Source organism: Panicum virgatum, chromosome 4N (assembly GCF_016808335.1).
Source record: "Panicum virgatum strain AP13 chromosome 4N, P.virgatum_v5, whole genome shotgun sequence".
Lineage (NCBI taxonomy): Eukaryota > Viridiplantae > Streptophyta > Magnoliopsida > Poales > Poaceae > Panicum > Panicum virgatum.
In genome coordinates this window covers 10,073,991-10,145,755 of record NC_053148.1, presented here as the reverse complement: position 1 = coordinate 10,145,755, position 71,765 = coordinate 10,073,991, and the positions used below count along the sequence as shown (strand labels likewise).

General features: G+C 45.1%; 2 protein-coding genes, 1 long non-coding RNA gene and 1 pseudogene across 7 annotated transcripts; 1 reads left to right on the top strand and 3 right to left on the bottom strand.

Moving 5' to 3' along the window:
* Positions 1-6,769: 6,769 nt before the first annotated feature.
* Positions 6,770-9,682, bottom strand: LOC120670926 (probable peroxygenase 4). Its single transcript, XM_039951123.1, has 6 exons — positions 9,436-9,682; positions 9,106-9,237; positions 8,874-8,959; positions 7,770-7,870; positions 7,183-7,308; positions 6,770-7,093 (listed from the first exon to the last, which is right to left on the bottom strand). The coding sequence occupies exons 1-6, from the start codon at positions 9,458-9,460 to the stop codon at positions 6,934-6,936; spliced, it is 630 nt and encodes a 209-aa protein (XP_039807057.1). The 5' UTR covers positions 9,461-9,682; the 3' UTR covers positions 6,770-6,933.
* Positions 9,683-15,509: 5,827 nt separating this feature from the next.
* Positions 15,510-19,461, bottom strand: LOC120670935 (annotated as a pseudogene).
* A 13,508-nt stretch (positions 19,462-32,969) lies between these two features.
* On the top strand, positions 32,970-68,635 carry LOC120670093 (chromatin structure-remodeling complex protein SYD-like). The gene is made up of 41 exons (XM_039950082.1): positions 32,970-33,198; positions 34,139-34,255; positions 34,344-34,405; positions 40,866-41,071; positions 41,151-41,870; positions 41,963-42,165; positions 42,832-43,031; positions 43,133-43,197; positions 43,285-44,081; positions 47,419-47,516; positions 47,624-47,809; positions 47,889-48,069; positions 48,173-48,340; positions 48,419-48,462; positions 48,578-48,634; positions 48,776-48,872; positions 48,979-49,151; positions 49,229-49,442; positions 49,662-49,787; positions 49,878-49,967; positions 51,679-51,795; positions 51,904-51,984; positions 52,072-52,179; positions 52,338-52,507; positions 52,665-52,743; positions 52,822-52,896; positions 58,385-58,482; positions 58,576-58,683; positions 58,767-58,824; positions 58,906-59,127; positions 59,210-61,157; positions 61,291-61,374; positions 61,523-61,597; positions 61,740-63,854; positions 63,977-64,045; positions 64,198-64,368; positions 64,469-64,513; positions 64,596-64,781; positions 64,897-65,208; positions 65,291-66,646; positions 66,743-68,635. The coding sequence occupies exons 2-41, from the start codon at positions 34,151-34,153 to the stop codon at positions 68,464-68,466; spliced, it is 12,993 nt and encodes a 4,330-aa protein (XP_039806016.1). The 5' UTR covers positions 32,970-33,198; positions 34,139-34,150; the 3' UTR covers positions 68,467-68,635.
* On the bottom strand, positions 54,825-57,227 carry LOC120670094. Of its 5 annotated transcripts, none has more exons than XR_005673056.1 (5): positions 56,880-57,211; positions 56,346-56,530; positions 56,034-56,222; positions 54,983-55,944; positions 54,825-54,906 (listed from the first exon to the last, which is right to left on the bottom strand). It is a non-coding gene; the product is annotated as an uncharacterized LOC120670094 (long non-coding RNA). The 5 variants fall into 5 exon arrangements; XR_005673055.1 differs by having other exon boundaries at positions 54,825-54,890; positions 56,880-57,210; XR_005673058.1 differs by lacking the exon at positions 54,825-54,906 and having other exon boundaries at positions 54,970-55,944; positions 56,034-56,132; positions 56,880-57,227.
* Positions 68,636-71,765: the final 3,130 nt, after the last annotated feature.

Here is a 71,765-nt window from a genome sequence, read left to right as displayed (position 1 = left end):
GAGATTCAAATTGTCATGGGGTGACTCATCTGAATCTGAGTATACGTCGAAAACGGGTGCCTCTCGGCTAGCGGTGGTGGAAGAGTTCTCGGCGTATGTGGTTTGATCCAAGCTAGCTTCATATGAAGAGTAGATGGATTTGATCATCCGCTGATAAGCAGATGATGCATTGCACAACCCGAAGATAGGTCGAGCGTGGAGAGTCTCAACTCGAGTGGGACTTGGGCTGAAATCAATATGTGTCCGAGTGGAACTCGAGTCGTCGTCGAGTTTCTGCTCGATAGCAGCATGTCGCTGTGATCCTCTGATCAGGTGATGGCGTTGCGGCTTTCCGATGAGATCGCCTCTGGCTCGATGGAGTTGGCTAGGTGGCTGTCAAAGCCGCCTAAACCATTGGCGACGCAGACCCATGAGCCAAAGACGAAGGTGGCGCCTTGAGGAAGCGCCAAGATGCTGGAAGCGAAAGTGGCCATCAAATTTGCCGATGAACTCGCCGAATCCCCTACCTAGCGCGCCAGCTATCGGTGTTTAGCCGGCAAGCCTGCTCAGGGATACCCTTAGCAATAGGATTGTAGGCAAGGGATCGACTAGCTCCGGAACTCGATGGTGCAAGGAACACAAGGATTTAGACAGGTTCGGGCCACGAGGTGCGTAATACCCTACGTCCTATGTGGTTGCTTATATTGCCATAGGTGTTGATGTCTTTTGAGGGGATCCCTTTCCGCCCTTATATATTCTGGTGGGACAGGGTTACATGGAAAGTCCTAGCCGAGCACTGTTGGAGTCCTACTACAACCCGGTCGAGTAGTTTCCTTGTATTGCAGCTAGTTCTACACCTATTCGGGTAGTTACAAAAGAGGTAAGGTACATCCATGCGCTATCCATTACTTTAGAACATTCTATGCCTATAAGCAGTCCCGCTGCCCTGGGTCTGACATTAGATTCCTCCGTTCAGACACCCCATTCCACTGAGGTGTTCTAGGTGGAGTCAGTTGTGGAACAATTCCACACTGCTTCAAATGATCACCAAATTCATGGCTCAAATATTCACCTCCATGATCAGATCGCAGAAATTTAATTGTCTTGCCTAATTGATTCTGTACTTCATTCTGAAATTCTTTGAATTTTTCAAATGATTCAGACTTGTTCCTCATTAAGTAGACATATCCATATCTACTAAAGTCATCAGTAAAAGTAATGAAGTACTGAAAACCACCTCTGGCAGTTGAGCTCATTGGTCCTCACACATCAGTATGCACAAGTCCCAACAAGTCACTCGTCCTCTCACTTTGACCAGCAAAAGGTGATTTAGTCATCTTCCCAAGCAAACAAGACTCGCACGTGTAAAATGATTCAAAATCAAATGAGCTTAACAAGCCATCTTTATGGAGTTGTTCTATGCGCTTCTCATTTATATGACCTAAGCGACAATGCCAAATTAATGTGGGATTCAAATCATTTGATCGAAGCCTCTTAGTATCAATGTTACAGACATATTTATACTCAAGATCAAGAACGTACAATCCATTCACCAATGGGCAATGAGCATAGAAAATATTATTGTAATAAATTGAACAACATTTGTTCTCTATTACAAATTTATAACCATCAACTTGTTCCAAACATGAAGACAAAATAATGTTTTTGCTCAAAACAGGAATGCAATAATAATTATTTAATTCCAAAACTAGTCCCGAGAGTAATGACAAGTGATAAGTGCCGACCGCCAAGACAGCAACCTTTGCGCCATTGCTGACACGAACGTCCAACTCGCCTTTTGCAAACCTTCTAGCATCACTTAGACCCTGCAACGATTTTCAAGTGTGAATCATCGATCCGGTATCAAATACCCAATCATTACTGGCAGATAAAGCAATATTAATTTCTATAAAATTTATACCTGAAGCGGAAGTCTCACTTCCCTTCTTCTTCTTCAGATCCTCCAAGTACTTCTTGCAGTTTCTAGACCAGTGTCCCTTGCCCTTGCAGTGGAAGCATTCATCATTGGGAGAAGGGCCAGATTTGGCCTTAGGCTTAGAGCTCTCGGGCCCAGAGGAAACCTTTTCCTTGCCTTTGCCTTTGGGAGGCGTCCAATGCTTCCTCTTTCTATTCTCCTTTTGTACCACCATCACATGATTGGTACTTTTCTTGATGCTTTCTTCTACAGTTTTAAGCATGCAATGCAATTCAAACAACGATTTCTCCATACCATTCATTTGAAAATTCATAATGGAGGGCTCGTAGCTCGGCGGGAGCAACTGGAGAATGACGTCAACAGCAAGATCATCATGGAGCTCAGAGCCAAGTCTGTCCAAAGTCTTAATGTAACCAATCATTTTGATCACATGAGGACTAACCGGGCTATCTTCTGCTAGCTTGCACGAGAACAAGGATTTTGAGATGTTGTACCTCTCAACCCTAGCTTGGTTCTCAAACATTTCACGCAACCCTCCAATCATATTGTAAGCATCCGTATGCTCATACTGCTTCTGCAGATCGGGTGACATGGTAGCAAGCATGAGACAGCTCACGTTGACTGCATCATCGCAGTGCTTCTCATAAGCAATGTGATCGGCATTAGTGGCATTATCAGGGAGATCGTTAGGGTATGGCTGCTCAAGAACATACTCCTTTTTATCTTGCCTGAGAACAATTCTCAAGTTGCGGTACCAATCAATAAAGTTTGTTCCATTCAACTTTTCTTTGTCAAGAACAGATCGCAAACTGAAAGCGGAATTGTTACTAGCAGACATGATCTACAAAAGAAAACAAGGTTTTAACACTAGGTTTATGTAGAATCTTCTATTAACAAGTTTAATAAAAGATGCTCCCACTATATCGGTATCGTCTTCCCTTTAACGAAACATAGGGGAGGGGTACAAGATCCACATTCACTAAAGTTCTAGTGAGCTTTGGCATCACTGCTAGAAAACTAGTGACATAGGTAAGCAACACCTTGCTGATCAAATCACTATGTGACCCTTGTTAGTTGGGTGGCATCCAATGCCCCAGCTCCCAACTCCATGCTCAAAAGCTCAAAATTGTTTTGATGGCTTTGTTGAGTAAACCAATATTATGCATGTAAATGTCCGACATTCATCCTATTTACAATGTTAGTCGAAGGCACTTTACTTTGGTAAACCTATCACGCAACAATCAATGATTTAATGGTGCAACTATTGGAAAGAGCATCGACAGAACTCAACTATTCTGAGGGAAGCTACTCTATCATGAAGATACATCCACCACAAGTATAACATGAAAGAATAGTATGACAGGAAAATAAACATCACAGGCATATAATCAAATTATATTAGTGAATAGTATGGCCTTTGGAATCATAGTGGTTTCCATCGCCATGGTTCCACCGTGATCTCCATCGACATGCCTCCTGTCTTGTGGTGATCAGCGTCGCCACCATGCTTGAGGCCTCCATGAAAGATTACTAGGCTAATACATCTAATAGCTAGTAAAGTAAATTACATGAGAAGAACAAGCATCACATGTCGACTCGCAGGCCGTTATACAAAAATGAGACAACCTCAACCCGGTTGTGTTAATAGGTGACACACAGGCCAAAAAATTCATTACACATAGATCATCACATAATATTGAGGCCATACCATTCACATTATACCCTGCAAAAACAAGTTAAGCGTAGAACGTATTCTACCGTAGGGGTATGAAAAGCTGCTATCAACAGACTGCAACGGCCTGGGGCATTGATCCAATCTCTATGAAAATCTCATCGGATTGATCCAATCAAACCTATCTGGGGCATTCACAATGTTCCTTATTTTCACTAGTCAATCACATTGACTATCGCGATAGGTACATCGGAGAAGGCCGCACCACACGAGTCAAATATGTCGGCTCAATCTCTTCTCATTTGCACAGTTAGCCCAGATGGTGATTCCAGCCGGTATGGGCAAGTCGTGCGCATAATAGAGAAAGAAAACGAACCAATCTACAGTCATCGTGATGCAATCAACTCGTACCAATCCCACACCGTGCATCAATCTATACATCTCATATGAATAGATTGCAAACCCCTAAACAAAGCATATCTCTATATGCACATCCAGACCAAAAGCTAAATATGATCGCTCTGATACCACTGTTGGGAAACGAGAACACTACGCTGGCAAGAATTCCTAATTCTACCATGTTCACCAAGGATCTCATGTAAGCGGATGATCATGGATCGTTACCCCTTGACGCGCAGCGCAGCTGAAGATGCGTTGAAGTAGACTCGTCCAACGTAGTCGCATGTCGAGGTAGAGGAAGTAGTCGATCACGTCACGAACGAATCGTCTCCTCCTTGCCGATCAACACCGCAATAGTAGCAGCACCTCCACGGAGTCCACACGTGTGGGAGAAGAAACGTCATGCACAGATGTGCTAGCACTGCGCGCAAGGCTGGGAGAGCGGCGGCAAAGAGGAGGGAGGGCGGCTAGGGTTTGAGGCGCGGCAAGGGTGTGGGCACCCCTAGCCCCATCCCACATATATATAGAGCGCGCTAATGGGCCATCGACCATGTAGGCCCATTAGTAACCCTAATCGCTCATGGATCATATCCATATGGGCCTTTAATCCATATTATTATGATTGCCTCTTGGGCATATCACCAACATCTTGGAGATGCAATAAGATATAGTAGTGGTCCGGGATGTATGTCAGAGACTTGGAGGTCATGTGGATACTCTGAAGGGCATCTTTTGGTTTGAACTTAGGAGGCTCAAAAACCATCATCATTTCACCAACTGAAGCTGAAGATGTGCCGGAGGGAAACAAAGGAAGCAACGTACAGGCATACAACAACCCCAAGACTTGGTGGGTGTTTTGTTGGTGAAAAAGTTTGGGGGTTGGGTACTGTAGCATATTTCGTTGTTATTTGGTAATTAATGTCCAATCATGGATTAATTAGGCTTAAAAAATTCATCTCGTTCTAATTAGTTAAACGTTAAACTATGTAATTAGTTATTTTTTCAAGTGCATTTAATGCTTCATGCATATGTTTGAAGATTTGATGTGATAGGTACTGTAGAAAATTTTTTGGAAACTAAACACCCACTTGCTTGCCCCCCCCCCCCCCCCACCCCCCACCCAAAAAAAACAGTTGGGATGTTTGGTCGTAAGTCAGAACTTGTAAACGCGATAGCTGACCACTGTACGTACAAAATATTTCTAATTCTGCCAAGTTCGTGTAATGAAACTAAAATGCTACCGATGAAAACAGCATGCTGCTACCAATGCAAGATTCATTCGTATTTCAACTGATTGGAACTTTGGGGAGAGATTAATTAGGTACCGGTATGGTCTTGGGTCCAAGCCCGCCGTTGATGAAGACGATCGACTAAGAGACAGGAAAGCCGGCCGCGCCGTAGAGAGATACAGCCCGTAGCTAGCCTTGGAGGGAGGGGAAGGAATGCGGCAGTGACCTCTTCGTTCTGGATTAGTGTCCAAGCTAAGAATTTGCATCTCCTGACCATCTTCATGTGATTTTGTCGGGGCGTCCACCCGCTGTAATAATTTCAAATGCAACTGCAAATGGAGGGGGTGTAATACATGCAGTGGCTAGAAACAACTGTGGACTAAGACATTCATGTTGATACAGGCATACAGCCGGTCTTTACAAATGAACTACTCGTACAGCGCAAGTCTGATTGTCCCCTTTCTCTTTTTCAAAAGAATACGCATGCCTTCTTTTGTCTTATCACCAGGAACTTTTCTTGCTACTTTTGCAGTCGTTACTTCATTTGTCAACTAATATAGGAGCAGTATAGGAGCATGCGGCCTGAATCGATCCACTCCAATGTTTCAACAGACTGACTCCAGCCCACGCCTGTCATTCGTTTTCATCCTTGAGGCATTGTTCGGTTGCAAGGGAACTGAAGATGATTAGATGAGGTTGGGAGGGATTAAATTCCCAACAAGTCAAAATCTCCCTCAATCACTTTAGATCCCCCTCAATCCCTTTGTCGAGGGGATTAACTGAATAAGGCCTGAAGGGTATACTTGGTAGAGGAAAAGACTCCAAAGTACATTTCTAACCTTTGATTTCTCTTGTAATCTTTAATTTTCTAGATTGCTGCAAAATCATCACCTTCTTAACTAAAAGTACTTTGAACTCATATTTCTCCATATTTCTTTTTAGAGTTTTGTTACGATGATTGTAAAGTATCAATGGGTACTTTCAGATATTTTTATTATGAATTTTTTTTCTGGCCGTTGATCAATGGAAAGTATTTACAAAAATTAAACTAAATTAGTATTCAGTCCCACTTTTTGGTACTTAGTCCCATATTTTTGTACCACCAGGTTCTTTAATCTAGGTACTTTTAGGTACTTTCTATCTTGACCACCATACGATTCTGTCAGATGGACGGCTCTTATTTTTTTCAATCATTGTAAAAATTCTCTTTTTTTAACATGCATAAAACTTGACTAACTGTTGGTCAAAACTTGCGCGGTTTGACTTTTCTCAAATCAAAACATACCTTACTACATGATACAGAAAGAGTGGTAACTATTGAGCCTTATACTGAGTAACAAATTCAGACAGGCCAAAAGTCAGATATGGAATAGGAGTGGGCAGATATTTTTTTTCAAATTGCGCGCCAACTAGGATTTTTGAATTCGAGACATTTGGCCTTAATAACACATTGAATTGTATGAAATAACTGGCTCATCACACCAAAAAGAAAGTAAAAACAACTCCAAAGAATAAGTAGAGCATAAAGTAAAATAATGGAGGCACAATTCACAGTTCACCTACCATGATCCACAAAGTACTTTCAATATATTTAGAGGAGTGGACAGGCTCTTGTTACATATATAAAAGATGAATTGACAAACTAGGATATAAAATTACTGATCCACACACGCCATAATATAATTTACAAATTCATTCACACTAGCTTTATGATGTTCTTAACATTTCTTCTTAGTAGACTCCTTAAACTTCCTTTCCTTCTCCAATCTTTCAAATAGGCTGCCATCATAGACTGCCCTGACCGTGTCCTTGTGAAGGAACCCCTTTTCGTCTTTGCAGAGGGAGTAGAGCACCTTCCACTCCGTGAAACCACCCAGCCTGTGGTATTTTGCATAAAAATACTGGGCTCAAAGGAACATTACTTTACATTTGCACCATATTATTCTCAACTCTTGAAGAGAACTTACCATCCTTTGAAGTCTTTGGGCTCCCTGTTTGCTTTTAGCAGCTCCTGCAGCTCTTTTCCTGTCAAAGCATCAGGCCTAGTGTGGGCATGCTTCTTGAAGATCTCCTCAAACTTTTCAGGAACGAACCTGGAGGTTCAGATACCATGATGATTAGCAATTGTTTATACAGTAGCTGAAAAGACTTGAACTGGGATTTTTTTTTGAAACTCTGTAGACAATTATGAGAGATCCTTTTTGTAATGATAAATTACAGTGAAGTCAAATGCATCAGATTCCTCATTATCTCTGCATTAGTGCCTTTGTTTGTTTTTCTTTAGTCAGAGTTGGGTAGTGCCACTTGTCACTAGTTGCCAAGTCATCTGGCATAAGAGAACTGGCACTATCAATTGTTAAGCCATTCATTCATATGTCTCTTAATACTCTATGCATCTCGGTGGCTATTGTTTATTTGGCCAAACTTGTCTTGATTCAGTAAAGTACAATGGCAAGTGATTAGCTCTGACCAAACCTGCTGACATGCGACGACCTGTATGAACCCTGAATTTTTTACATGGTGATGGTGACAGATGGAAATTTGAATTGGATACCTTCCGTTGGCATCGTACACACCCGAATCGCTACCATGCTTGCCCTTGTGGATGTTCTTCACGTAAATGGGGAGCTTGAACGCTGGAGCCTTCTCGTTCTCCTGAATTAACATGGGAACCAACAATCAGCAACAGAAAAATAAAAAGAGGTGATCACACCTGAATCGATTCGCACTTACTTTTGTTCATTTGACACGGCTTCAGAGTAGTTTGTTTGAAAATATAACTGAAAAGGTGTAGCTCTACGCGGTTGAGTGTTCATAATGGAATGCAGTGGTTCATATGTATGCATGTCATGACCATGAGACATGGACCTTAGCTTTATGTATGCAATTATGCTAGCCTAGACTTTCCCTTTCTTTCTGAAAAGAAAGAAGGGTGCATTAATTGCATCTTTCCATGCTGTAACGTGCGGTGGCAACTAGCATGTATGCAACCCCCACGTTAATTAGGACTATTGCTCCCACTGAATAATTATCTGGTAATATCACATTGTTCAGGACTCCTGACTAATCTATGTTGTTGTTTTTAGAAATGGAGTAGATCATTAAAAACTTTGGCAACTAAATACACGTGTATTGGATTATGTTTTCGTACTCTTTTTTTTCGATGTGTTTTCGTACTCTTTAATATTGTATTTTTAAAAAAAAAATTATTAACTCAACCTCTATATCCAATTTAATATTGTAGTATATAATCATCATATAATGCGCTAGTGCATAATGTATATTGTAGGACATGTTAAGAATTTCCTAGATGCCATCTTCAGTTATGAACAACAGAAGGAGCATCCAGGAGCCAACATCTTTTGCCAGAAGCTGACGCTGTGCAAGATCGAAACCTGAAGGAACCTCAAGAATCCCTATCCTCGCTTCATGCGAAAACTGGTTTAGACGTTTGGCCGTATGCCGTAACTTCTAAAGGATCACTACTAACCGTCACCACAAGGTTTCAGTTTCTTCCTGACATGGATAAAAGCTCGCTTTGCTGAATAGCTACACATTTAGCAATAGCCAGAACAAAGAAAATCTAGAGCAAACTGAAACCATTCCAGCATCTGACCCAGAGAGAGAAAAAGGGGCCAGGGAGAGATTGATCACGCACCGGTACAGTCTTGGGTCCAAGGAGGCCGTTGATGAAGAGGGCGCTGAAGGCGGAGAGCGACACGCCGGCCCCGATCGCGCGGAACCCTGCAGCAGGCGTGGCATGGACATGGACACAGGTCGAGAAGCTAATAAGGCGGCTTATTCCATGATGAGAAGGCCAAAGATCTAGCTAGGCGCGCTGGAGACGAAGATGATCTTTCTTGGATAAAACGGAGCAAATAAACAATAACCTTCGTATGTCTCGGAGGGGTAGATGACGCCGTCCTTGTCGCGGTCGAAGAAGGCGACGTGCCGCTGCAGCGGCGTGAGCTCGCCCTTGTACACGTCCGCCATGGATGAAGAGGAACCCGGCTTGCTGCTCCCTGGTAGTCCAGCACACAGAGGAGCACGCACGCACACGGTTACAGGAGCAGATTAAATTCGCGCCACAAACTGAAGGACGCGCGCGGCAATTAAGAACGCGGTGGTTTTTTCCCGACTTGTAACTCCCTCTCTCTTTTCTTATCGCTCTTGCCAACGCTTCAATTCCTTCTTGGGGGAGCTGGACGGGACAGACTCACCGGTGTCCGCAGGTTCGGCGGCCATGGGGAGCCGAGGCGTGATCTCTCTCGTCGTCGTCGCCGACGAGGACCAGCGAGGAGGTAGCTCGCGTGGAGGGAGGGGGGCGATCGGTTCGCGAAGGAAATTGATGTCGCGGCGGCCGGCCGCAGGGACGATGCGGGGATGCCAATGAGCTAGCTGGAGGTGGTGGGCACTGCGGCAGGGCCAGCCGACAGATGCTCGTGGAGTTGTGGATGCGCGTTGGGCGAGGGGCACCGGTGCTATTTGTACGCGCGGCCCCGGGCACGGTTGCGCGCCTGGCTAAGCAACCAACTTTAACAAAATGCGAGATTTATATATATGTATCTATATATATCTTCAAAGTTGCAGCAGTTCGCCGCCGGCGCGCGCTGCTCCGGCTGGCCGAAGTTTCGTGGCGCGCAACGCAAGCGCGCACCCTGTAGAATGTCGCGCAGCTCCGCACACCGCACTACCACAAGCTGGCCGCTGGTGGAGCAGGGGAGAGCAGGGCCAAAGACAGTGGCCGCGCCACCCGCGCTGCTAGCTACTGGGACGACGGGAACGCGGCCGCACGGGCGCGGTGGCGAGACGCGTGCAGCCCACCACCGACCCGGCGCGGCGCGGCGCGGCGCGGCGCGAGAGCGCGGCCGTGGCCGCGGCGCTGCCGTCCGCGCGTGCGCGTCAATCAGCCTCTCCCAAGACTCCGGCTGCCGCCGAAAGGCGACGCACGAACTCGAAGAGACAGCAACAACCCGACCACCCTGTAGAATGTCGCCGTCGATCGTCGCGTCGCCGCCTGTCATGGATCGCCTTTGATTTCTCAAACGACGCCTGCCTGGCACGACCAGCACTGCCTTCCGAGCGTCAAGCAGCACCCGGCGATCGAGTCCTCCATCCTTCACGCCAAGCCCTGCTCCGATCTGGAGCAGCGGAGCCTGAACTTCAGGAGCCCATCGCGTCTGAGGCGTGCAAGCTAGTCTTCCGGTAATCCGGTGCGGAGCGTTCTTGAGCGTGCTAGGTCGAGACGATCCCTCAAATTACAATCCACTCTACCGCCGATCAAGTCTTCATAGGTTGCTTGTTGCTTTGGCCTAAGATCCGAACAAAGGCCTTTCTTGCCTAGAGTTCCAGCTACGCCCACTTTCAATTGATTTTAAGACAAAAAGAAAAAGAAAAACTGGAACGAACTTTACTCAAAATCAATTTTTGAAAATAAAATCCAAGCAGCTAGCTCGTCTCCTGTCCGTTAACACAAACCTTGACGGGATTCTAACCTGATCGTTTTTATAAACACGTGTGACATCTGAGTTCCGGTTTTGAGGAAACAATCCAGCACGTATTCAAGCACAAACCGGACGCAGCTGGTTTTAAATAGGACTTGTCACTGCAAAACTAATTTTTAAGTGGTTATCACAGCTTGGAACAACGCACCTGCGAGGCCATTTGAGATGTCACAGCAAAGCATATGCCACAGACTGTTATAAAACTCCCCAACTGACATGATGAATTGACGGGATTTCCGTGCACACATGGGCACATTCCCACCCACTGTAGAGCCGTTGCATGCAGATCACTTCAAGATATTGACCCAATTTGTTATCGGGGCGGTGAGGGATCAAGAAGGTGTTCATGTCCCGAAGTTTTAAAGTTTCCACCATCATTTAAATTTTTTGGAAGTTCTGACTCCCAAGATGCCGACAGTTGTTGTTTTCTTGGTGGGACCAAGTGAGCGGGTACGGGTACAGGCGTGGTTAGATATCGCCGAAGGTGATATAATCCGCATTTATCACCTAAAGAAATACCTCTGTCGGCCCACCAAACAGGCCGCCAACCAAACACCGTCATACTCCTTGCCCCCACGTTGCCATCTTAGCCGCTACCACCCCTAGCCTACCAAATCAAGTTCTCGCCTTGGCATCACCGTCCTCATCAGCTCCAGCGACTCGCGCCGCCGAATCCGCCACCACCGACCACCACCAGCTCCGTCGAGAAGCACCACTCCCTCGCCGCCTACCCCGTCCATGGATGTCCTCCACCACCCATGGTCGGTGCCATCCCGTCATCTCGCCACCACGCTCACGACCCGTTGCCACTGCCTGTCCGCCGCCGCCCAAAGGCTTTTCCTCTACACCCAGTGAACACCACCGGCGACAACCCCGACCCCGAAGCCCCTAACCCTAACCATGGCGAGGAAGACGGCAAGCAGCACAAGCTCGAGGAGGAAGAAGGAACTTGTTGGGCCGTTTGGGCCAAAATTGCAACTTATGGTGTGTTTAGTTTGTGAAAAAGTTTGGGTTTTGATACTGTCGCACATTTCGTTGTTACTTGACAAATAATATCCAATTATTAACTAATTAGATTTAAAATATTCAGCTCGTGCTAATCAGTTATACTTTGTAATTAGTTATTTTTTTCAACTGCATTTAATGCTCCATGCATGTGTCCGAAGATTCGATGTGACGAGTACTGTGCAAATTTTTTTGGGAACTAAACAATACTTTAGGCGATGGATTCTTGATTTGTCACATAAGAGATATATAGTCGTGGTTGGATTATTTTCGGTATTGCCGGGGGTGGGGGGGGGGGGGGACACTGGAGTTAATTCAGGCACGGCTTGCCTTGACGCCGATTGGGTTACTCCATCATTCTCTTGTTCGAGCAGGATGACACTGGGTCCCTCGCATCATCTTCGCTCGAGTTTGACTCTGAAGCGATCCAAGACAGCCTGCCAGCTTCGGAAACGAGCAAGGCGCGCAGGGTTTGTATAGAAAAGGCACTAACACGTGTTTAAAAAAAAGGGCACTAACAATTGGTCCTTTCTGTTGCATAGAAGTTTTTATTCCTGTTCCACGACAGCACGAAGGTACAAAGACAGCAAAAAAAACATTCAATTGAAGCATGGCTATAATAATACAGCTTACAACCAGTTGTATGTTTTTTACCACATCATAGATAGCAAACTAAAAGTCCACACGTACTACATCTGTTTTTATTTACATATCGTATTAAGTTTATTCTAAATTAATCTTGACTGAAATTGAGCAAATTTATAAAAAAAATAATATTATTTACAATACCAAATTTATTTCATTGAATCCATCTAAAACATATAGACGTAGACTAAATCATTAATGTATACCATCTTCTCTTAAAAATTATAGGAATTTATATATGATCCGGCCATTATAAGCATGGCTAATACAGCACCGGGGAATGATGACGATGATTGATGCGATGACCTCGCCGTTCCTCACGTGCTGCCGGGGTATGCATATTCCCCCTTGACTGAACACGCCGGTCAGCTATGGTCAAACATACAAGTTGCGATGTTGTGCTTTTTTGGAAGAGCATGGTCATATCCTATGATGGTTGACTATGCTATTCGTTATGTGAATTTGACCTTCAGCAACAAAGCCTCTGATCCTACCCTAAATTCCTAGTTGGAGTAGCAACGACTGCCGTAGGCATTTCATACCCATAGACTCGGTCACATACTCTTTTGTTCGGAATGATATAGTATTAATCGTATGAATTTTAACAAGACTGACTTTTCCATTTTTTATCAAAAAAAAAGAGAGCAAGGTTGTCATTCTTTTTACCGGAGAATAGCATGACTAACACGTTCCCCAAAGAAAGAAAGAAACACGTTCCGATACCTACCCTTGATCGTTGGAACTTCTGATCCCGCTTTTTAAGTGGTTGTCACAGTGCACAGTTTCGTAGTATAGTTATCAAGATAAAAAATATATAACTATGTCGGCTGAATTTCATAGGGATGAAACTCTTCTCGCATCTTATAATGCCAGTCTCAGTGGAAGTTTATAGCCATTAAATGTCATGCCACGTCAGCAAATTTGCTGAAATGGCATGATCATTACGAGGGGAAAGGGAAAATAAAATGGATGCGCCCCAGGCGCAGGAGCCTCCGTGCGCCGTGCGCCCTGCGCCCGATGGTCGCCACCTGCCTCACCTTTGCATCCGAAGGTTCTGCGCTTTCGGCTCACCTCCCTTGGAGGGATCGGCTTCCGCGCGGCGCTCTCGGCGACCTCGGCTCGATGAATAGAGTAGCCAGCGCTCGGCTCCGCTTCCTCGCTCCCTTCTTCTCCTATTCTCCAATCGAGCGCTGACACTCCAATCCTTGGCGGCGGCGGGAGGCTTCGCGGCGTGCGGCGAGCGAGGAGCTTGAGGAGCCGAAGAAGAGCGGCCTCGACGCTGACCACTACCACCGGCGGCCCCGCCCTCGTGATGGCATCCCAGCCCCGGCACCCTCCGGCCTCGCCTCCGACTCCGCGACGGCCCGCGTACCCGAGCCCCGCCGCCGGCCGCCGCGCGCCCGAGGCCCGCTGCCGGCCGCCGCAACCCCCACCCCCCCCCCCCCCCCCCCACGCCGATGCCCCGCACGCGACCGGCAACCGCTGCAGCCTCCCCGCACGCGGCCGGCGACCGCTGCCGCCTCCCCGGAAGCGCCCCCCATATTCGGGAAATAGGGGAATTCGGCATGCATGCAGGGATGGATCGCGGCAGATGCAGGCCCAGGTCAGTAGTAGGCAGTCGTAGCTCACACGGCAGGGGTCCTTCTGCTATGGATTGGAGCGGAGCCGAGGTGAGATGCGTCGGAGCCGAGCGGGCCAGCAGCCGGCGAGCCGAGGGGAAATCGGATCGGGGCAGGCGGAGGACCTTCGGAGGTGAGTCAGGTGGCGACCATCGGCGCGCGGAGGCTCCCTGCGTTATTGCGGAGAGTTTCATAAAACGTGAGAGAAGTTTTATCATAATAAAATTCATCTAGCACAGTTACCTAGTTTTTAATTTTATTAGCTGTGCCATGAAACTATACATTAAGAAGTTTCATGGGAGTTTTATGAGTATTTAATTTTGTTGATATGATAAGAAATTTATGAGAGAAGGAAAAGTTCATGGGATGTGAGAGGAGTTTCATTCTCATGAAACTCATCCGACTCAGTTATCTAGTTTTTGTTATAGTTAACCATGCAATGAAACTATGCATTGAGACTGATTTAAAACTTTCTCCTCCTTTTCATTATGTCAGCAAAATTGATGATGTGGTATAGAACTTAATGTTATGAAACTCTCCAAGAAATTTCATTGAAATTTCATTAAGACTGGCCTAACGGTGGCTGTGGTTGGAACAAGTGTAAATGCAGTTGATGATCAATCATCGCCTAATCATGCCAATCCTATTATCAAAAAAAAATCATGCCAATCCAATTTGCAGAAACCAATGATATATTGCCATGGTCATAAAAATTGTTAGACAAACCTGGGTTCAGGCCAGAGACCTGTTAGCAGCCATTTAGCCATGAAGATGGTCAACATAAGTTCGCAGCACAGCGGATAAGAATCGATCTGTTGAAACCCCACAAAATGAAGAAATATGATAACATAAACCAGGATATATATTCAGCTCACGTAGTGTTAGGGCATAGATATGACAGCAGAAGCACACTGAAATGAAATGTAATGTCAGGGACACAGATATGAAATATTACCAGGAAATCCCATTCAAAACCAGATTGACTGTACAATAATCAACAGATCACGTGATTCATGCCCATAGAGAACAGAGTAAGCTGGCTGATTAGTGAAAGGGGCATTGCAGGTGGACCATCTAGCTTTTAGGTCACTGAACTCCATGGTCCAATAAATTTGGACAGAGGCGAGCAATGATTGCATAATTCAAAAAGAACTAGTATCCACCTTTGGATACCAAATTACACAGGAATCAACAAGCCTAATTTCTATGCGGTAAAATGATTACCTTGCAGTACAATACAATATTGACACTGTAACTGTAATGACTAATGACACACATATTCTAATTCCAATTTGTGTGGCTACTTTTAAACAACCATATAATTCGATTACCTAAAATGCTCAATTGCAGCATGCTGGTAAGTTCTCGGCCAAACAAGGTCCTCAAAAACTCATAGTACAATTCATGTGCTTTGCGGGGTTTTCCAATGAAATCAATGTGGGCAATGGTCCATATTTGAGGCCTCTCTCATCCCAGAGAGACGGGAAAAAACAATAGAAACTCTGGCATGTTAATTCATTGTCGCATCGGGTTTGTAACTCTTGCATGTATAATCAGACACTACCAAGCAAAAAAAAAAGCATAACAAGAAATTAGATGCAGAAAGATTACTACGAAATTCAATGATCAAATTTGTTAAACCCGTGGACAGGAGAAGCACATGTTTTTGCAAAATACACCAATTTCTAGTAATTTTATACAGAAACGTACAAAAACTAAAATGGTTCAATGCTGTTGTCTAGCACAAACAGCATATGGAATGGATCTGTAATGTAGTTTTTATTTTTTTCTCTAATTCTTTGATGAATTTCTTAATATTTCAATGCAAGCAGGTAAAGCACTTCCGTGCACCAAGAACCTGAATCCTGAGCAGGTATATCTCATAGTAACTTATATGGAGAGCAAGCAATTCAGATAATTGAAATACAGATTAAACTAGAGTACACAGCTGAATTCAATAGGGCACTAAAAATTGCATTTTACCTGAAAAACTGGCTGATACTGATCCCAAGGAATCTGGACATGAGCTATACATCCATAAAAAAAAGCTATCCACATTTTGGAATTCTGCTTCCATATCAACTATCATTTGAATCAACTTGGAAAAATAAAACCTTGTTAAATATAGTTGGCTGAATCCAAATGGAGAATAAAAATTATAACAATATAACAACAAACGAGCACCGAAAGTTACCTTTGACTCCTTCACGGGATTGACAATCATAATAAATTATGGATCCTTTCGAGAATTATATTACTAAAACTATGTCAGAACTTGAAGGAAGAAGCAACAAATCAGTTATTATTTCAATAGATAACCTATGCCGCCTAATAAACAACAAATTTTTACAGGCAAAATTACAATCCTTGAGAGCTCACTGGTCACTGCCTCACTTCCATTTGGAGTTCAGGATAGCAAGTTGCACCATCTCAGTGTTAGGTGAGGATTCCAATGATGCCTGTGTGCATGTTTCTGTCCATTTCAACTAATTTGTACAGATAAATGCAGCCCAACAAAGCTTTTTTCATGCATATATGGCCAGCGTCGGTAATATGATGACCTCGTCATGGAAACAATCTAGCATCCATTTGACGCATCCACTAGAATTCAAATGGAAGACAGCATAGTACTTCCAACCCCTGGAATTATTGAGTACTATACTATCGGGCCAAGAATTGCTGGCCTCCCGTGAGTTCTGGCCCCACGTGGGCCCTGTGCACTGTTCACGCGGGTCCCACGTGGGCCCGCGCACTGTTCACGCGGGTCCCACGTGGGACCCGCATACTGTCCATGCGGGTCCCATGTACTATTTAGGTGGGACCCACATGGGACCCACGTACTATTCAGGTGGGACCCACGTGGGACCCACGTAATTTTTAAATTTAATTCAATGCTTCCTTCTCTTTCTACATTACCCTTCTTCATTTTTTTTTATTTTTCTCTTTTCTTATACTAATAATTGATATACAAAAAGTCATATGCAACACCGTTTTAATTTTTTCCCACACCTCACAACCGTAAACTAAAAATATATTTATAAGAGTTATTAAAATTATGAACCAGTTTAATCTAAGATAAATAAACCTATTTCCTTCTAATAATTGGTTTTCATAATTCATAACACGAATCGCACGGTACTATTTACAATGACCCACATACTGTTCACAACTACACTCACACAAATACTATTAATCATAAATTTTAATACATATTTAAAAAATTACCAAAAGCCTTGAACCATTCTAATGTAACGTACAAATCCCAACAAATATTCACATCCAAATAATTGAATTTTAATTTTCATACAACTTTTTTCACTATATAATGTTTCTTCTTTTAATTATTTTAAATAATTTTTTTTGTACAGGCGCGCATCGCGCGCCAACCTGTCTAGTTTCTTTAAATTATCAGCAACCACACACGCGTACACAAATCTGAACCATTTGAGATTAAACAATAAACATTGACTAATGACTAGTATTACAAATTGAAGTGGTCAACTAGAGCTTTGCTGGAAAGGCCCCGTCTAAAGAAGGCCCCCAGAAACTCAGACACTGTAAAATTCCTGTACTTTGGTGGGTTATCTGCAGAAACCAGCTCTGGTAATGGTCCATAAAAAACTGAGTCCCCTCTCTTGCCAGGAGTGAAAAATATTGCGATTGAAACTCTAGCTTCTTTGTGTGTATTCATAATAACCCGATGGTCGACACTCTTGTACTCATCATTAGACATGATCTGATGAAAAGATAAGGTGAAAAAGAGTAGTTAGATAAGATGATGCCATCCTAACTTGTGATGTGTGAATTGGTATATTTGTATGAGACCTCTCTATTTGTATAACTCATGCCAGCATGACAGACACAAGAGTAACCTATGCATAGTTGTGGTCAAATCAAAGACCTATGTCTACAGCTTTATTATATATTCTCACCATAATACCAAACATGTTATGAGTTTTTGCTTGGAAGCTAACCGGCATTTCTATACATGGTTTCTGTCAGAAATCAAAATATCAAGTATTTAAACAGGCCAAGTAATACTAGAGTTGCATAGTATGGAGCATTATGTTCCAAATATTCAACATGTAAGGCTGTAACAACTATTTTACTTCCATGATTTGGTCAAGACATAAGTGTAACCAACAATGGAGTACTTTTGCCATTTGAATGCTTAAAGCAGTACAAGAAGTCAAGAACTGAAGTATTTAGAACATTGGTGTTTTTAAGTGATGTGAAGTGAACTTATTTGAAGTACTTAGAGCCCACAAAGAGTTACTCAATGGTACAGATTGAACTGAATTGGCAGAAGACTGAATTCAGATACTTCAGATATGACTTGATTCTGATCATACGGGTTGCGGTTGGATTAATTGGCTACTTTCAAAGTAACAACAATCTGATTGTACCTGCAAGAGGTCCCCAACGTTGATTACAAGTGCACCGGGCACAGGCTTCACATCCACCCAGTAGCTCGCCCCGTCGTCATCGGTTTGCTTCACCTGCAGGCCACCCACACAATCCTGCGCGAGGACGGTGAGCACGCCGGGGTCTGTGTGTGGGACGACGCCCATGGTGCGCTCGGGCTCGGGGGCACACCGGGTAGTAATGGCAGACCATGACCTTACCCTCGAGGCAGGAAGCCTCCTCCAGCCTCGTGGGCCCGAACCCGAGCCCCTCGGAGAGGAGCCCCAGCAGGGCGCGCACCACGGCGGTGGCGTGCGCGTCCCACTCGAGGGCCTCGTCGCGGCAGACGGCCGGGATGCGCGCCGGGTCGGCCCTCTGGGGCCCGAACGATATCTGGATGGTGTCGCGCCAGCTTGCGGCGGGGGCCCGGAACAGGTCGACGTTGGAGGAGTAGGAGACCCCGCCGGGCATGGCGCGGCCGTAGTGCGCGGCGCGCTCGTTGAAGGCGCGCACGGCGGCGAGCGCCCGCGCGGGGTACTCCTCGGGGACGCCGAGGGCCCGGTGGTAGTTGACGAGGTGGAAGAAGCCCCAGCTGCGGGCGGCGGCGGCGGCGGCGGCGGCGAGGGGCCCGGGGAGGGAGAGGTCGACGACGGGGATGGAGACGCCCGGGGGCGCGAGGGGCGCGGAGGCGTAGGGGTCCGGGTGCACGAAGATCGCGGGGACGGAGGAGACGCCGGACTCGACGAGGCCGCGGACGCCCGTGCGGGCCTCGTCGAAGGCCTTGAGGAGCGCGGCGCGGTCGGACTGGGGCGCCGGAGCGGAGGGGGACGCCATGGCCGAGCCGCCGTGGCGCTTGGGGCTGCGTGGAGTGGAGTGGAGTGGAGGGGAAAGGCGCTAACTTGGCCGCGAGGGGTGGGCCGTGGGCGCGGCGAGTCGTTATCCTGTCGCCATCGTCCGTTTCGTCCTCCCCGTCCCCCCGATGGCGATGGCCGATGGGCGGCGGGCCGTCGCGGCCGTGAAGCGAGGCCGGAGGCGCGACATCGTGTCGTGCGCCCAGGGGCGAGACGACTAGCCGCGGCGCGGCGGAACGTGGCGATCTGGTGGTGGCGTTCGACTCCGGACGCAGGGACATCGATCGTGTCATCGTGTGGTTTTGTCGTGAAATCCGCGTTCAGTGACAACCATTTCTCTTCTAAGTTTCTTTTTTTTATAAGCTCAACTAAACTCAAATCTTTCTAGTTCAACTGACTCATTTTTTCAAGAAACTAATTTATGTGTGTACCCACTGTAATGAGATGGTATGGCATGCTTGTTGGTTAATGGTTGCGGTGCAGTAATTTTGAAGATTCTAGTTAGCTGGGGCTGAGGCTAGTCGACAATGAGAAATAAAAATAAGAACTAGAGGGGTGGATAAAAAGGCTAGTGTTGTGAGAACACGGTACTCCTTACTATGTTGTGTTTGTTCGAAGTGTGGTTGTTCAATAGTAATCTCACAATAGTCTCAATAATTTGGATATGCACATCAATATACAATTAAATCATTTATACATCTCAACCTCAATTTGTACTAAAGTCCATGGTTCTGTGATTGTTGTGATTTTAATAATGTACTCCATCCGTCCCAAATTATCAATAATTTTGACTTTTACAAATATATTAATTTTACTATGCACCTAGACATGATATATGTTGAGATGCATAGCAAAAAATAATACACCTAGAAAAGCCAAAAAAGACAAATAATTTGGGATGGAGGGAGTACTATATTTTTTTTTTGCAACTTTGGCTTCGAGCGCTTTGCGTCAAACTAGAATTTGTGGGTACTCACTTTGGTGAGAAAAACAACTGCCATTTAAAACATGATGGCTTCAAAGGTATCTAATATATGTCCATAGTTCAATACATTTATGTGTATACTAAATATTTTAAAATTTAGATGGGATTCCCTCTGGACATTTGTGATGTCATGGTTTTATCTGTTAGACACTAAAAAGGAATGGTCTATAGTATAAAGTTACTACCGTTAAAAGCTACTCTGTTCTTAAATATATGTCATTCGTTTCACTTTTTATCTTTCTATAAATATTTATGCAAATAAACAAATACACAAGTCAAAAAAAGAACATTTGATGATAGATCTAGTTACTCATTTTACTTTATTATAATTGAGTAAATAAATATTATTAGTAGAAATTTGAGAAAAAAATTATGATATTATTTATCTAAGAATAGAGGTAGCATATGTTTTGATTTTTAGTGACTCTATAGATTGACAGTAGACCTGATTATGGGCCGCCCGACCCGACCAACCCAACCCGACTTGTCCGGAAAAAAAATCTTGACCCGATCCAACCGATGAATGTATGGGCTGAGGTCGGGCTGAAATTTTAAACCTGAAATACAACCCAATTCGAAATTTACATGAAAAATCAGATTTTATCTAAACCTATCTGAGCCGATCAGATGCTGGATAAGGCTCGGGCTGAAAATTTGGTCCATAATTTCTTTTGACTCAATTCGAACCCGATCTAACATGATTGATGATCAGGTCTAACTTTTTTTTGATAAAACGTACCTGTATTAACTAAAGATACTGTACAAAGACGAGAACGCTTACAGGTGCATTCTGGTAGAATACGGAGGACAGCTGTTGTGGCAGTCCCGCCTAAATTAATCCGGCTTAAGTGCGCTAACAATCACTGAAACAGTAACTAGGGTTAACACACACTTAAAACGGAGTAATCCGGCAGTGCTGTCGGGTATTATCCCGATTAAACCACTTGAAAACAGGATCGACAAAGCAGTTCAGAGAATGCAACATTCCACAAATTTTACAGCACAGAGTATGAAATTGAATTATTATTACAAATCAAGTTTGAATTTATAAAAAGACAACAGAGTTCAAGTGCAGCAGAAAAATACACGATAGTCTAGCGTCGATAGAAGACGGCATGATGAAGCCCGTACATGACATCAACCACACCCTCAGATGTATCACCTGAAAAACAAAGCCACAAGCAAGGCTGAGTATACTAATACTCAGCAAGGCTTACCCGACTAAGGGTATACTTAGCCCTTTATCTGGACATGCAAGGCTTTTGGCTTGCGGGGTTTGTTTGCCGAAAAGCAGTAAAGAGTAGATCCTTAATTTCAGGTTTTAGCTTCCAAATTCTAGTTCAATTAACCATTCTAGGTGAGCATCTATCCAATAGCATACATGGTGGGAAACATTTATATTTCATCATCCAACCAACCATTTTCATCATCATCATCTTTCACTTCTTACTCTATGTAGCAGAAGGGTTAAGCAGTCCCAAACCGTGAGAAGCGGACGATTCGAATCGAATTTGTTAACCTGGCCAGGCAGACCTAACACACACGTATGGGAACCAAGTCACCCACACGACTTTTCTCCTTTCTTTCCGGGTTGTGGATCAGGGTCACCCACTTCGAGTACAAGGATCCACACCACAGTACGGCGCCGGGTCGTGAGCCTCCTTGCACCCGCATGTGGCCGCATGAGAACAACATTCAAAGAGGGTGAAAGTAAAGTCCACTCGCCGGGCCGATCAGGTACTTAAGCTTACCGATTACCATATTTCTCGGCATGTGGTTAGTACGTTCAAAAGCTTAACCACCACTACCACACACTGCGGCCTTATCCATTTTCACTAAACAGACGGGGTATCACAAGTACCACAACCCCGCTCGTGAACCTTATAGTTGCAGTATGTAGTAAACATTCAATTCCTATAATTCTCGCGAGTGACAGGAAATCACTCGACTTCTACCGAACCATTAGCATAGCCAACTAGCGACCTACACATACTAGTGTTCAAGCATAGGTACCTAGGATTATGCAGCTAAGGTTCCAAACAACTCCTGTAAACTTAAATGCGCAAGTAGATAGAAACAGTAATAAGTTGCATAAATTTAAAATAGATAGAACATGCTCCGGGGCTTGCCTGGAATTAACACTAGGTTAGTGTTAGTTCAAGGATAATTGCTCGGTGAGCATCTTCCTTCGGTCGTGCACTTCGGGATCCATCCGTCCATCTTCTGGATGTGTCCACCATTCACCGTCTTCTGGCTCGACTCCAACGTCGCGTCCTTCACGTGGTTCATCTATCGTACCTAAATGAAATGCAACAATACATATGTATGAATGCAAAGTTCCGAGTTGTTTCGAAATTTAGGTTTTATTATTTTTCCTACACGATAAAGTTATAGTCCAACAAATAGCAAACAATCGTATCCCATGGGCAATCGTTTATAGAGTAGTTAACTAACAATTCTAACTACCCAAGGCATCATGATCAATAGCACAAAAGAACTATACTAACTTCATCAAGCAAGTTGAAGTGGTTTCCTATAACAAGTAAATCATGGTTTATTAATAAATCAACAACTCAGCACACATACAGTAGTAACTTCAACAAAAATTTACATCAAATAGAAGGTAAACAGAACTAGCTATCCTGAAAAATTCATCCCAAAACTTGTAGCCAAATATCCAGAACAATTCATGCAATTAGACAACTCCTAGAAAAAGATTGAATTATACAGGTTAGACCAGAGTATAAAAGAAGCTCAAACTTTAACAGTAGGTCTAAAAAGGGATGAATTAGCTACTGTGAATTTTTCATGATTTTATTTACACATAATTAATTCTGATAAAATAAACAAAACAGACATCATAATTACAAGATTCATTTTTAGCTCCTGTTCTAGTCATGAATTGGGACTCAAACTTCATGGACAAGCTAAAATAATTAAAAAGAACACTCAGAAATATTTTCATGATTTAAAAACAACACAACTTATTTATCATAATTAAAGTCTACTAAACAAGGATTAAATAAAAGAAATAGCTACAAAAATCTATAATTAATGAAATTTGGACAGTGGTGTTCATTTAGTATTGGAAATACACATAAAAATTTTCATACATATATCTAAGTCAGAACATCCAGAAATAAAAGAATATATTATTCTACTAGATCTAGCCAAGACAAGGGTTTCATCTAGTTACAAGGGTTAACTAGTGCTCAAATTTTTACACAACACTAAGCATGGCATGGATTAGCTACCAGCCAAAAATCACCCATATATGCTAAGTAGAACTCCTAGAATAATTATAGTCTATGTAATCTAATCTTTTACCTAGATTAAAATATAGACAGAAAATAAATATGTGCATGCAATGAAAGTTTTAGATCTTGTTGCAAGGATTCCAAAACATTTGGATTTGCATTTTTCTGATTTTTCTACGAATTTCTAGGCATTTTCAAAGTTTGCTGTTTTTGAAAACAAAAGAAAAATGAAAGGAAATCTTGCATCTAGGCCCCTGGACTTCTATTTTTTCTCAACTTGGGTCCCTGGCGGATTTGGGGAACAGAGGAGGCGGCGGGCGGCGGGATTCCGGCGTGGGGGCTCACCGGGGACGGGGGAGAAGTGGGGGAAAAGCTTCACGGCGTCGAGAGGAACCCAGGGGTGGGCTCGGTTGGGGCTAGGGATGGCCGGAGCGGCGGCTCCGCGAAGAACAGCGGCCGGCGGCGGCGGTTTGCGGCGGCGGTGGCGGTCCGGTGGTCGGGGGCGACGGCGAGCGGGTCGGGGAGTACCAGTGGAGGGCGAGGAAGGTGGTTGCGGGGGTTGTTGGGCACGAGGAAGGGTGGAGGAGGGAGCTCCGCGGCGGCCTAAGGGGCGGCGGCGGCCATGGTGGCGGCTGCGGCCGTTCCAGGCGAAAGGGGGCGCGCGGAGCTGGCTCTCGCGCTCAGGGAGGAAGGAGAGAGGGGTGAGGACGTTGTGGAGCTCGCGGGAAGGGTCTAGGCGGGTCAAGGCGCGAGACAGGAGCGAGGCGCGGTCGGTCGGGTCGTCACGGCATCGCCGTGGCGCCTCGGCAGCCATCCTCGGCGAGCGCGCCGTGGATTACGACGCGTGGCGAGGCCGAGAAGCTACGGAGGTAAACCGGGGCCGGTTTGGGTGAACCTGGGGTGGGGAGGCGGCCTGGCCGGGCGGGCGGCGCGCGGCCGGCGACCTCTGGTCGGCCGGGCAGAACAGGGGAGGGAGAGAGAATAGAGAGAGTAGAGAGAGAGAGAGAGAAATTTGACTAAATCAAATTTGAATTTTTCTCAACAATTTCAAATCACACTCAAAAAGTTTTGAATACGAAAGGGGTTCCAAATTTCAAACCCTACCACTTTTTGTTTCAAGTTTACTTTCATTTGGGACTCAAATCAAAAGTTAAATTTGAAAACCGACGAATGTACGTGATTACCCGATTCGAGTTTGAATTCAAATTTTCTTCAACTTTTATATGGAAACTCTAAAATATTTGAACACGAAAGTTGTTCGTCTTTTGAAAACCTACAACTTTGGTTTTGGACAAAAATTCATTTGAGCTATATTTTAGAAATTATTTTCAAAGCATATGTGTTTAAAATTTGAAAGATTGTTTAAAACCTCGAATACTATGGTTCATTTTACTTGTTATTTTATGAGCAAATTTTCATATACACATAAACACACATACACATAACCATTCATGCATACACATGCATTAATTCAATGTTTCCTATTTAATGATGCATGATTTGGTTCTTAATTATCCTAAATTGGCTATTTAAAAACCTGGGCCGTCACAGCCTACCCCCCTTAAAAAGAATCTCGTCCCGAGATTCCGAACGAAAGACTCTCAAGGGAAGAGGAGTAGACTAACCATCAAAGTCAGCAGGACCAAGTCACAATAGAAAAGGTTGATGGTGACGATATGATCCTTTGCAGATAAGAATGGAGAACGTAGAGAAAGTTTAAGAAACAAGGTATAGGAAACACGATAACTCCTACGATTTTGTCCGATTGGTAACTTGTCCATCTTTGCGTGTTTTATACCCTCTTGTTCCAACGGTAATGGCTTAGATTGCTTGAGCATCTGTACAGATCAATAGAGTCCCTTGTCTACCACCCTTTTGGAGTCTTTCCATGTTTACATCCATCACCAGTTCCTTTGAAGATTATTCTCTTCGCAACTTCAGAAGAATGACTTACTCGATTTGGGGTCCGATATATAGATCTCCAGACGGACAATAGAGACAGAGTTGAGGGAGGCTCACGCGATACCTGCGCGTGCCAAGTGATAGAACCTGGTGTTGGTTGTTCATAGGAGATTCTCACTCGTTTCTGTCGTAGTACTGCCAGTCGTTACTAATAACACCACTAAGGAGCATATCTCTAACAAGAATTTTCCGGTATGGCATTATGAGAAAGATGGATAGCGAAGAGGTGATCCAAATACAAGGTATGGTATATGAGTGGTATGAGATTAATCGTACCATTGTGTGAACTAATCAATTGTTTTTCCACACTAAAAAGCTCCAGGGCTTCAGTTTTTACAGCAAGAGTCTGTGGATAAAATATGGGATCACAATCACCATCAAAGTCGGCTGGAAAGGACCGGTGAGTACCAACATATAGCAGGATTTTGTAGAGAATAGAGGATCTAAATTATGGAAGAATCAATTTCTCAATCTGGTGGTGAATCTAGATAGAAAAGATATCAAGGTGAGTTTTTCTCAAAGACATTCTTGCTCAAACTGTTGATTATATTAAACGGTATGATGCGAGATGCATATGCTCAATGACCATGATAATGATGCACTCTTGAGACGTATGATTGCAATGCTGGTGCAATACAATGATGGAATTTTCTATGCGAATGAAATGGTGAATATGACATGATGCAATTGCCATGATGCTGGACCAATGATGCAGACATCATGATGCAACGATGATGATGCTCTTGACAGATGCATGTATGAGATGCATAAGCATGATGCACATATGAATAAGTTGATGATGCACATAGCGCAATGCGCATACCGTATCCATTTTCTCGCGACTAAAACTCGTTAGCCATATACGCTTGAGTAAGGATCAGAAGTTAGGACACTAGTAAGGTTGCATAGAAAGGGATTGCAGTGAGTTACGTCACACATACCTAGACACCAGCGCGCTCCTAGTAGCACAATCATGTGGCTGCAGCGCACACGAGAGTCTAGGTTCCGTCGCGGCATCAAGGTCACATGACTAAACACCACCACAAGATAAATCAAGAATGGAAACCCAATAGCGCCAGCAACGACAAGATAGGAACCGAAGACAACCCACGAAGTGGTATTCAAACGCATACCCATTAGTCAATCTACAGATTCCCGATCATGATGCAACACCATGCACTGACGAATGACATGAAATGATGTGATGCATGATTGTTGCATCAAGAACTGTATTTCCAAAAGTTATTATTATCATTTTTTTTAAATTTATCCAAAATTAATTGGGCAAGAATGAAAATACAAATTTTTAAATGTTGGAATCAAGGTAGCCAGCAATATAGATTACAACATCAAGAAAGGATAAACCGGTCATTGAACGATGAATTGAAGGACTTTGTTGACAAAAACCAAGGCTTAGTCACGAAAGGAAAAGCAACAAGGATTTTGTTGGAACAAATTCAAGGTATGGATCAAGAGTTGGATCGATTGGCAGGTTAAGATCAACGGTAAAGTTCACACAAGACCCAAAGCGACTAACTTACAAAAGACCTTCTCAACTCAAGATCAGACTAGCAGATTGCGTCGGCCACACTAATACAACAGAAAACCTAGGAGGACATTCAGGTAAAACCAACATATTTTAATAAAACAACATAACAAGCAAGGCGATCACCCAAATCAAGATATGCCATGATGTATGCACGTCCTATATGTCCTCACAAAACAAAACAACTGCCAAATAGCTTTGGACTTACGGGGTTAGCGCCAGTGGCATGGCACAAATTACGTCTCTCCCTATATATATTTAGCCGAATTCTATTTTTTTTAACCTATCGCAATCGTGGTTAACGTACCTGCAGAAAATTAACACATATAAATATGTAAATATCCACGACTGGACCCTTCGTGCCAGCACTCACGAATGGCCCCATGTGTCCTACGCCACATGGGTAACGCATATGCAGTTGCCCACATATTCACCCATACATTGCCATTCACTATAGAAACGGCAGCCGTACAATTTTCCGCCGTATGGCCAACGTTAACATACGCTACTCAGTGGCGTATTCACAAGTTCCTTTACTCCCAATATAATCGACCGATGGTCGGTATATTGGCAGCAGCTCAAGTAGGCCACTGCTTGAGCACAGCGTTCGGTTCGCATCACCGACAGGAAGGTCAGACTCCCTCAGCTGACTGAGTATACTTTACTCCCAATATAGTCAACCGATAGTTGATATATTGACAGCACCTCAAGTAAGCCACTGCTTGAGGGCAGCGTTCGGCTCGCATCACCGACGGGAAGGTCAGACTCTCTCAGCGGACTGAGGATCCTTACCTTCTTACCTTAGCGTAGGTGCGTCGTTACAGAATTTAAAGGTTGATTGTGCACAAAAGTAAAGTTTGACAGAAATGTAAAGTGCTGGAAGTCAGATATATAATGACATAAGTTAGATAGCCACCTAGTAACTTTCCATAATTCCCCTAGGGCTTTACGAACTATGCACAATCCTTAACGGACCAACGCATTTGCAAACACGATTTTTGTGGTCAAGTCTTTAAGAAAATTGGTTTTTAAGGTTTGTTACACTCTTCGAAGTATGCTTTGCAGCTCTGATACCAGCTGTGGCAGTCCCGCCTAAATTAATCCGGCTTAAGTGCGCTAACCATCACTGAAACAGTAACTAGGGTTAACACGCACTTAAAACGGAGTAATCCGGCAGTGCTGTCGGGTATTATCCCGATTAAACCACTTGAAACAGGATCGACAAAGCAGTTCAGAGAATGCAACATTCCACAAATTTTACAACACAGAGTATGAAATTGAATTATTATTACAAATCAAGTTTGAATTTATAAAAAGACAACAGAGTTCAAGTGCAGCAGAAAAATACACGATAGTCTAGCGTCGATAGAAGACGGCATGATGAAGCCCGTACATGACATCAACCACACCCTCAGATGTATCACCTGAAAAACAAAGCCACAAGCAAGGCTGAGTATACTAATACTCAGCAAGGCTTACCCGACTAAGGGTATATTTAGCCCTTTATCTAGACATGCAAGGCTTTTGGCTTGCGGGGTTTGTTTGCCGAAAAGCAGTAAAGAGTAGATCCTTAATTTTAGGTTTTAGCTTCCAAATTCTAGTTCAATTAACCATTCTAGGTGAGCATCTATCCAAAAGCATACATGGTGGGAAACATTTATATTTCATCATCCAACCAACCATTTTCATCATCATCATCTTTCACTTCTTACTCTATGTAGCAGAAGGGTTAAGCAGTCCCAAACCGTGAGAAGCGGACGATTCGAATCGAATTTGTTAACCTGGCCAGGCAGACCTAACACACACGTATGGGAACCAAGTCACCCACATGACTTTTCCCCTTTCTTTCCGGGTTGCGGATCAGGGTCACCCACTTCGAGTACAGGGATCCACACCACGGTACGGCGCCGGGTCGTGAGCCTCCTTGCACCCGCATGTGGCCGCATGAGAACAACATTCAAAGAGGGTGAAAGTAAAGTCCACTCGCCGGGCCGATCAGGTACTTAAGCTTACCGATTACCATATTTCTCGGCATGTGGTTAGTACGTTCAAAAGCTTAACCACCACTACCACACACTGCGGCCTTATCCATTTTCACTAAACAGACGGGGTATCACAAGTACCACAACCCCGCTCGTGAACCTTATAGTTGCAGTATGTAGTAAACATTCAATTCCTATAATTCTCGCGAGTGACAAGAAATCACTCGACTTCTACCGAACCATTAGCATAGCCAACTAGCGACCTACACATACTAGTGTTCAAGCATAGGTACCTAGGATTATGCAGCTAAGGTTCCAAACAACTCCTGTAAACTTAAATGCGCAAGTAGATAGAAACAGTAATAAGTTGCATAAATTTAAAATAGATAGGACATGCTCCGGGGCTTGCCTGGAATTAACACTAGGTTAGTGTTAGTTCAAGAATAATTGCTCGGTGAGCATCTTCCTTCGGTCGTGCACTTCGGGACCCATCCGTCCATCTTTTGGATGTGTCCACCATTCACCGTCTTCTGGCTCGACTCCAACGTCGCGTCCTTCACGTGGTTCATCTATCGTACCTAAATGAAATGCAACAATGCATATGTATGAATGCAAAGTTCCGAGTTGTTTCGAAATTTAGGTTTTATTATTTTTCCTACACGATAAAGTTGTAGTCCAACAAATAGCAAACAATCGTATCCCATGGGCAATCGTTTATAGAGTAGTTAACTAACAATTCTTACTACCCAAGGCATCATGATCAACAGCACAAAAGAACTATACTAACTTCACCAAGCAAGTTGAAGTGGTTTCCTATAACAAGTAAATCATGGTTTATTAATAAATCAACAACTCAGCACACATACAGTAGTAACTTCAACAAAAATTTACATCAAACAGAAGGTAAACAGAACTAGCTATCCTGAAAAATTTATCCCAAAACTTGTAGCCAAATATCCAGAACAATTTATGCAATCAGACAACTCCTAGAACAAGATTGAATTATACAGGTTAGACCAGAGTATAAAAGAAGCTCAAACTTTAACAATAGGTCTAAAAAGGGATGAATTAGCTACTGTAAAGTTTTCATGATTTTATTTACACATAATTAATTTTGAGAAAATAAACAAAACAGACATCATAATTACAAGATTCATTTTTAGCTCCTGTTCTAGTCATGAATTGGGACTCAAACTTCATGGACAAGCTAAAATATTTAAAAAGAACACTCAGAAATATTTTCATGATTTAAAAACAACATAACTTATTTATCATTATTAAAGTCTACTAAACAAGGATTAAATAAAAGAAATAGCTAAACAAATCTATAATTAATGAAATTTGGACAGTGGTGTTCATTTAGTATTGGAAATACACAGAAAAAGTTTCATACATATATCTAAGTCAGAACATCCAGAATATATGCTCAAATTTTTACACAACACTAAGCATGGCATGGATTAGCTACCAGCCAAAAATCACCCATATATGCTAAGTAGAACTCCTAGAATAATTATAGTCTATGTAATCTAATCTTTTTCCTAGATTAAAATATAGACAGAAAATAAATATGTGCATACAATGAAAGTTGTAGATCTTGTTGCAAGGATTCAAAAACATTTGGATTTGCATTTTTCTTATTTTTCTACGAATTTCTAGGCATTTTCAAAGTTTGCTGTTTTTGAAAACAAAAGAAAAATGAAAGGAAATCTTGCATCTAGGCCCCTGGACTTCTATTTTCTTCTCAACTTGGGTCCCTGGCGGATTTGGGGAACAGAGGAGGCGGCGGGCGGCGGGATTCCGGCGTGGGGGCTCACCGGGGACGGGGGAGAAGTGGGGGAAAAGCTTCACGGCGTCGAGAGGAACCCAGGGGTGGGCTCGGTTGGGGCTAGGGATGGCCGGAGCGGCGGCTCCGCGAAGAACAGCGGCCGGCGGCGGTCCGGTGGTCGGGGGCGACAGCGAGCGGGTCGGGGAGTACCAGTGGAGGGCGAGGAAGGTGGCTGCGGGGGTTGTTGGGCACGAGGAAGGGTGGAGGAGGGAGCTCCGCGGCGGCCTAAGGGGCGGCGGCGGCCATGGTGGCGGCTGCGGCCGTTCCAGGCGAAAGGGGGCGCGCGGAGCTGGCTCTCGCGCTCAGGGAGGAAGGAGAGAGGGGTGAGGACGTTGTGGAGCTCGCGGGAAGGGTGTAGGCGGGTCAAGGCGCGAGACAGGAGCGAGGTGCGGTCGGTCGGGTCATCACGGCGTCGCCGTGGCGCCTCGGCAGCCATCCTCGGCGAGCGCGCCGTGGATTGCAACGCGTGGCGAGGCCGAGAAGCTACGGAGGGGAACCGGGGCCGGTTTGGGTGAACCTGGGGTGGGGAGGCAGCCTGGCTGGGCGGGCGGCGCGCGGCCGGCGACCTCTGGTCGGCCGGGCAGAACAGGGGAGGGAGAGAGAATAGAGAGAGTAGAGAGAGAGAAAGAAATTTGACTAAATCAAATTTGAATTTTTCTCAACAATTTCAAATCACACTCAAAAAGTTTTGAATACGAAAGGGGTTCCAAATTTCAAACCCTACCACTTTTTGTTTCAAGTTTACTTTCATTTGGGACTCAAATCAAAAGTTAAATTTGAAAACCGACTAATGTACGTGATTACCCGATTCGAGTTTGAATTCAAATTTTCTTCAACTTTTATATGGAAACTCGAAAATATTTGAACACGAAAGTTGTTCGTCTTTTGAAAACCTACAACTTTGGTTTTGGACAAAAATTCATTTGAGCTATATTTTAGAAATTATTTTCAAAGCATATTTGTTTAAAATTTGAAAGATTGTTTAAAACCTCGAATACTATGGTTCATTTTACTTGTTATTTTATGAGCAAATTTTCATATACACATAAACACACATACACATAACCATTCATGCATACACATGCATTAATTCAATGTTTCCTATTTAATGATGCATGATTTGGTTCTTAATTATCCTAAATTGGCTATTTAAAAACCTGGGCCGTCACAGCTGTACCACCAGACTACTTGCACAAAGGCCCTTGTAAAAAAGTACAATTACAAAAAAGCCCCTAGAACCTTTGGACGCCAGATTCCGCCGTCGTCTGCACCTCCGACGAACATCCAGCACAATTGCTTCCAACCCCATATTAGCCGGAACTCCATCGCAATGAAGCTTTGAAGAGCCGCAGTAGACACCCATCGTTGTGGACGAGCTGAAGCTAACGCTGCACATCCATCGGCCGGGGACACGCCCCGAGCTCCGGAGATCTTGGAGGCAGATCCACCGGCGACGACCGGAGCCGCCATAGGAAGACTGGATCTGCAGCTCCATTCTCCAGACCACCGCGAGACCCCAAGCTGCCTCTGTACCCACGAACCAAAAGCCAATCCAACTCACCTCCCTCACGGGTCGACGAGACGACGGTGAAGATCTCCTGTACATGGGCTCCACAGCCGGAGCACTACCTCCACGAGCTCGCCTATAGCGCCGGAGAGAAGCACCACCGGGGCGAGGAAGAGCCCGAGAGGACTTATTCCGTCGCAACATCGCCGCCGCCGCCACCTCGTCGGTGATGCCCGGAAACCTAACCCTAGATGTACTAGGACCTAATACCCTACAACCTCCACCCACCGACAAGAGGCCGGCGGTCTCCGCCCCCTCCCAACGACACATAGGCCATCGAAGGCGGAAGAGACCGCCGCCTCCGCCGGGGGCGACCAAATCGCCTCTCCGCCTCTCTCTCAACTGTAGCTGTGCAAGAGAGTTCGAGAGAGCGCACGAACTGTCATGATCAGGTCTAACTGATAGTTGTGAGAGCACGAACGGACAGCTTATCCCAAGAGGCAAAACCAAAAGGCTCAGAATAAAACCCAAACCGACGTAACCCGCGAAAGAAGCAAGCCCATTTCATTTCTACAGCTCGGCCCAAGAAGCCGGCAGCCCGCCAGTGAGCCTATACACAAGACTTACGCTATAAGCCGAATACCACACGGAACAAGAGAGAGAGAAAGCATCACTGCAGGGGTTAGTGTGAACCTGGAAATGGCGGAGGCGACGAACTCGAGCTCGGGCACATAGCTCACGCGTTGCTCCCGCCACGGACGCCGCGCTTGCCGGCGAATCTCCCGCCGCCGCCGCTGGAGACCACCAGCTATCCCGCGCGGCGGCTCCGCGGCTCCGGCCTTCTGCCCTCCTCTGTCCCGCTAGGGTTTTCTCCGATCCCCAATCACAGTAAGTCACTGCCGCTTGCCTGGGTTTCCCCCCTCTAGTTCGAGCTCACCCGAGGTGTAGGTTCGGTCTTCCCGTGCGCGGATTTGGGAATCGTGGTCGCGATCAGTATAGCTCTGTTTCGCAGCTAGGGTTAGTGCTTCTCGTAGTCTAATTTTGGGTGCGAAGTATATAGGGAAGGTTTTTGGGGGCGATCTAGTTAGTTCACCCAGCTGCTCAGTAGCTTTGACGCACCATGTGGCGAATTGGTCTAGTACATCGATGATGAGGGGTTGTTTGGATCTTGAATTGAAGCAAACAAGATGTAGTTGAGTGGTTTTAAAGACTAACCATCTGCAGACATGTTTTCTTAGATTAGGATAAAGCATGGATACAAAAAACCAGCTCTGAAAACTCAGGAAATAGGTTTACATAAATGCTTCCTATACCTGTCTTACATACAGCCAGTTTTATCCAAACAACATTTCAGCCAAATGCTATCCTAACAGAAGCTGATTTCTTTTAATCAGTGAATTGCATGCATCTGGTGTTATAGTTTGTGAAGAGGTCCATATCATGTACCATAGACCTGAATTATCAACCCAAACTTTAGCTGCAATATTGCACTATCTATGCTATTTTCTTACAAAACCTCCAGCTAAAGTGGAACATGCAAAACCTAGGCCAACATTTTCTAAATTGTATGTGGGTTGCCATGAGACTGCGAAACTATGTTTGCAAGCCTACTAAATCTGCTAAAGGTGCATACTAAAACTAAGTTGTATGCAAAACTATGTTTGCATACTAAAAATAGTCCTGAAACATCAAGCCACTGTATCCATGCCCCTAAATTGTTATTTGATGCTGAAGGCTGCCACATTTTTTAGTTTAAAACATGAACCATGGGCTACCCTGAATATTCATTTTTTTTCTTGCATTTTGAATGACCTCGCTGTGATGACAGGTTAATTCAGAAATGGCTTCATCACAGCATGTTGAGATGGAGGCTGCGAAACTTCTTCATAAACTTATTCAGGAGTCGAAGGACGAGCCTGCTAAACTAGCAATGAAACTTTATGTGGTACGCAGCTCAATCAATAATGCGTAAGGGTATGCTAAGTCTAAAAAACTATATCACCTTGCTTGTTACTTTTTGCTTGATGTTCCAGATATGTCAACATATGAAGCTAAGTGGAAAGGAGCAGTCACTACCATATCAAGTCATATCGAGGTGAATGTTTACTTTGGTTCTTCAGTATCTTTTAGAATAGAAATGAGAAAATGACTCAAATCTTGGCTAGAATTTTATAGTATCTTTGTGGAGCATTCTCTAAATTGTCTGAAACTGAAAATTTTTTGTTTGATCTTTTTAACTTAATATTTGTAGCCATATTGTTCTTATATTGAAGTTGCAAAAAAAAAAGAAGGGGGTGGTAGATGCGCCCTTAAAAGAGAGAAGAAAAATAAAATAAAGAACTTAATAGAGGGAACCTTTGATTGTATTTTATTGAAGCAGGTTTCTTTCAGTGCGGTAGAGCCAATTTCCCCAGTAGTTAGGAGAGGAAAGTTGGAACAAGCATAGGCCCCTGTGCTAACACAGGACCTAGTAACACAAAAAATCTGTTTTTTTTTTAAACACATAGCCACCCTAACCAGAAGGGAAGGGGGGAATGAAGAAAGGGCTAACATTGCAAATGAGGCTCATCCTTGTGCTGATCCTGTGTTGAGATGGTGGAGGATTTTGGATGCTGGGGAGGTTACTTGGCAGCCAATCGTCCATGTTGTATATTGGAACTATTGTGTTTTGTTTCTTCTTTTGGGTTTGAAAATTTTATGGTTTTCAGAGGGAGCAATTCTTGGAGGCTTTCCTTCTTTGAGGTTAGAAAATTTGATGACTTGCGGAGTTCCACTCGCCCCACCCCAACACGCACACACAATGAATATTGACTCACACACATGCAGCAGCCTGGGGAAAAGAATTTCAGTGTGCATGTACAAGTACCAATTGCTGTGACCTGTGTAGGGAGATTTCATACTTAGTGTTGGTGTATATGTGAGCCCATGTATAGAGGCCCATCTAGAGGCCCATGTATAGGATCTATATATCCCACCCTTCTAGGGTTTGGAGGAATACAAGCAATTATTCTCTCCAACATGGTATCAATCGCCTAGGTTTGCCTCTCTCCCTCTCCAGCCGCCGCCACCGCCGTCATGGCAGGCTGGCCACCGGCGCCGCCTCCCCTCTCCTCCTTCCTCTCCTCTGCTGCTGGATCCGTCGCGCCGGCCCCTAGCGCTGCGGGATCTGCCGCTCCCCCACGCGCCTAGCCCGGGTCTGCTGCGACCTCTGCTCCTGCTGGCCCGTGCGCCTGGATCCCGCGCGCTACCTCCTCTGCTGCTCGGATGCCGTACGGCGCCGTCGCGCTCGCCGCCACGGGCGCGGGCGGGGCGGGCGCAGCCTGAGCGGGCGGCGCGGGCGCGCAGGGCACGGCCGGCGCGGGCGCTGCCCCGGCCCCCGCCGCGGGCGTGCAGGGCGCGCAGGGCACTGGCGCTGCCCCCGCCCCCTGTCGCGGGCGCGCAGGGGGACTTCGAGTCGTCCTCTCCGGTCGCCAGCCACGCCCGCACGACCGCTGGTTTGGGATCCAGCGCCTCCACCGCGGATCCCAGCGCTAGGGCGCCGTTTCGGCCATCCACGACCCCACCCTGGCGCGCCCCAGCCGCAGCTGCCGCCCCTGCTGCTCCCGTGGCCGGCGCGGGCCCTGCTGCGGGCCCGGCTGCCACTGCTGCAGCGCGCGTGGCTCCAGGCCGCTATCGCCCAGCCGCACCCCCTTGGCGCCGATGCCGCCGGATCCGCGCCGCCCGCCTCGCCGCCGCCCTCCAGGACCTCCAGGCCAAGCTCGTCGAGGCCAAGCTCATGCGGGCGCACGCCGCCCAGGCCGTCGTCGCGCCTGCCGCACAGGCCGTCGCGCCCGCCGCGCAGACACCCGTGGCTGCGCTCGCGGTGCCTCTGCCCGCGCCCGCGCTCCTGCACGCGCCCTTGGCGCCCGTGCCCGCGCCCGCGGCGCCTGTGCCTGCGTTTGGTATGCCTCCCGCGGACGCGCCGTTCACCGCCGCCGCCTTCCGCGGGCAGCCTATCGCTGCCGGAGCTGCTACGGCCGACGACGCTCTCGCCGCGGCCCTCCTCGCCTCCAAGTCAGAGGCTTCGGCGGCTCAGGAGCGGGCCCGCGCGGTTGCCCTCGCCTGGGAGCGCGAGCGCTCCGCGGCCGATGCTCTCACTCGTCGGGTCACCGCAGAGAAGCCCTACTTCTTTGTCCCGCCCGTCGTCCCCTTCACCGAGCACGGCGCTTCGTCCTCCCACCAGGCTCCGCCCTCTGGATCTGGACCCCGGATCGACCCGCCCGACCCCCTCCTTGGTGCTCCTCTCACCAGCCAGACCGGGGGTGGGGGAGGCCGAGGGCGTCGTCGGCGGAGGGGACGTGGTGGTGGTGCTCGGGGCACTCCGGACCCGACTCCGGCTCCCACTCCTGCTCCTGGCCCTGGAGGTATGCCTTGGCCATCCTTCAGCGCCCCATGGCCAGGGCGCATCCCGATGTGGCCGTTTCAGGGTCGGGGGGGCCTCGTCCTCAGCCCCAGCCGGCGGTCATGCTCGCCGCTGCTGCTCCCCTATTCGCGCCGTCCTGGACCCCGCCCGCTCCACCCAGCCAGCAGCCGACCTGGCCTGGGGGTGGGACCAGGCCGCACTGGCGCAGTCCTTCAGTGCCATGGGGCAGACGCCGCAGGTCAGCACCGAGTGGATCGCCGACTCGGGTGCCTCCTTCCACCCCACCCCACATGCCGGTATCATCTCTTCTGTCCGACCCCCACACCCCTCTTGTCCTTCTTCCATCATGGTTGGTGACGGGTCTTGCCTTCCTGTCACCACCGTGGGTTCTGCTCCTGGCTCCTTTCTTCTTCCCAATGTCCTTGTTGCTCCGCAGATGGTTCATAACCTTCTTTCCATTCGTCAGTTTACAGCTGACAATTCTTGTTCCATCGAGTTTGATTCTACTGGCCTCACAGTAAAGGATTCGGCCTCCAGGCGTCCGCTACTCCGGTGTGACAGCACGGGGCCCTTTACACCTTTTGCCTTTCTTCTTCTGCTGCACTACTCGCGCCTTCTTCGCCCTGGCCGTCCTGGTCTGCCGCTTTTGCCGCGACGCCGTCTTCCACCACCGGGCACCGCCGTCTTGGTCACCCTGGCCGCGACGTTCTGGCTCAGCTCAGTCGTAGTGCCGATGTTCCTGGCACTAGGGCTCCTGCTGAGCCCCTCTACCATGCGTGCCAGCTTGGTCGTCATGTTCGGCTTCTTTTTCTTCTTCTTCGCATGCGACGCATGCATTTGATCTTGTTCACTGTGACTTGTGGACCTCTCCTGTACTTAGCCTTTCTGATTATAAGTATTATCTGGTGGTGGTCGATGACTTCTCGCACTACTCGGACGTTTCCTTTGCGCGCCAAGTCTGAGACCTTCCCCACCCTCCTCCACTTCTTTGCCTGGGTATCCACTCAGTTCGGCCTCACCGTTAAGGCCGTCCAGTGTGACAACGGGCGGGAGTTCGACAACTCCACCTCCCGTTCTTTCTTTCTCTCTTGGGGTGTTCAGCTGCGTATGTTTTGTCCGTATACATCTTCTTAGAACGGCAAGACTGAGCGGATGATTCGCACGACGAACGACGTCGTGCACATCCTTCTGATCCAGGCCTCTCTGCCCTCGCGCTTCTGGGCTGAGAGTCTCCACACCGCCACCTACTTGCTCAACCATCTTCCGTCCACTGCTTCTCCTGCTCCCACTCCACACCACGCTCTTTTCGGTACCCCTCCTCGCTACGACCACCTTCGGGTCTTCGGGTGTGCGTGTTACCCTAACACCACCGCCACTGCTGCTCACAAGCTGGCGCCCCGCTCGACTCGTTGTGTGTTCCTTGGATACTCCCCTGACCACAAGGGGTACTGATGCTTTGACCTCACCTCTCGCCACGTCCTGATCTCCCGACACGTCGTCTTTGACGAGTCGGATTTCCCCTACTCCACCTCCTCCACACCTTCTCCTGACCCCGAGCTGGAGTCCCTGTTTCCGACTGACCCGGTGGTTCAGCCACCTTTACCTGTCTTTCCTTTCCCTGCAGGTTTTTCCGGCACACCGGCACCGCTGCCGGTGATCCCTGCTGCGCCATGCGCGGCTCCGGTGCCCGCGATCGCGCCACACGCGGCACCCGGACCTCCGGTCGTGCCGCGCGCGGACCCGGTGTCTCCTGTTGCGCCACGCGCGGCCTCGGTGCCTCCCGCTGCACCTATGCGGTACGCTCAGCCGGTGCAGGTGTATCGGCGTCGTTCGGCGCCGGCGCCGACTCTGGCTCCGGAGGCTCCTCCGACGCCTACACCGGAGTCGTCGCCGCCGCCATCTACACCGGAGCTGCCGCCGTCTCCGCCTCTGCCGACTCGCTCTCGAGTCGAGCCGGAGGTGTACCACCCGCCCGTCGTCCATCGGGATCCTCGGCATATCCATCCCATGGTGACTCGGGGGATGGCGTCTCAGGCCGCGACTCTCTCCGCCATCGAGGGCGAGCCGCGGGTCTCTCCGGTACCCTCCTCTGCCCGCGACGCCCTGGCGGATCCTCACTGGCGTCGCGCGATGGAAGAGGAGTACGCGGCTCTTCTTGCCAACCAGACGTGGGACCTCGTGCTGCGTCCGTCTGGTTGCAATGTGGTCACTGGCAAGTGGATCTGGACGCATAAGCGTCGGGCTGATGGCACACTGGAGCGCTACAAGGCTCGCTGGGTTCTCCGGGGTTTCACTCAGCGGCCTGGTGTGGACTATGATGAGACCTTCAGCCCAGTGGTGAAGCCTGCTACTGTGCGCACGGTCCTCTCGCTTGTGCTCTCGTGCTCCTGGCCTGTGCACCAGCTGGACGTGAAGAATGCCTTTCTTCACGGCACTCTGTCAGAGACAGTGTACTGCTCTCAGCCGCCGGGATTTGTGGACTCGAGTCGTCCGGATATGGTCTGCCGGCTCAACAAGTCCCTCTGTGGTCTGAAGCAGGCTCCTCGGGCTTGGTACTCTCGGTTCGCCACGTTCTTGCTGACTTTGGGGTTCACCGAGGACAAGTCTAACACGTCTCTCTTCATCTACCGCCGTGGGGATGAGACTGCATATCTGCTGCTCTATGTCGATGACATTGTGCTCACAGCCTCCAGTCAGCAGTTGCTTCAGAGTGTCATCTCCTCTCTGCAGCAGGAGTTTGCTATGAAGGATCTGGGTCAGCTCCACCACTTCTTGGGCGTCACTGTTGAGCCTCGCTCGTCTGGTCTTCTCCTTCACCAGCGGCAGTACGCACTCGATATTCTGGAGCGGGCTGGGCTGACTGATTGCAAGCCTTGCTCTACTCCTATCGACACTCAGGCGAAGCTGTCTGCTGATCTGGGTGATCCGGTGGCTGATCCTACTGCCTACCGGAGTCTGGCTGGCGCTTTATAGTACCTCACCTTCACCAGGCCGGACCTCACCTACGCTGTTCAGCAGGTCTGTCTCCATATGCATGATCCCTGGGAGTCACATCTTGCTGCGCTGAAGCGTCTCCTCTGCTACGTCCGTGGCACTGTGAACCTCGGCCTGGTGCTTCACTGCTCGTCTTCTGCTGAGCTGGTGGTCTACATCGACGCTGACTGGGCTGGCTGCTCGGACACTCGTCGCTCCACTTCCGGCTATGCCGTCTTCCTGGGCGGCAACCTGGTCTCCTGGTCGTCCAAGCGGCAGCCGGTTGTCTCCCGCTCCAGTTCTGAGGCGGAGTACCGGGCTGTCGCTAACGGCGTGGCGGAGGCGTCCTGGCTACGACAGCTCTTGGCGGAGCTCCACAGCCTGCTGGCCAAGAGCACGCTCGTCTACTGCGACAATATCAGCGCCGTGTATCTCTCCACTAACCCCGTCCAGCATCAGCAGACGAAGCATGTGGAGATCGACCTACACTTCGTGCGCGACAGAGTCGCCATCGGCGATGTTCGGGTACTCTATGTCCCGACTACCTCCCAATTTGCTGACATCTTCACCAAGGGACTGCCCTCCTCGACCTTCTCGGAGTTTCGCTCCAGCCTCAACGTAGCCGGTGGCTAGTTGTGGCTGCGGGGGGTATTTGCCCTTTGTACTCTATTTGTACTCACTTCTTGTCCAGTCTTGAACACCGCTGCGCCGGTAGTTCAGACTGCGGGGGGTGTTGGCTTTCTTGTTGTCCAGTCTTGAACACCGCTGCGCCGGTAGTTCAGACTGCGGGGGGGGGGGGGGGGGGGGTGTTGGTGTATATGTGAGCCCATGTATAGAGGCCCCCATCTAGAGGCCCATGTATAGGATCTATATATCCCACCCTTCTAGGGTTTGGAGGAATACAAGCAATTATTCTCTCAACACTTAGTAACACTATGCAATTGGGTACTATATCCACAATCTTATATCTCAATTGGTGTCAGATGATTTTCCACGCAGCCGACACCTACGGTTAAGCAATCTGTAAGAACAAGTAACCCAGTTAGTTGCACTTTATGAATGCTAAGTAACAAGTGAAATGATGCTACCTACTTCAGCAGGTAGAAATTTAACAATGTAAACTGAAGCTTTCGCCTCTTCCTAATTCAAAATACATCCATACTGTCTGTAACATCTGCAGGGCTATGCAGACAGTTGTAAACCAACATGGAATTGATATGGATGCATTGCGATCATCGCGAATTCCATTTGCTGGTGGCCCGCAGGCTGGGGATTCTAGTGGTGCCATGCCAAAGGACAAGGAGGTGATAGGTAATCAGTCTCCCATGGTTGGAAGCGATGCATCCCAGAGTAGCGGGCAAGCTGGATTATGGCAGTTTCCATCAGGTAAGCAGCTTGAAAAGGAAAATTCTGATAGTTTTGGAGATATGATTTTAACTTCCTGATGCATCTTTTTTGTTGTCAGGTTCAACAGATATGACAAGGCATGGGGCATCTATTTCGGCGAGGGTACCCACAGGGCCAAATAGGGGTGATTTTTCAGCAGCTGATATTCATCAAGGCTCTATGTCACAAAAGAGTGGTAGGTCCTCTGGCGTTGAAAGCCCTGCAAGTCTGCAGATGGAGGACACCAGATCTATGAATTCACATGATTCTTTGAAATCTGATGAGAAAACAAGTAAGAAAACCTCTTCTAAGAGAAAAAGGATGGATTCAAAAGGAGCTGGAGATTTGCATTGTGAAGACAACTCAAAGTCAGATGCTATCTCCACTGGACAAAATACCAGAAAGGGGAAACAAGTTGGCAAAGCTGGTAGGCAAGGTCAGCCTTCCATGGGGATGGAGCATGAGCAACCACGTTCACTGCAAGCCGGTACTGCTCTGGTGCCACCGTCACATGGTGGTGCACCTTTTATCAGGGCTCACCAGGAAAATGCATTGACTTCTTCTGGGAGGACTATTGACAAGACTAAACCATCAAATCCATTCACAATGGCTCAAATTCCAAATTTTCCTGAAGGACTGGCTTCTAGTGGTGTCCCTATTGACTTGCAGAAAAGTATACAGGGCGGAGCAAATTTATTTAATGCTGGTTTTGGCTGGAACCAAAATCCACAAGTTTCAATTATGAAGAATGCTCAAGGGTCTATTCCCAATTTAATGAGTTCTGGAGTTAATGTCGAAGGTACTTACACTTAACCAAAATATAATGGTCTAATGAGAAATACTGGAGTTCAAATGCTTACCTTGTTGATAATGAGCTTGCTTCTATTGCAGGGAAAGTTAATGTAGGGGCACAGGGAGCTTTTAACTCTACTTCTGCACCACAAATGGGAATTCCCACCGTTCCTCCTTACAATTCCTCATCCTTTGGAGGTAGCTCACATTTTCTGGACAAAGGCAAGGAATTGGCTTCTGGCAGTACTGGCACTGAACTTCATTCAATAGCTAAAGTTACATCTCTGCCTGGGATTTCTCATGTAAGGCCTTTGCTTTAATACTTTGAGATCCTATGTGCATAGACTTACGTAATATTTCGGATATCATGTAATGTACCTTTTAGATAATATGCTGTTCACTGGTAGTAGGGAGGGTTGGATATTCATTCTCATAAGAGCAAGGCTAATAATTTAGCCAACTGCTGGCTATATGATCTTGCCATGTCATCTTTAGCCATTCTAATAGCCCACCCATATAATAGTTGGCTATATGTGTGGGCTGCAACATTAATATTTAGTTCGCATCTCTCTCATTCTCTCTCCACTTTTGTTGGAATCCGTGTTGCAGCCGGCTACAAACTTGCAGCCCGCTTTACTTCTCTCCTCTCTCTCATCCACCTCACCATAAATATGACGTGGCACTTCATTCAGCCTGCCTATGTTATCCTATTATACTTGTCCTAAGGTTCAGTTAAGCTTGCATGGAAATGTATTTGATGCATGTCTCGACTCGATGAATCTCTCCGAGTCTGAGGACTTCTTAGTTGGTTTCCTACCAGGTTGATCAGTTGCCTGGTGCAACCTGCTTCCACCAGCCATCTTGAGCAGTTTTTTGTTTGCTCATCTGTTCATTCATAGTTGTACCTTAAATAGCTAATGCAATCTTTAAGAGTTCTTGTTTGAGACAAATGTAATGCAACTTTCCAGGGAAGTCCCATGCAAGAAAGGCAAGGTATTATCAGAGCACCACAGAGAGCTGAGGCATCTTTGCAAGAAGGCAGACCGTCTGCACTTCCGAATAGAAATACTGGGTCAAGTCCAATGTCTCACACCTCTTCCAACATACCATTCAAAGAACAGCAGCTGAAGCAGCTCAGAGCACAGTGCTTAGTATTTCTTGCATTTAGGTCTGCATTTCTTTTCATATGTCTTTTTCTTGTAGTTTCCCTGAGTATATCCAGGTTTCAGAGCATGACATTTGAACTTCAAACTGCATTTTTTCTTGTAGAAATAATTTGCAGCCCAGGAAGGTGCATCTTGAAATTGCCTTGGGTAGAGGGCCTCCTGCAGAAAGTAAGAACCAAGAAAAACACACACTGTGTGGTCTATTTGATATTTCTGTTTGGTCATATCAATGATGAGTTTATACTTGAAAATCAGGTGACAGTGCAGGTCAGAGGGGCAGCGAGAGCAGATTGGCTGATGGTTTGGGAAAGGAAAATGGCAGCAGTCGGGAGAACTCTGGTGTTTTTTGTAGGCAAAGTGATATCTCTAGACTTCCATCCACCTCTGCAGGAAGTATTGCAGAAGTTGATTCCTTTCCGAAGGACCCAGAAAATACCACAAAGAAGATCAAGGTAGCTGAACAGGATAAGTCGTTGATGGAAGTAGAAAATTTGCAGCAAGCTTCTGTTATGCAGGGAACTAGTTCTGAAATGCGTTCCCTGGAAATGGCATCTCCCATTCCATCTGGACTACAGCAGTCGTACTTTCAGGGAGATACGAGAAGAGTCACTCCTGATATCCAAAGAACTGATGCTGAAAATTTGAACCGGAATTTGAGTTGGCGAGGCCTGGGACCTACTGCTTTGGGTGGTAATAGACAACATCTAAATCAGGAAACTAAAGAATTGCTTGCACCTTCGAAGCTACACCATATGCCTGTTGATGGTTACAACTCCAATATGCCTGGAATAGATCAGACTCCAGAGACTGTTGGAGTTGGTGATGATGTCGAAAATGGTAGCCACGCAGCAGAGATTGTGCCTGAGCAGGCTGCTGATGGAGAAGAGGATCTTTCGGAGCTTGATGATTTACCGTCATCTCCTCCAAAGCACACAATGACGGAAAAATGGATCTTGGATTACCAGAAGAGAATGTACAATGAAAAACAAAAAAGGACATTGGAGCTGCATAAATTGCACAGCAGAATGTCAGCATCCTATGAGAAGCTAAAGGTTTACCTTCTCCCTTTGACAGCCTGAAATGAGAAAGACATCTTTCTAGAAATGTTCATATATGTTTATGAATATCTGTTCCATAACCTTCGTTAATCATTATTTTATCGAATTCAGGATTTGCATTCTAGCAGCTATTTTTTGTTATCAGATCTGGTTTAAGTAAGCTATTCTGTGTGTGCGTGTTCTTTTTATTACGCGTCTAGATTTCAGCTTGTCCTCTGTTGGCCTGGGTACGACGATAAGTGAGCAAGGGTCGGGTCGTCACCTGAATGTCGCGCTACATCTACGCCCGGGTGTAGTGAAAAATGAGCAAGGGTCTTCGCACTTCCCTCGACGGGTGCGAAGGGTAAGGAAGCTAGCCGAGCCAACTAGGATTCGTATAGGTTGCTGGAACGTAGGGTCCCTAACGGGTAAGTTGCGAGAGCTAGTTGATGCAGCAATTAGGAGGCGTGTAAATATTCTATGTGTTCAAGAGACTAAATGGAAGGGCCAGAAGGCGAAGGATGTTGAGGATACTGGCTTCAAGCTTTGGTACACGGGAGCAACTCCGAGTAGGAATGGTGTAGGCATCTTGATTGATAGGAGCCTTAAGGATGGAGTCGTAGAGGTTAGAAGGCAAGGCGACCGGATTATCCTAATCCGGTTGGTAGTTGGAGATTCGGTTTTGAATGTGATCAGTGCATATGTCCCTCAGGTAGGCCTTAGTGAGAGCACCAAGATGCAGTTCTGGGAAGATCTAGATAGCATGGTTAGTACTGTGCCTACCAGCGAGAAACTCTTCATAGGAGATCTCAACGGCCATGTGGGTGTGACTAATGTAGGGTTCGAGCGAGTGCACGGGGGTTTTGGGTATGGTAGCAGGAGTCAAGAGGGGGAGAATGTGTTGAACTTCGCGTTAGCCTACGACTTGTTGATAGTGAATACCGTGTTTAAGAAGAGGGAATTCCATCTTGTGACGTTTCGTAGTGGACAACACTTGAGCCAGATCGACTTTATCCTTGCTAGGAGGGAGGATAGACGTGATTGCTTAGATTGTAAGGTGATACCTGGGGAGTGTTGTCCCTCAACACAAGCTTGTGGTGGCGGACTTTCATCTTCGGGTACGTGTCCACCGGGACAAACGTGCCAAGATTGCGAGAACAAAGTGGTGGAAGCTTAGAGGGGAAGTGGCACAAGCGTTTAAGGAAATGATGCTAGGTGAGGGGCCTTGGGAAGAAGGAGAAGACGCAGATGACATGTGGCTAAAGATGGCAACATGTGTTCGGAAGGTGGCCTCAGAGGTGTTTGGCGTGAGTAGGGGAGGCAAACAGGAGAGGAAAGACACCTGGTGGTGGAACGACGAGGTGCAAAGGGCTATTAAGGAGAAGGAGGAGTGTTTCAAGCGCCTCCACCTTGACAAGAGTGCAGCCAACATCGAGGGCTATAAATTAGCGAAGAGGGTTGCAAAGCGAGCTGTGAGTGTAGCAAAGGGTAAGGCGTATGATGACCTGTATCAGCGGCTAGGCACGAAAGAAGGGGAGAAGGACATTTATGGGATGTCTAGGATCCGCGAGCGGAAGACAAGGGACATCAACCAAATCAAATGCATTAAGGATGGGACAGATCGGCTGCTAGTGGAAGATGAGGAGATCATGGATAGATGGAGAGAGTACTTCGACAAGTTGTTTAATGGGGAGAGTGAGAGCCCTACCCTTGAGTTAGATGACTCTTTTGACGATACCAACAGACGTTTTGTGAGGAGAATTCAGGAGGTAGAGATTGGGGAGGCTTTGAAGAGGATGAAGGGAGGTAAAGCGATGGGTCCTGATGGTATTCCCATTGAGGTGTGGAGATGCCTAGGAGATAGTGCAATAGTATGGTTAACTAAGCTTTTTAATCTCATTTTTCGGTCAAACAAGATGCCGGAAGAATGGAGGAGAAGTATATTAGTACCTATCTTCAAAAACAAGGGCGATGTTCAAAGTTGTACTAACTACCGTGGGATTAAGCTGATGAGCCATACGATGAAGCTTTGGGAGAGGGTTATCGATCATCGCCTAAGAAGAGTGACAAGTGTGACCCAAAACCAATTTGGGTTCATGCCTGGAAGGTCAACCATGGAGGCGATTTTCTTAATACGACAATTGATGGAGAGATATAGGGAGCAGAAGAAGGACTTGCACATGATCTTCATTGACCTTGAGAAGGCATATGACAAAGTACCGAGAAATATCATGTGGTGGGCTTTGGAGAAGCACAAAGTCCCAACTAAGTACATTACCCTTATTAAGGATATGTACAAGGATGTGACGACGTTTGTCCGGACATGTGATGGCAACACCACTGACTTTCCTATTAACATAGGGCTACACCAGGGGTCAGCATTGAGCCCTTATTTATTTGATTTAGTGATGGATGAGGTCACAAGGGATATACAAGGTGAGATCCCTTGGTGTATGCTCTTTGCTGATGATGTGGTGCTAGTTGACGAGAGTAGGGCAGGGGTTAATAGGAAGTTAGAGCTGTGGAGACGCACGTTAGAGTCGAAAGGGTTCAGACTTAGTAGGACCAAGACCGAGTACATGATGTGCGATTTCAGCGCGACTAGGCATGAGGGGGGAGACGTTAGTCTAGATGGGCAAGTGGTGGTCCAGAAGGATACTTTTCGTTATTTAGGATCGGTGCTACAAAAGGATGTCGACATTGATGAAGATGTTAGGCATAGAATTTCAGCTGGCTGGTTGAAATGGCGGCAAGCTTCTGGCATCCTTTGTGACAAGAGGGTGCCACAAAAGCTAAAAGACAAATTCTATAGGACAGCAATTCGTCCGGCGATGTTATACGGTGCTGAATGTTGGCCTACAAAAAGGCGACATGTCCAGCAATTGAGTGTAGCAGATATGCGGATGTTGCGGTGGTTTTGCGGGCACACAAGGAGGGATAGAGTCCGGAACGAAGTTATTCGGGATAGGGTCGGGGTGGCACCAATTGAGGAGAAACCTATCCAGCATCGGCTGAGATGGTTTGGACATGTCCAACGAAGGCCTCCTGAGGCGCCGGTGCGTAATGGGGTTCTTGAGCGGGTCGATAATGTAAAGATGGGTAGAGGTAGACCTAAACTGACGTGGGATGAGTCGGTTAAGAGAGACCTTAAGGATTGGAATATCTCTAAAGAGATAGCTTTGGATAGGAGCGCTTGGAGACTAGCTATCAATGTGCCTGAACTTTGAACTTATTTCTTTCGGGTTTCATCTCTAGCCTACCCCAACTTGCTTGGGAAAAAAGGCTATGTTGTTGTTGTTGTCTCTGTTGGCCGGCTGTAAACCTTGGTTAAATTTAAATTTCATGTCTTCAGGAAAGCGTTAATTCATCTGAAGATTTCTCCGCAAAGACAAAAAGTGTTATTGAAGTGAAAAAACTTCAACTTCTGCCACTTCAGCGCCGTGTACGCAGGTTTGTTGTCGTTGGAGATCCCAAATCAACTTATTCTTCTCTTTATATGACTATATGTTTGTTTAACTATGTGATTCTGGTTTTGTTTTCTTGATTCTATCATGCAGTGAATTTTTGTTAGATTTTTTCAAGCCCATTACAGCTGACTTGGAGCGCATAAAAGCAGTGAAGAAACATAGGCATGGAAGGCGTGCGAAACAGCTTGAAAAAATTGAACAGAAAATGAAGGAAGAAAGGCAAAAGAGAATCCGTGAGAGACAGAAGGAGTTCTTTGCTGATATAGAGGCTCATAGGTTGGATACCAATCTCTATTGCATTCATCATTCTATTTTACCATTTGAAGCCATCATCTCTACCTGATTTCTTTTGCAGAGAGAAACTTGAGGACAGCTTCAAGGTTAAGAGAGAACGCCTGAAGGGTTTCAATCGATACATAAAAGAATTTCACAAGAGAAAAGAACGAATTCATCGGGAGAAACTGGATAGGATCCAACGAGAGAAAATCAATCTTCTTAAGAACAATGATGTTGAGGGATATCTTAGGATGGTCCAGGTGTGGCTTATATTTTGACTTACTGTATTTTTGAGCTTAGCCCTTTATTTCAGTATCTATTTGTCTGATTTGAGTCGCTTTGGTAAATATTGGCACATTGTAGGATGCAAAATCTGACCGAGTTAAGCAACTATTGCGAGAGACTGAGAAATATCTACAGAAACTTGGGAACAAATTGCAGAATGCAAAGTCCACAGATGGACGTGCTTCTTACGTTTCTGATAAGAGTGACCTTGCAAACGACATCGAAGATGAGAGCTACCAGCCACAGGTTATTTGCTTCTGTGTTATTCAGATTTCAGTCTGGTTCATGTTTGAGATTTACTTAACTGTGATGTCCACTTTGCAGCATTATCTGGAAAGTAACGAAAAGTACTATCAACTGGCCCACAGGTACTTTTGAATTGGATAAATTACATCTTCCCTTTTCAGTGGGAATAAAAGCATGTTCTTGATTTAAGATCCTCAATCCTTTTCTAATTCTGACATGTTGCCTATGTTTTTCTAGTGTTAAGGAGACTGTGAATGATCAGCCATCTTATCTTCAGGGTGGAAAATTGAGAGAGTAAGCTGAGCTATTCATTCTGCTGTTCAAATTTCCTTATACTTTTGCGTATGATAAGACGTTCTTATCATTATTTAAAAAAAAATCTCCTTCCTTTTCGATCATTTATACTTGTTTGTTGGTTTGCTACCTATTCTACAGGTACCAGATGAACGGTTTGCGTTGGCTGGTTTCATTGTACAATAACAATTTGAATGGAATACTAGCAGATGAGATGGGTCTTGGTAAAACAGTACAAGTAAGACACAGTGCAGTGTGTTTAGCACTTATTCTCATCTGTTATATAGTTTAATAGTTGTTTAAAACAGTTACCTGAATCCTTGTTTGCATTGCTGCTTTTTCAGGTAATCTCTCTGCTATGCTACCTTATGGAAACAAAAAATGACCGGGGACCTTTTCTTGTGGTTGTACCATCATCTGTTCTTCCTGGATGGGAATCTGAGCTCAGCTTCTGGGCACCTAGTATAAATAAAATTGCTTATGCTGGTCCTCCAGAAGAAAGGCGCAGAATGTTCAAGTAAATGTTATTTTTTTTTTCAATTCATCTTGCACTAGCCCACGGATATCTTATTCACTTCACTTATTTTCTTTCAGAGAGATGATTGTTCATCAAAAGTTTAATGTTCTTTTGACAACATACGAGTACTTGATGAACAAGCATGATAGGCCGAAACTAAGCAAAATACAGTGGCATTATATAATAATTGATGAAGGGCATCGTATAAAGAACGCTTCTTGTAAGCTCAATGCTGATTTGAAGCTTTATCGGAGCTCTCATCGGCTATTGCTGACAGGAACTCCTCTGCAGGTTCTGAAGTTTGCATTTGTACTGTTATATATTAGTTCAGTCTGTTGCTTTTCTAGTAATGTCTGTGCCAACTGTGGGCTGCCTAAAATGCATCTACCCTTTATATTAGTTATATATTACTCAACTACCATAAATCTCTCTCTCTCTCTCTATGTGTGTGTGTGTGTGTGTGTGTGCACGTGCGCGGGCTAATTTGATGCGTTTTTTTTTTCTGCGAAGAACAATCTCGAGGAGCTGTGGGCACTTTTAAATTTCCTTTTGCCCAATATATTTAATTCATCAGAGGACTTTTCTCAGTGGTTTAACAAACCATTTGAAAGTAATGGTGATAATTCACCTGATGAGGTATGATTCAGTTTTATTTGATTTCCTAAATAGTGGGCTGGTTCTGTTATATGGAAATATGTTTGACAACATTATATTTTCTGCTTGAAGGCTTTACTTTCAGAGGAGGAAAACTTGCTGATCATAAATCGTCTTCACCAGGTTCTTCGGCCCTTTGTACTCCGAAGACTTAAGCATAAGGTCTTTGATTTCACAATCTTAATGCCTGTTTTGGAGAATAATGGAATAGTTACATATTTACATTCCAGCAATCCACTCTACATTCTCTATTAGCTTGGCTGCTCTACCCTCCATGATTGGTAGTTAAAAGCTGTCTCTTTTCAGAGCTTACATTTGCAAACAATAGGAGTGCGTGATATATGTTGGCTCGAGCATGATCCTCGTCTTACAATTAAATTCAAGCCAACCAAAATGTCTTCTATTCCCTTTCAGTTGTTTTTTGAAATTTGACATTGGTACTGAACCGTCGATATTCAACAAAATGTAAAAAAGTACTCCCTCTCTTTTTGTTAGCGTTAAGAGAGTAGTGGAGTTTGAAGAGTCAAACTTTATAATCTAACAACTAATCAAATTATATGCATACAGTGTATGAAAGTTACATCAATAAAGTTATATTTCACAATATTATTTACACAACAACAACAACAACAACATAGCCTTTTTTTTCCCAAGCAAGTTGGGGTAGGCTAGAGATGAAACCCGAAAGAAATAAGTTCAAGGTTCAGGCACATTGATAGCTTGTCTCCAAGCGCTCCTATCCAAAGCTATTTCTTTAGAGATATTTCAATCCTTAAGGTCTCTCTTAACCGACTCATCCCACGTCAGTTTAGGTCTACCTCTACCCCTCTTTACATTATCGACCCGCTTAAGAACCCCATTACGCACCGGCGCCTCAGGAGGTCTTCGTTGGACATGTCCAAACCATCTCAGCCGATGCTGAGTAAGTTTCTCCTCAATTGGTGCCACCCCGATCCTATCCCGAATAACTTCATTCCGAACTCTATCCCTCCTTGTGTGCCCGCAAAACCACCGCAACATCCGCATCTCTGCTACACTCAGTTGCTGGACATGTCGCCTTTTTGTAGGCCAACATTCAGCACCATATAACATCGCCTAACGAATTGTTGTCCTATAGAATTTGCCTTTTAGCTTTTGTGGCACCCTCTTGTCACAAAGGATGCCAGAAGCTTGCCGCCATTTCAACCAGCCAGCTGAAATTCTATGCCTAACATCTTCATCAATGTCGCCATCCTTTTGTAGCACCGATCCTAAATACCGAAAAGTATCCTTTTGAACCACCACTTGCCCATCTAGACTAACGTCTCCCCCCTAATGCCTAGTCGCGCTGAAATCGCACATCATGTACTCGGTCTTGGTCCTACTAAGTCTGAACCCTTTCGACTCAAACATGCGTCTCCACAGCTCTAACTTCCTATTAACCCCTGCCCTACTCTCGTCAACTAGCACCACATCATCAGCAAAGAGCATACACCAAGGGATCTCACCTTGTATATCCCTTGTGACCTCATCCATCACTAAAACAAATAAATAAGGGCTCAATGCTGACCCCTTATTGTGTATATATTTCACAATATTATTTGTGAAATATAAATTTATGGATATACTTTCACACTTAATCGTACGACATTGATTTTGTGGCGATTGATGATACGCTGTGAAATAGATTAATGATCAATCTAAAGACTTCTAGAAATCATAATATGTCGTATAAGAAGAATTTATGGGAGTAATGCATTGTCGCAGATCTCCTAGTTACCATCTAGCAATTTGCTCATTAGCTTGGGGATTCTTATCATCTTCCTTTCTCACTCATCTTTGTCCATATCCAGATAATTTGTGCAATATTTAAGTTTTGTTTTGCTGCCTTAAGGTTGAAAATGAGCTGCCAGAGAAGATTGAAAGGCTTGTAAGATGTGAGGCATCTGCTTATCAGAAACTTCTTATGACAAGGGTGGAAGAAAATCTGGGTGGAATTGGAGCTGTTAAGGTACACAGCATTTGACTGTTCTGAGTTGATTCTTGTGTAAATTCTTATTTTTCGTTTCCTAAGTATTTCAAGGACCCCATCTTTAAGATGCTAGTTTATTATCTTTAGGTTCGCTCTGTGCACAATTCCGTCATGGAACTGAGAAACATATGCAACCATCCTTACCTGAGCCATCTTCATGTTGAAGAGGTAAATGCAAATCTTCCATTCTGCCTCACTATTTTTGTTTTTGAATCCTTATCTGCGTCCCATTAATTGTTTCGGTTCTCTTTGTAGATTGAGGGCTATCTACCTAAACATTACCTGCCATCTATTGTGAGGCTCTGTGGAAAACTTGAGATGTTCGACAGACTGCTACCGAAACTCAAAGCAACTGACCATAGGGTGAGTGAATACAAGCTGGATTTAGTTTGACTTCTACACATTTTAATTTGATTGTTCCTTTTTTCCTCTAGTTGCAAGTTGAGCTCGAATGTTCTTTTTTCTTGGTTCCTTTTCTGGTGATTAGTTCTGGTTCACTGACAGCAGCTACAATCCTATAGGTTCTTCTTTTTTCTACAATGACAAGATTGCTTGATGTAATGGAGGATTACCTGGTTTGGAAGAAGTATAAGTACCTTAGGTTGGATGGGCACACTTCTGGCCATGAAAGAGGAGCTCTTATTGATAAATTTAATGACCCTAATTCTCAAGCATTCATTTTTCTTCTTAGGTATGTTACAATTGTATCACTAGTTCTTATAAAGGGAGCTTAGCGAACTCATGAGGCACAAAACATGTTTGGGCTGCTGATTTGATTAATGTTTAAAGGATTTACCTATTTGACCGACAAATACTTAGCTCTGTGGTTCACTACCCCTTTTTGATAGTATACGAGCTGGAGGTGTTGGTGTCAATCTCCAAGCAGCTGATACTGTTATCATATTTGATACTGATTGGAATCCTCAGGTACCTAAATATCTAGCTATAATGTTGTGGGAATATATATAAACACTACATAAACTCATTCCTTTTGATATTATCCAGGTTGACCAGCAAGCACAGGCTAGGGCCCACAGGATTGGTCAGAAGAAGGAGGTTCTTGTTTTACGTTTAGAAACGGTAACGATTTCTTTTGATGCTATGTTGAAAGTTCATTTATTGAGTTAATAAATTGGAAGGGCATACCCAGTGATGATAGCTCGCGCACTTGGGGTTGGAGGATGGGAATTTCTAGGCAGCCTTTCCCTCCAGGACACAAGTAGATAGAAGGACTACTCAATGAGTCGAAATTGAAGAGGGTAAATAATATTTGTTGGTGAAAAGGTGGAAAGTATAGCTCAGAAAGAAAATGAATGATGTCACCAGTTGAATTCTTTGTGGTTAGACAGGACTACTTTGACACTTTAAAGAACTAAGTTTTTGGCTGTGTCCAACACTAATATTTTGAACTGGTGTAGAGGATTATGTAGTATCCTGAGAGCATACTATTTTGGCATATCTGAGAGAACCTTGTCATCATCTAATAAATGAATTAACAAAAAAAGTTTATGAGGCCATGCGCAATGCAAGGTGCTTAGGCACGAGTGCTTAAAGAAAGGACGTTGCCTCATTATCAAGCACATGTATAAAAGTTAATCTCTCCAATGAAAGCTGGTGCTTAAATACGCTCAACCACCATGTTAGCACACCTTAAGCAATTGCAAACTTAAGCATCCTATCCACCTTATGGGCCCCTGGTGCATATGAAAACAATTTTCCACACTATGTGTAAGCACCTCCATTGTAAATCCCTGAGAATGTCTACTGCAGATATACTTCATTGTATAACATCTCCATGGTTAGATACATGCATGACAACCTTATTATCTGAGAAATGAATAGGCAGAAAAGCTTGTGAGAGCATTTATTTCACAGGTTGTCGTTATATTACTTCCTAGTGGGTTAGATAAATGCATGCTGCTTTTGGGGGACCCCATGCTTTCTTTCTTTTTCCTGTTCTCAATCTCATTTCTTAAGTATACAGTATCCCTGTGTTTCCCTTGTGTGAACTCACCTTACCATTAACAATTTAATGCAAGTACTGGAGGGCTGCACTTAGGTTTCAAATCAAGTTAAGAAGAAGATTAAAACTCGAATTTAAGTATCGATCTTATAACTTCAAAATTCTTATTAAAATTTATTAAATATGTCATTTAATTAAGATGATATCATGATTCTTATTAATTACCTGTGAGATTTCAATTCCAAATTCATCTTTGATAGCAAGATTCAAAAAACATGTGTGCTACAGTTAGCACATGATTGAACAATGCTGGAACAAATTGAATGTTTGTCTATTTTGTTTATTGACATCTAGGATGAATTTACACTTAAACTTTGCATTTCCACTTAATTTTTTATGGATCACATGCATGGTGTTTCGACAATTTTTTTGAAACATTGTGACATGGTCATGTCCCTATTGTGGGGTGTAGGAGCAACTAGGTGGGCTGCGGGCCTTGGGATAGATTTATGGGCCAGAAAGCCTGGGAGGGAGCGGCTGGGGGCCACGTGAAACCATGCATGATTATTTTGCTTATATAATTATTGGACATTTCTTACATGGGTCATTTAAATATATATTGATAACCTGTTGATATGCGATTTGTTTGAAACAATCACACAACACAGAGAATAATAGAATCAAGGCACAAAATTATGGCAGCAGGCCATGCAGAAAATCATCTACAAAGAGTTTTCTTTATTGCAAATACCCATAGAGTAATTCCGAAAGAAAAATTACAAAGGTAGAAATTAGCAGCAGATCATCAGAACAATGCATAGGGAAAATCACCCTAATTTGCTCATTTCTACACTTCAGTCCTCCAATAAGACAGTAGAAGAAAATCAAGATATTTTTAATATAAAGTCTGAAGCGCTGCTATGTTATCTGGTGAGAGAAATACCAATTTGTACTTTAGGCACCATGAAGAGATATAACCCTCTTTAGAGCAATAGGAATAGGATCCTCGAAATTATATCATATACCCATTAGAGCAATTAGGCACCATGCAAGATGAATTGCATAGTCCAAATACCCAGCTGCCTTCAAGGAGAGATCAAAAGTGGCTTTGCTGCACACAACAAAATCTGAACATGAACGTTGTGTTGCACTGATCATCTACCTTTGTTGCATTGATCATGTACTTATAATTGATTAGAAGACCTTATATAACTGCATATGCGTTAGCAAGGCAAATTGGAGATTACACGTAGCATACTGTCGACCCTGACATCTCTGTTTGGGAGGCTGCAAATATCTTAATTCATGACCAGATCCTATTTATACAGAAGTACCCCAAATGCTTCAGCCATTACCATAGCCAAGAGATCCTATCGTTAGTCACTTAGTCTGATGAGCTCCCATGTGCTTCCATTTGGGTTGTACACATGCACATTCAATTTAAACAAATGAGAATATGGTATGAAAATATTTAGTTTTAAGAAAGAGGCGTACATTAGGGTAAGAGATGAACCATGAATTATGTAAAAAATTTGGCTGTGAAAATAGCAAACATGTACTTGACCTTTATATATGTTGTGCTTGATTAGGACCATATTCTTTTTTCAATAGAATAAACAATGTCACTGACAACCAATGGCACCAACACTACATGTTTCTTCCTCTAGGCAAACCGATGCCATAGCACTTATTTCGTTCCAAAACACAATTTTATTGATTTCTGAAGTATGTAAAGAAATGAGAAATAATGTGTATAGAGATACTACTTTACAAATCTGGAAAGGGAACCAGTAGAGTAGACGATGAGTTAAAGGTAAAGAATTCCTAGTTATGACATAGGTACTAAGTATATAAGATATACATTCATCACGAGGTACTACTATTATTGTCTCATCTTATTCATCAGTAGTATATAAATATATATGATATATAGAATTATCATTACATTACACATTCAGCCTAATACTGATAACACTTTTAGTTATTAGAGAATCTAAAATGTGCCTAAAGATCAATATAGTTATACCTGTGCAACCATCCTTGGAACAATGATACCCTGTTCCATTAAACATTGATCTTGAGTTGGAAAAAGTGCAAGTTGGATACGAACTATATGTGTCTTGTGCTAACTGAAGTATTACCAATCTGAACTCAAAATTTATGCCCTGGAAACGACAGAAAAGAAATTATCAAGAGGCAAACAGATGTAATGCAACAGCAAATAGGAAATTAGCCACAAATTCTTGTTGCTTACCATGTCATCGGTTACCTCAGCATACATGGATGTTCAGTTTGTTCTTCCTTCAAAACCACTACCAGGGAAGGCAAAGCCGTCCTCTTTATCACATATTTTCTGAAAAAAAAACAGATGCGATGTCTCCATCTTTGTCCATGTTACAACAATTCTTTAATCTTCAGTTTGTTGAATTGCACATTAACAATCCTATAGGGCCACATGGATATATGATTTTCAGTTTGTCGAATTACATGCAAATCATAACAGTAACAATCCTATAGGATTACATGGATGTATTCCTAGTTCCTAATCAATGAAGTGAGTAATTACCTTGCTTGTTGTAGTTGCCTAGGCCCTTCCGTCCTTGGTTGCCTACTACTGAACATGCCTGCAGCAATGTTGTCGGGCTGCTGCTAGGAGTGTTGCCATTGCACAGCAGCGTTGTGAGTGCTGCTCCACTGCTGCATCGCTGCCATACGGCTGTCCCCTGGCCACCACGGCACCACATAGACCTGCTGCAGATCGCAATCACATGTTAACAGGGCCATCGCGCAAGGCCGCACTCCTCCCCTCTTGCTACAGCCAGGTGCCCAGGTGACCGGTGGAGGCTCGAGCCAGGGAATAGGGGAGGAGAGGAAGGCATGAATGGGCTGGTTGGTAGGCAGAGGAGGACGGCCATGGATCTGACCGGAGCCGCAACCAGCGACATGCACCTTCTCCGTCGACCCACCCAAAGCATCCACACCGATGCCATCTAGTGATTCCGCCACCAGATCTAAGGCCCTCGGCCTCATCACAATGACCTCTTCGTCGTAGAGGGACCGCGTGCCCATGAGAGTAGAGGAGACGGCGGCAGAGACTCACCAGCAGAAGGCATCGGCGGCCACCACGAGTAGAGCAGTTGTGCCCTCCATCCGAACTCCGCCGCCCACCCCACCACTGAGCTCCGCCGCGTGCCCCTTTTGCCCCAGCCGCAGCCTCCAGGTGAGCTCCACTGCCCCGCCCCTTTCCTCAGACCATCGACACAAGAGGAACCAACGCCGCAACAGAAACAAAGTACAACACAGATGAATTAGCAACAGAGATCAAGATGAGGACCGTGATTTGTGTACTGGGCGGAGGTTAGACTCACCAATGGAAGAGAAAACAGCGGTGGCGCCACGCACAGAGGCGGCGGGAGCAGAGGGTCGATGGTCCACGTAGCCGTGAGCAACCGTAGGGGCCTGCAGGCGACCTCGCTGGCACCCAACTTCGGCGGCCGCAACGGAGCCCCGCCGCTGCGAAGTGCGAATGCCAGCGACACCTGCAGTGGAGCTCCGCCGCCGCCGCACCTGCGCTCGCCTCGCCCGCGCTCCATCGCCCGGCCTTGGGCCTGGATGCGCCGGCCGTCGCCCGCCGCCGCCGCATCTGCGCCCGTGCTCCTTCGCCCGACCTCACGCCTGGATCCGTTGGCCGACCCTCCTCTCCAACCCTAACCCTAGCAACTGCGGCGGCAGGGCGAAGCGGATGGCGGAGGTCGGAGGGGGTGGGGCGGCGGCGGGGGTCGAGAGGTGGGGAGCCCGGGAGGGAGCGGCGACCGGCGGCGGGGGCGGAGGGTAGCGGGGCGGCGGCGGGGCACGGTAGGGTTAGGTTTAGGGGAGGGGGCGGGGGTGGGGGAGCCAGGGGAGGGTGCGCGTGGAGATGGGGGACGCGGAGAGGCGGTAACGCGAGGTGGGCCGGAATTCAGGCCCAGCGGCGAGCCGTGTCTTCACACCACTGCCACGGGCGCCACGCGTCGCGGCAGGAACGCCGGAGCAACCGGAGGTGCGCTCGGCTCTTGCTGTATAGGCATTAGACTATTGGATATGAAATCCACGCTCACCTAAGAATCCACAGGAAACATAAATAAATGTATTTAACTTATGGAAATGCAGAAAAACATGATTGTTAATGATTTTCTTAGTAGAACTGATTGTTTCTGCTGCTGTTTAGAAGGCATAGCACAGTTCAACATTCTTCAATCCAAATTGAGAAAACCTTTTATTTTTTTTTGGTAATGCAAATAAATATAGTTGCTCCTTTGATACTGACTATGTACTAACCTTCTTGAGGAGTTTTTTCTTTATTATGTACTACCTCTGCCTTTAAATATGTGTTTAGGACAAGCTGATTAGTTAAAAAATGAACTAATTTACTTGTCCTAAATGTCATATATTTAAGAAAGGAGGGGTATTTGTTTGCGTCTTAGCTGATCCCCTGATTTTTTGATGACTTAAATATCATAAGGAGTACCTCTTGCTTTAACCGAAATTGGTACCTTCTTTAGTTGAGCTGAAAATTTTCAACATTGAAATTTGTTTTGACTTTTAATCTATTTTGCTGAATATAAGGTCCGGACTGTTGAAGAGCAAGTCAGGGCTTCAGCAGAACACAAATTAGGTGTTGCTAATCAAAGTATAACTGCTGGTTTTTTTGACAATAACACAAGGTAAATTCTTCTGTTGGCTCAAATAATTTAGCACCCCACTGACTGGCCCCTTCCTCTCCCTCCCTGATTCATACTGCTGGGGTGTTATTGTAGTGCTGAAGATCGAAGGGAGTATCTTGAATCACTACTACGTGAGTGTAAGAAGGAAGAAGCAGCTCCAGTGTTAGACGATGATGCTCTGAATGATATTCTTGCTCGGAGGTAAGATCTGTTTTGATGTGACTCATTTGAGACTATGAACGTTTGTATTAACATAACATTGCGCTTCACCCTTTTTACTGCAGTGAAGCTGAGATTGATGTATTTGAATCTATTGACAAGCAAAGGAGAGAAGAAGAAATGGTATGCTGAATTTATATAAGTTTCTTGCAGCTAAAGCTTTTACACATCTTCCTTCTTGTAATTTCTGTTGCATCCTTGCAGGCGGCTTGGCAAAAGGTGGTTCAGGATGGTTCTACTAGTGGGCTAGACCCTGAAGTATTGCCTTCTCGTCTTGTAACTGATGATGATCTCAAGCCCTTCTGCCATGCTATGAAGCTTTACGAGCCATCAAATGTGAAAAGTGTAAAGGTGAATGTGAGGAAGAAGGGTGAAATTGGAGGCCTTGATACACAGCATTATGGAAGGGGTAAACGAGCTCGTGAGGTCAGTTGCACATTGTCTTTAGTTGTATCTCTCACTTGTGGTCGGATAAATTTTATTTACTAATTCATGGATACACTTATAGGTTCGCTCTTATGAGGACCAATGGACCGAAGAAGAATTTGAAAAACTTTGTCAAGCTGATTCTCCCGACTCACCCCAACCTGGTGGTATGTCGAAGGATTTAGATATTCCTAAAAGCATTAAGCCTGAAATTCTTGCGGACAGTTCAAAAGAACCAGAGCAAATGAGGAAAGAGGCATCCCCAACTGTTGGGGACTCCCCACCAGCGAAACGGCGGAGAGGTAGACCTAAAAGGTCGGATATTTTCTTATCTCCTACTACAGCTCCAACTGATGCTGTCAAACATGAGACTGGAACCACACAGGATGGTAGTTCAGCTACACCAGCAAGTACCATCCATTCTGATGCACCAGCTACTCCAATCCATTCTGATGCACCAGATGTTAACGTGCATTCTATTTCGCCAGCTGATGTTAACAAACAAGAGTTTGGTACTGAGACTAAGCCTTCTGGTTCTGTCACTGTTCTGGAAGGGCCTGTAGAAAAGGAAATTGGTTCATCAATACAGAGTGTTCATAATGTAGCAGCTACTCCAGCACCTCATCAACCAGCTAGAGGCAGGAAAGTCCAAGCAGGAGAAACACCTCGCAGACGAGGCCGAAAACCAAAATCTCTAACGCCATCTGGTCTAGATGATGTTAGCCTTAACCCAACTGTTTCAGCTGGTAGTGGAGTGGCAGACACTAGTTGTGTTTCTTCATATACTCAACTGAATACTTTCCCATCACAAGGGAGTGCTGTGGCAGTGGCAGGAATCCAGAGGGATTTGGTCGCAGTTAAACTGGATACATCGTTACCAGATAGCGGTAAGCATATTTCTCCTGTTCACGAAGGAGATAAAGGTGCGACCATTTCAACAACTGTGGCAAAAGATATTTGTACTGGAACTGTGACATCAGACAATACTATGACGCTGGCACCAAATACTCATAATGAAAATGTTGGATTGCTTCAAGTGGCACCTGCACCTACTATGCCTGTGGTTTCAGAAGGATTGGTGGAAACATCACATGTTGCGGTGGTGGATAAGCCTGTTGAAAAGCAATCTGCTTCACGTCGCCGCAGAAAGAAAACATCTGGTAGTGAGGATTCTGGGGTCAGCACTAGACAAAGATCAGCTATGAAGAAATCGTATTACACTGTTAACATTGATGAAGTTGCTTCTGGTATGACCCAAAGTGAGAAATCAGGAATAATGAAGGAAAGAGATGGCAGTTCACTTCAAAATACTTCTAATGATGTGCCAAATATTAACTTACCATTGCCTGAGAAGTCTGGGTACGATTCTCAACCAAGCACACCTATAGCGGTCCCAATCAATGAAGCTACACTACCTAGTGCTTATAATGATACCTGTGCTACTCATTCTGAAATTATACTTGCCACATCTGCCAATCCTCCTGTTGTTGATAAACCGGTTGATTTGCACCTTGATGCGCCTGTTCCTGTTACTTCCCAAAATCAAGGACAACTCAAGACAGGGGAGGACCGTGTGGCAATGTGCTCTGAAGCCACTGCTATTAAGGATGCCACTGTGGTACCATCTGAGGTTGACAGCGCTCCTCCAAATAAAGCACCAGGCAGGAGGAGAAAAGGGTCGGCTCGGGAACCACGGAGCAGAAGTAATTCTGCAACAGCTACAAGTGAACGATGCACCCGACTTACTGGATTGAAGCAGGCGGAGGACATAAAAAAGTTAGAGATATCAGCGAGGCCAATCACAACAGTCGAGCAACTGGGAGCTGACTCTTTAAGAGCTGAGGTTACCACCGCTTCAATTTGTGAAGCAGAGAAGAATCCTGGGAGTCATGTGTCATCTGACATTTCAATTCTGATGGGGAGTCATGTGTCAGGGGCATCAGTTACTGAAGAGACAACTGCCACGATGATGACGCAAACTCCTGCAGTGGTTAAATCAGAAGAAAGAAAACTTCCAGGTGATTTACAAGGTATCATTTATTACTCCCAGACTGCAGTTCTGGTTTCAGATGACGAGTAGCACATTCTATGCTTTTACTTAAATTCCAGTAGTAACAGTGCCTGACATTACTTGTGTACGTCTTCATGTTTCCTTTTTCCTAGGTTCTGATTTTGATAGTTCAGTACCACAAACGAAGCTGGTTTCAGCTGTGGAACCAGCACCTGCAATTGCTGAACACATGCAAGGTACTCCTTCCAACACACATGTGCATACACAAGCAGTCTTGGTCCAGATGAGGAAAACAGTATTTTATTTGCTGCTATTCTTACTGGTAAAATAGTTAAAATGACTTATATAGTTATATTTCTTATGCATTGCTGCTTTTGTTTTCAGGTACTGAAGTTAATAGTTCAGAACAGACAAAAGTGGTTTCAGCTGCTGAATCAGCACCTGATGAACATGTGCAAGGTACTTTTTATACTCATTCACCCACTCTTGTGCCACAATTCTGGGCCCAGATGAGAAAAGTAGAACACTATTTGCTGTTATTTTTCAACATTATTAGTACCAGATGCCGACACTATGCATAGTTTTAAGCTTTTTTTTTCAGGTATACAGGTTGATAGCTCAGAACAACCAACGAAGACATTCTCAGCTGCGGAATCAGCGCTTTCAAATAATGAAGAACATGCAGCGCATGGAATGCATCTTAAGGCTGCTGATGTTAATATGCTTACCTGTAGTACAGCAACAGACATATTGCAGGATAAAATTGATAGCAGTGCTGCTTGCCACTCAGATGCACCGTGTACAGATGAAATTGCAAGGCAGTCTGATTCATCACTACTAGATGTTAAAGCTCCTCATGATGCCTCAGCTAAATACACTCCTGGCTCCACCAAAGATGATGTCTTGCACAGTGAAGGCACTGATGTTGTTGTCACTGTTTCTAAGCAAGACGACGTGAAAATTGATGACACGCAAGCTGATGATATTTCTAGGGGTTCGCCTGCTACTTCACAATCAATTAAGTCAGATCAGCCTCCAGATCAAGTTGAGGGTTCGGAGAATAGGAAGGAACAGGTGAAACTGGAAGAAACATTGAATAAGAGTTCTGGTGAAGATCAAGCTCATAATCAGGGCAATGAAACTTCTCATAATGCAACATTATTAACAAACTCTCCTTCAGAATACTTGAATGAGAGTTGTTCTGCTCAGGTATATGGTGACACATTTAAAAGTAAAGAAAATATTGTTGAAGTTCATGCTACCATGAATATTGATGTCCCTGAGGAATCTCTGGATGCTTCATCCGCACAATCTCAGAAAGAGGCCAGCATGACAGACGGTGTATCTACTGATGGTGATACATTTGAAACTAAAATAACTCCTGTTGAAACCCATGCTGCCATGAATACTGATGGTCCTGAGAAAGCCCACGATCAATCTGATAAAGAGTCCAGCATGGCAGAAGTTAGTGTCTCTACCGATAGACATAGTAGTCCCACAGTTTGCAAAGCACATAATGATCTTGAGGGCCAGGTATCTTGTGAAGAAATCTTGGTTAGGGCTGGTGGTGACAACCGAACCCATAGCAATACAAATGATGTTTCTAATGGTGAAAAAGAGGACGCCATTGTTAGTCCTGTTGACGCCACAAGAGAACCAATAGAAGAAAGTGCCATTAATGTTTCAGAAGATTCTAGTATGAATAAGCAAAGCTGCACCTTGCATTTTGGAAATGATCCCCCTGTAAATACACCAGTGACAGTTGAGTCTAAGAAAGTTATTGGTGATGCTGAAATTGTTTGTGCTGGCGGGTTAGAATCTTCTGGTACTGAGACTGAAACAGTGGGTATCAATGAGATCTCTATTGCTGATCTTGAGAGAACCAAAAAACCAGGGGATTTGGACGAAAAAACTGGCAGTCCGCTCTGTGGTGATGTTCTAGGTACATCACATTCCATGATAGGTGTTGTGTGTGAAAAAGCCCCTACTGAAGATCTGACTGCAGGTAGCCATTCAGAAGCACCTAGTTCCCTTGTTGCTCTAGAACCAGCTCAAGAAACTACTGTTGCAAACACAGTAGTATTTATGGACGCCTGCAACACAGAACCTGATGGTGATTCTACTATTGCTGAAGGAGCAAAACATACTGTAGAAATGGTTCATTCGGCAGAAGAGCAATCTGCTGCATCTGAACATGCTGAGACACAGGAAAAGGCAACTGTGATTTGTGGTCCAATGTTAAATGAATCTGAGACTGCAGGGTTGGAAGATGACTGCTCATTACTGAAGCATAGTGGTCGTACTGCCTCATCTGAGCTTCTTGTTGTAACATCCAATCCAATCAGTGAAACTTCTGATATTCAAGTGGAATCGGAGGCAACAAAATCAGAAGGGTACTGCGCAGCAGAGAATGGCATTGGTAAATCTGAAACTATCATGGAATCGGAACCAACTAAAGAAACTGCTGTTCCTATGCAAGAGGATGTTACAGAAGCTAACGATACTATTGCTACATACAAAGCATGCGATGATTCTGAGAATCATGCATTTGGGGAAGCGTCTATGGAAATGCAATCAGAGATCAAGGCAGCATCTTCTATTCAGTCTGGTGCAGAAAATGTAATAAAACAGGCTCCTGCGCTGTCTGATGGAATGGAACAAACCAATATGGCTTCAGCTTCAGAACTAGGACCTGAAAATGATAAATATATGCAAGGTACTTTTATCACGTGACACGCCATAGTTCTTGGTTAGAAAAGTAGTATGCCCTGTGCTGTTATTTTCTGTGGTAATGGTAACATTTGCTGATATTTCTGTCTTTTCTCCCTTTTTTTTCAGGCACTGAAGTTAATAGTTCAGACCAACAACCGAAGATGTTCTCACCTGCTAGTGATGAACATGTGCAAGGTACTCATTCTAACCCACTTGTGCCCACACACGTGCCATAATTCATGGCTCAGATGAGAATAATACATCCTTTGCTGCTGCCGTTTTTCAATCGTCAATAGTAACAGTGGCTTGTGTTTCTTATCATTCTTAGCTCTTCTTTTTTTTTTCAGATGTTATGGTTCACATTTCCAAACAACAAACAGAGATGGTTTCAGATGCAGAGATTGGCACATTGTGCATCCAGGAGGCTGCTATTGTTGATCATGACAAAATAAGAGAAACAGTTGATCCACATGACATAAGAACACAGGCTTCTGCATTATCTGGAAGTGGCTTGCTTGGTAACCCGCACCCCTTTCATCTCCTCAGCACAATGCACGTACTTTTCGTCGTTTAATGCATGTATGGGCCTAGGCACTCATATGCATCTGCATTTTTCAGCTGTCGAGGCACATGGTTCAGAACAAAAAATAGTATCTTCACCAGGTGTGCACAGTGTTTAAAACTCTGGAGTAGTTAATATTCACATAAATATTTATGCATGCCTTTGCTGTTTCCTTTTTCCCAGGCGAAGAGATTAATAGTTCAGAACAACAAACAAAAATTGATTCGGTTGCAGAGATTCAATCAGCAGACGTCATGGATACTGCCATTGCTGATCATGAGGAAACAGGTGATCAGAGTGGCGTAAGTACACATGCTCCTCTATCAATTGAATCTGAAGAAAAAGGATCATCTGGAATTGATTTGCATGGTGAGCACTAATATATCTAGCTCTGCATTTTTATGCTTATACTTTTGCAGTATTGAAATTTGTGAGCAACTTGCTAGTCAATTAGAACTTTATCTAATCTGTACTGATGATCTAGGATGCAACATGCATGAAGTGCATCAGGCAACTGGTGATGGTGCTATATTATCATCTGGTGGAGAACAGGACATTTTGCGAGATAACATGGGTAATGATGGTGGTGTGGAGCTACCAGCTTGTCAAAGAAAAACAGATTTTGAGGGTGACAAGGATTATTCTACTGATCCTTCTGCAACGACCCTGGTGATGGCTGAATCTTGTAAAGATACGAGTGATGCAGAAATTGTTTCTGCTGGCAATATAGAATCTTCTGGTGGCGGTGATATTGAAACAGTTGGTATCCAGGAGGCTACTGATTTTGCCGATCATGGTGAGAATGGCATTCCTTTTGCATTGTTTAATCTCAATATTGCATATCTTGGTTTAGTACTCACTTGCAAATGGCTTTTCAGGTATTGAGGCTCATGGTTCAGAACAAATGAAGAAGGTTTCAGTTGCACAAGCGGCATCTACTCTGGCTTTAGTAGGATATTCTTCTTCAGAAGACTCAATGTTGGATGATTCTACCCGAGCAGCTGATGGTGGCGATTCTTTGGATAGTAAAGGAGCTGGTGTTGATGGCCAAGAAACTACATCAACTCAAATCACTTCAACTCTTCCAGAGAATACGGACATGGATTGGCAAAGCTGCCCCTTGCAATCTGGGAATGATTCTCCTGCAACTGCTGCAGCGGTGTTTGAATCTGATAAAGATACTGGCGATGCTGGAGCTGCTTGCGTTGGCAAGACAGAATCTTCTACTGGAGTTGGGATTGAAATTATGGGTGTCCACACAACTTCCATTGCTGATCAGCAAGAAACAGTGGGAACAGGTGATCTCAACAAGGAAAATGGCAGTTTGCAACTTGGTGATGGCTGTGGTACATCATGTTCCACATTAGTTATTGCGTGTGACAAAGCACCTAGTGGAGAAGAGGTTATTGCGGTTAGCCATTCAGAAGTGTCCATTTCAGTTGGACTAGCTGCTGCACAATCAACTCAAGAAGCTACCGTTTCAGAGGAAACTGTTATCTATGAAAAAGCAACTAGTGGAGAAGACCTTATCGTAGGTAGCTGTTCAGGTGCGCCCACATCAGTGGTACTAGTTGGTAGTGAATCAACTCAAGAAACTATGTCGAACCAAGAACAAATTATAGATGCTGTGGGTTCTAAGCATGAAAGCAAGACTGAAGATGTTAAAGCTTCTGAAGAGCAACCACTATTTCAACGTGTTGATTCACATGCAAAGACAACTGAGATCTGTTGTCATATGCTGGAGGAATCCATAGAAAACTTGATAAATGATGTCTCAGCACCTAAGGATGGTAGCCATACTGCCTTGTCTGAGCGAGTTGCAGAACCCAAGCCAATTGATGAAACTTCTGTTATGCAAGTGGAACTGACAACGAGTACAGGGGATGAATGTGCAGCAGAGGATCACAATGTTGCTTCATCTGAAACTGTTATGGAATTGCAGCCCGTTCAAGAAATTGTTGTTCCTATGCAAGAGGATGGTAAAGAAGCTAATGATGCTGATATTGCTCGTGAAGAATGCAAAGATCTTGAGGGTCATGCATCCGGTGATGTGTCAATGGCAGTAGAATCAGAAATTGTTGCTAGGCAAGGGGATGTCACAGAAGTTAATGATACTACTATCATCAGCGAAGTATGCAAAGGTACCGAGTCTCATGTATCTGGTGAAGTACGAATTCCAGTAGAGTCATTGTCATTCAAGGTGGAACTGCCGAATGAAACAGATGACTTTCAAGGTACATCCCCGCCCCTTTTTTTTCTTTTCCCACTCCCCACAAATTTTGATCGGATTTTTTTTGAACCACCTAAATGGAGTCAATATATTTTTGTAGGCCCGAATCAATGGATGCAACTCGATGAGCATGAGGTGCGAGATTCGACTATAGTGGGAGCTGAGGTATTAAACACCGAGTCTACACCTGGGGGTGCAATTGCAAATTCTGGTGGTGCTGACACTGAACAGAAATTGCCACCTTCATCTGGTGAGGCCATGGCAGGCACATCTAGTGAGCCACCCAACCAAGAGGCTCAGGAGACTTCAAGCTCTGACCCTTCAGGAAATGATGAAATTGCAAAGATAGAAGAGGAGGGACTGCTAAACTGCCAAACTGCTCAAGGTGGTGAAAATGTAAAACTTGGTGAAGCCGACACTGAAGTGCAATTGCCACCTTCATCTGTTGAGGCCACGGTTGGCATATGTAGTGAGCCACCCAGCCATGAGGTGAAGGAGGCTCCAAGCAGTGATCCATCAGGGAGTAATGAAAATGTCGAGATGGAAAATGCTGATGCTGCTCAGGGACTGCTGAACACCGAACCTGCTCCTGGTGGTGAAAATGCAAAGCTTGGTGAAGCTGACACTGAAGTGCAATTGCCACCTTCATCAGTTGAGGAGGCCATGGTAGAGATATGTAGTGAGACACCCAGCCATGAGGTGAAGGAGGCTCCAAGCAGTGATCCATCAGGGAGTAATGAAAATGTCGAGATGGAAAAAGCTGCTGCTGCTCAGGTACTGATAAACACTGAACCTGCTCCTGGTGGTGAAAATGTGAAGCATGGTGAAGCTGACACTGAAGTGCAATTGCCACCTTCATCTGTTGAGACCATGGTAGACATATGTAGCGAGCCACCCAGCCATGAGGTGAAGGAGGCTCCAAGCAGTGATCCACATCCATCAGTGAGTAATGAAAATGTTGAGACAAAAAATGCTGCTGTTGTTGCTGCTCAGGTACTGCTAAACCCCGAACCTGCTCCTGGTTGTGAAAATGCAAAGCATGGCGATGCTGACACTGAACAGCAATTGCCACCTTCCTCTGGTGAGCCGATGGTAGACATGTCTCGTGAGCTACCAAGCCAAGAAGTAAAGGAGGCTCCAAGCATCAACACTTTGGGAAATGATGGAGATGCGAAGATGGAAGAGGCCCCTGCTGCTCAGGGACCACTAAACAGGGAAACTGCTTATGGTGTTGAAAATGCAAAACTCGTTGAAGCTGGCATGGAGTTGCAATTGCCACCTTCATCTGGTGAGGCAATGGTAGAGATATCTAGTGAGCCACTCAACCATGATGCCGGCCGTGAATCTTCAAGACTTGCTGGAGCTGATACGGAACTGCAGTCGCCACCATCTGGTGAGGCTATGGTAGATACATGTAGTGAGCCACCCAGCTCCCAAGAGGTAAATGAGGCTCCAAGCAGTGATGCGTCGGGAAATGATGAAAATTCAAAGACGGAAAAGACTGACGCTGCTGTGCAGGGACTTCTAAACACCGAACCTGCTCTTAGTGGCAAAAATACAGAACTCTATGAAGCTGACACAGAAAAGCAAACGATTCCAGTGTCCGCAGAGGTTATGGTAGAATCATCTAGTGAGCCTCCCAGCCAAGAGGGAAGGGAAGCTCCGACCACTGACCTGTCGGGGGATGATGAAAAAGCTAAGTCGGCGAGGGCAGCAGTTGTTGCGGAACTTTTTGGAGATGCAACAGAAGGCGGATCAGATCAGCCATTGCTGTCTCCTAGAAGTCAAGGCGAGGATGCAGATGCTGATGGAGGTGTAGAGTAAATTATGCAAATATTGTACTAAGAACTACTAGAATCCGTGTAAGTAAGAACTGCCATTGGAGCTTTAGTTGTGAGTTGTAACCCGTGGAAGCTTTTACTGAAATTAATGCTAGTTTACGTGGTGCGGAGATTACAGCAGCAGTGGCGCATGACAGTTCATTGTTTTCAAACGTGTGGATGCTCGCTGAACTGGTGTGTGTCGCTTGATCCACCTTACATCGCATTATGTTGTTAAGCCACGGTTCATTTTCTGTTAATCGAAGTCTGGCATGGCGCGGCGGCGTTCCGATCCACCATGTGAGTCCATGACCGGCCGCCATAAAAGTCGGACACTTCGATAGGCTTGTTGGTTCTTGGTCCGGAGATCAGATGGCCCATGCACATCCACATCATCAAGGGCATGGCAATCTTGAGCGGGCTAGCAGTCGGTGGTCGGTATAGGGTTTATCAGTCCAAGAAGATAGCATCATCCCAGGCTCAAAAAATAATAAAAAAAAGAACTGAAGAAGAAGATTTGCATCATCCTCCATTCGCTTGGCTGGTGGCTGGTGCTGATTTGTTATGAGAGAACAGTAATGTTGACTGACTGGTGGCTGGTGCTGATTTAGTCTAAGAGAACAGTACTGTTGGCTGGTTGGCTGACAAGCCAAGCGAACACAGCGAATTGCCTCATCACACAAGGAGATAAGATATGGTATCAGTTCAAGAACCTCGAACTGTGGTGCCTGCTAGGTTGCTAGTTCCTCCGTTCTAAAATAAATGTAATTTTAAGATCAAACATGCAAATCAATGTATATGGTGAAATTAAAAAATACTCCTTGTTCTTTGTGAAAAGAATCCGAACACAACCTTGTCTTTTTTTTAAGAAGACACCGGTTACTCTTGTTTTTTATAGTAATTAGATTAAAATAGCATATTTTTTTGGGACAAATTTCAAACTAGATGTCAGCAGCAGCAGGCAGCAATCCGTGGCCGGCGCCTCAGAAGTCAGAAATACAACCACTAGACGGGTGGCGACCGCCCCATGCCCCTATCCGTGATCCCGTCCAACATGTCCACTGTCCTTGTCCAGCTCGTGCCGCCGCCGCCGCCGCCGCCGCAGGCACTGCGTCAGGCGACGACTCCTTCTACCCAGCCGAGCTGCAGGATCGGAGCCTCTCATCTCTATCCGATGTCGATCAGAGGATTTCCTAATTCCGTGTGGTGTCCGGGCGCGCGTGCATGCAAGCGACGCGGCACGGCGTGGCAGCGGGGGCCGGTGGTGAGAGTCAGCGACTGCCAATCAATCATAACGCAGAGTGGTTTTTGTCAAAGTGCTTTTTGTGAAGCGTCAGCGAGATTAGAGGTCTAGAGGAAAGCTCTAGAATCTTCTGACCAGTGGTTACTGTCACGGTACAGGTTTACTTGGACCTGCTCCAGTGGCCTCCAGCCAGCCAGCAGTATTTTCCTCTCACACCACTTCAGCAACAGCCTCCAGCACCAGCAAGCCAACAGTGTTTTCCTCTCATACTACTTCAGCAGCAGCCTCCAGCACCAGCCAAACGAACAACGCCTTGGTGGCGTTGAGGACGTGGAGCTCTGATCTTCACAGGCCTTCAGCCGACATGTTGACTATGGCCGTGTTTGGTTTTCTAGAAAGGAATCTAGAACGCGTCTTCTAGACTCCGCATGAAGGACTAAATGAAATCTATTTGTAAAACTTTTTTAGAGATGGATGTAACTTTTCGTAATGAATCTAATAATAGTAATTAATCGATGATTGGCTACAGTAATACTACAATAACTATCCTCTAATCACGCGATCAAATGCCTTATTAGATTCATCTTATACTACAGTAACCTAGTTTTGGAGTTGGTATTGTAAACTGACTTTGTTTCACACCATAATTAGCGGTCAAATTATTACTATTCCTGAAATTCCAGAAAACCAAACAAGGTCTATGTCTTTTCCAAAGAAAAAGCTAGACAAAGAAGTTTTACACTAAATGGTATGTGTGTCGTTTCTACTGTTCACACACGACAAGGTCTATTGCTAGTGAAATGTTTATCATATATGGAGTTAATTTGTTCAACCAAATGTATCGGGAGGATACGTACAGAGGCTGAGACCTCTTTTATTTTGTTGATGAAATAGACCGTCCTTAGCTTTTGTCTAAAATTAATTTGGTTACTGCCTTACTGCGCTATTTAAAATCTGAATAGACCTATACTTCCTCTGATCCCGTAAATATAAGTTGATGTAGATTCATTCAAAGTCCGATAAAAAAAAGCTTTGGACATCAATACTCAAAAGTTCATATAGATTGACAACACAATATCATGCCAGCTGCTAATAACTAATCATGGAAAACACTTTTATAATGTGTAACTCTTTCTATTTAAGATAACAAACTTTTATAGACGATACTTTTAGTGAAAGTGTCACCTATATCGGAGATATATATCTGTGATTATTGAGGAACTATCTATGAACCAAGCTGCATTATTATCCTGAAAAATTGCACATCAATCATTGAGCTATTCCTTCATCACATGGTGCCCATACCGCAGCTACCATTCTCCACCAAACATTCCGGTGCTCTTCCTCGATCAACGGCTGCGAGTAACGCACACAATCTAATCAACAACGACCCTGAGACAAATCATAGAGTGGTGGGGATATCCCTGTGATCTATCCATCGCACCGAAAGGTGGGTGAGGGCACAAGGAAACAAAGACAAGATGTATGCGCGATCAAGCTTGCAACGGCAATAACTGCTCGATCTAAGAAGTTAGAACCACTCGCGTGCAGTGCGTGAGGCCGGGGAGACAAAAGTATAGCTGCAGCTGGATGCTTTGTCCGGCTAGCAACTTGCTTGTAGGGACTCAGTTCATGTGCCGTTGCTAGTCGATATAGTTCGGTTGGTGAGGAGGCAGCTGATCGACGTCCATCACTATCCGTAGTGCGGCTGGATTATTGTTGTTGCAGCCCGGGGTCAATTGCATATATATACGCCATCGCTCATAATATGCAACCTCTTTTATTTTTGCTTATCATATTTTTTTTAAAAAAAAACTTCTAATCAAAGTTTCACCTCATGTTTGTATGATCGAATAAATTTGTGAGTAATGTGGAAAGGTACAAAATTCTCGATGAAATAGCTTGTTCAATTGAAATTTGACAAGAAAAGCCACCGTATGGGACTCCACCTAATAGAATAGTCCGTCAAAAACAAAATATGTCATTTTATAATCCCTTCATGTTAAACTTTTAAAACTTAATTTGACCATCTATACACATATTTGCACTCGCATTCTGCG

Coding starts and splice junctions, on each gene's coding strand:
- LOC120670926 (XM_039951123.1), bottom strand. CDS start 9,460: ATGGCCGCCGAACCTGCGGACACCG. Junction 9,238..9,435: donor CGCCGAACCTGCGGACACCG/GTGAGTCTGTCC, acceptor CTGGACTACCAG/GGAGCAGCAAGCCGGGTTCC. Junction 8,960..9,105: donor CCCCTCCGAGACATACGAAG/GTTATTGTTTAT, acceptor CGCCTGCTGCAG/GGTTCCGCGCGATCGGGGCC.
- LOC120670093 (XM_039950082.1), top strand. CDS start 34,151: ATGGCTTCATCACAGCATGTTGAGATGGAGGCTGCGAAACTTCTTCAT. Junction 41,871..41,962: donor TTCTGGAGTTAATGTCGAAG/GTACTTACACTT, acceptor CTTCTATTGCAG/GGAAAGTTAATGTAGGGGCA. Junction 48,635..48,775: donor CAGGGTGGAAAATTGAGAGA/GTAAGCTGAGCT, acceptor CCTATTCTACAG/GTACCAGATGAACGGTTTGC.